The 72089-nt window shown below is 42.9% G+C and overlaps 2 protein-coding genes across 3 annotated transcripts in view; one reads left to right on the top strand and one right to left on the bottom strand.

Annotated features, from left to right (window-relative positions):
• SPACA1 (sperm acrosome associated 1) overlaps nt 1–17636 on the top strand; it is a 17896-nt gene extending 260 nt beyond the window's left edge. The window contains exons 2-7 of the mRNA XM_065679143.1: nt 3612–3668; nt 9775–9876; nt 10251–10357; nt 10863–11001; nt 16946–17087; nt 17344–17636. Of these exons, the coding sequence (XP_065535215.1) occupies nt 3612–3668; nt 9775–9876; nt 10251–10357; nt 10863–11001; nt 16946–17087; nt 17344–17434 (638 nt within the window). The 3' untranslated portion in view covers nt 17435–17636. The remainder of the gene's footprint in view (nt 1–3611; nt 3669–9774; nt 9877–10250; nt 10358–10862; nt 11002–16945; nt 17088–17343) is intronic.
• A 22558-nt stretch (nt 17637–40194) lies between these two features.
• Nucleotides 40195–58560, bottom strand: CNR1 (cannabinoid receptor 1). 2 transcript variants are annotated; one of them, XM_065681264.1, is made up of 2 exons: nt 58338–58560; nt 40195–45668 (listed from the first exon to the last, which is right to left on the bottom strand). In XM_065681264.1, exon 2 carries the CDS (start codon nt 45605–45607, stop codon nt 44186–44188), a length of 1422 nt encoding a protein of 473 aa, XP_065537336.1. In that variant the 5' UTR covers nt 45608–45668; nt 58338–58560; the 3' UTR covers nt 40195–44185. The 2 variants fall into 2 exon arrangements, with proteins under 2 accessions (XP_065537336.1, XP_065537334.1); XM_065681262.1 differs by lacking the exon at nt 58338–58560 and adding an exon at nt 57421–57446.
• Nucleotides 58561–72089: the final 13529 nt, after the last annotated feature.

The following is a 72089-nucleotide window of genomic DNA, read 5'->3' as shown; positions in this document are numbered from 1 at the left end:
ACCCGATTTCCCCTGAGCCCGCCTGCCCCTAGGTGTTCTCCCGTAGGTCGGTGATTCCCCCTGTCGCCGAGGGGAGTTTCCCCTTTCCCGCCCGGCTTCCTTCTCTGGAGGCAGTGGGTGCTGGCCGGGGTGCAGGCAGACCAGGTGTCCTGTGGAAGAGCAGATACTTGCGAGGCTGCCTGGAGTCGTGCTTACTGAGCAAGGCTGAATCATGGCTGTGATGTAATGCACGATCCTCAGTGTCATCTGCAGGCAGTGGGAAGGTGTCGGAGTGTGTTCAGTGCTTTATTAAGCCATGCAGCATCGCAGGGACCCTCCCAACGCTGGGGAGATGGGGAAAGCTCCCGATCTGCTCGCAGCCAAAGTGTGGGCTACAGAGAGTTGGATACATGCAAACCCCTTTCTTCTGCCGTTGTCAAGCAGCGAACCAAACAGGTTCACAGCTGATGCGTTGTCAAGTGCAAAGCCAGTTGCACATGGGAAGTTTCCGTCCTGGGAAACCTGTGTCCCCTTAGCTGTCCCTTGCGGTCACTTTGGGGATGGAGCAGTGCTGCTCCTGCTCCCCAGTGCACTCTGACCTTCGGGATCCCTTAAGTACTAAACCCGCACCGCTTGTCAAGAATGTGATGCCCAGTTTAGGCCTGAGTGAGTTCCCCGCGGGTTCGCCGCCTTGACTCCGAGTGCTCCCTGTTGACATTTCTAGTAGAACTTCTCTGGGCTTTTTAAGTGTTTATCGAAGTATTCTGCATGTGCGCTATGATGTGGCTTGCAATTAAAATGGTGTATAATGGCAAAGATTTCTGTTCTACGTAGGCTTCCAAATGCAGGGAGGAATACAGGCTGCCTTTGCTGCACTGGTACTAATTGCAGCCCCCTGACAGGAATGTAAATGCAGTTCCTTAGCACATTCTTATCTCAGCATGTGTGGGATTTACATATATAACTCCTATTAATGCTAATGGAAGCTTAAATACATAATTCTTTTTGCATAAGGCTGACACTGTATTTTTATCTGAACCTGATGCAACTGGAGCCAGCCATCTTATATAAGTAGAAAGATCTGTAGTTTCATACCAGAAGGTTTCTCAACATTTTGGTTCATTTGAAATGTATGGAGGAAATGCAAGTAAGGAAGCAATATAAAACTGTATTGTCATGTTGGCATGGAAGGTTCATATCATTTTTATAAAAAGTGTTATGTTAAGTGGGGGGTGATAGATGAATCTGATCTTGTTTCCCTTAAAGTTTCTTCTTGTTGCTTTGTTTCAAATTATTTTCAGTTTCATTAAATCAGAAATCAGGTTTGAGGTTTCCTGATTAATGCATTAATTTCAAACCAATTAGCTTTTAGTGTTTATATGTGTTTAAAGGTTTATTTGGAATAATGCTACTCCGAAAATACAGTATATTTTTATTTAGAGCTGTAGTTGGTTCATCATTATGAATCTCTGACAGAAAAGCCATGTTGTGTTGTGTGCTGCTGCTGAAGCCAGAAGCATCCTGACAGGGTATCATGGTTGATAACTTCACCTATAATTAGGAGAAGTTTGCTTTCCCTGGTTAGCAAAGCCCCTCAACCTTCCATTAGTAACACCTGCAGTTCTGTGTCACTTCTTGTTTCTAAAGCTTTTTCTTCTTTCTTTTGGTTTTTTTTTTTTTTTTTAAATTTGTGCCTGGATGGGAAGTGGCAGCTTCTCCTTTCAGTTATGATGACACCCTGCGGTGGCTACACTCAGCTTGTCATCTCAAAATTGAATTACGGTAATACCTACTTTCAGGGTAGAGGTTTGGGCCTTCCTGTAAGCTAATATGAATTGTCAGATGTCTACTGATTCGGGAATTTACATCACCTGAAGCTGTCCTAGCCATCCCTCCCATTAATTTGTGCATGTTAAAGTTTACTCTATGCAAGCAAACAAGCACAGCTCATGTTGTACAAAGTTGAAAACAGGTATTTTTAAATAGGACTGTGTTTAAACTGTAGACAGGATCCTTAAGTTCTCCTACTCCTCCTCTCTGCTGTGCTGAGGTAGTTATCGTTAGACAAGACTGTGAATGACTGACCCATTAATTTAAAAGAAGCTAAGGAAAACATGACAGGATGTCATGGACCAGCCTCTAAAGAAGTCGGTGCTTGTTATGGCTCATTAGAGGCAGAGTCTGAGAATACACTGGCTGTTTTAAAGATTGTCTCTGTTTTCATAGGATTTTAATCTTACCATTTTTTTTCCTTATGTTTTGGCTAAGGTTGGATTCCTTATCATTCAACTGGATAGTTACCGTTTAAAGATTGTTGTGCATACACTAGGAGACTGTTCTGACGGGCACAGTTTATATGCTGAAGTAAATGTCAAAACCATAGAGACAGTTAGAGATAACAGAAGAATGAGATTTTGATGGTTCATTTATAATGTCAGGAAAAAGAGTTCAGTATCAGTGTATCATTGTGGAGAATGCAGCATGCTGCTGTAGTGTAAATCCTTTGCAACGGAGGAATAAAGGTTTTATGTTTGTATATCACTAACTGCAAGAGAAATGAATCCGTTCCTTTCAACCTGAGAAATTTAAAGTTTTGGATAGTGTGTGAAAAATGTAAATGTTACTCAGAGATTTAGTAGCAAGAAGTGATATATAAACTTGCATATAAACTTGCATTGCTGCACAGAAATAACATTTTGTAAACATAAATCTGGAACATAAAAAAACTGAGAGACAGTGAAAGCAAACTTTACATTGGTAAGTACTTGTTATCAGAAAAAATAATCTGAGTAGGCAGGATTGGCAGTGTAGACTCATAAAAACAGTCATAGTGACTTTGTATTTGGAAAAATTGAAAAGACCTCTTGCTTATTTAGTGGATAATTTCCAAAGGAGCTTCACTAAGTTAGTTTCTCTATGGAACAGTTATTGTATCTCAGTGTCTTTATAAACAAACGTTCAACTTGCCTGCTATTAGAAATAAAGCATATAATCCAGATTTGAATCCCAGATGGAGATGAGAACCTTTTGCTTTTGTACATTCTGTGAAACCCATTCTGTAACCTCAAAGTACCATTAAAAATGTAAGGAACACAATCACAGTGATTAAAAGCCCAGTACTTCATTAAAATACTGTACCTGGTTGACTCATCTTGGTGCTGGCTGTCTAAACCTGACCTTGAAGTGTGATGGAGAGAAAATTATGTGGGAAGGCATACATTAGCCAGAAAGAACAAATAAGGAAATGAGTTAACTGAATATTGTTTAATGAAAATTTTACTTAACTCCTTTCAGGGAAGAACTATAATTTGCATAGAATCTAGACACTGCCCTTCCCAGAGCATTCAGTAGGCTAATTTAACATCATGGGCTGGTTTAGAAGAAAACTACACTTTCTAAAGAATCGCCTTAAGACGATTAAGGTTTAAACATTAATGCTGTTCACACTGGATTTTATGATATTTTTCCATAAAAGTCTTGTTTTTCTAGTCTAGTTAATGAACGCAAAAATGTTGGCAAATTTGACATTTCAACTAAAAAGTAGTAAAGATATAAAGGAGCGAGGTTGCTGTTAAGTGGGTATTTCCACCCTGTCTTTGTATTAAAGATATAACTTTAGACTTTGTGTTCAGGTCTGCATGACACTGAGTCCACGAAAATAGAATATGGAGAATGCACAGTTACGTGTGGTAAGTAGGAAAGTGGATGAATAAAACATATTGTCATTTGTTTTTTGGGGGAAAAAAAAAAAGTGCTAACTGTAGCAATTTAGCAGTTGTAATTTGCTTGCCCTCATTCACCTCTCATTGATTTCAATTGCCAATAACTATAATTAACAAAAACAATCAGGCTGATTGTCATTAGGAGTTTAGGTCAGATCTGTTGTTTTATTAATTTCACAGCCTGCAAGCTCCTATTTTAAACCAGTTCACAACGTTTATTGGCACATGAGCCGCCTTCCCCAAAGTAACAATTTTCGCTATTTGTGAACATCTGTGAGATGTTCAGAAGATGAAAGATCTTCTGATGCTTCTCACAGATGTCTTCCCACATACAATATTGCCAAAAAATTGCTTGCCTGCAGTAGCCTGTTCTGTATTCTGCATTTATACAATTTATAAATTGTGCAGTGGAGAGGAGAGGTGTCATTCTGGAGTAGGAAGGGAGAAAAGAAAAATGAGATGAGCCTTAAGAAGACATCTCTCTGTTTGGGGTGATGATAGAAACTGCTGTGAGGTGGTAATTATATCACTTAGGAAGCAGTCTTGAATCAGAAATGCTATTAGGGTTTTTTTTTTTTCATGAACAAATTCAGCTTCTCATAAGACCACAGAAAAAAGAGAGTAAAAACTTTCCCATCAATCTGATGTTTTCTAGACTATGCCTTTTTATTTTTTCAAGTCACTTTTCCAGTGATAGAACTTCCTTGATTCCCTCCTATTTTACATCTTAGGACATTATGGGTTTATGAGGTTTTTTTTTTTTTTTTTGCTTCTTTGTGCTTTTATATTTCTCTTTCTTCAATTCATAATTTCAAATCTGCTTGTATGTTCCGTATACTGATGTTGTATATGTATACCAATACTCTTAACCTCACTTGCTCTGATGCACACATTTTGGATGCCAAGAAATTGTTCCTTATGGCCCATCCCTCTTGCAGATGTCTCAAATGTTGCATATTTCCAGGGATTTTCACTAAATTTTTCTCATTTTTATCCTGAGTCCATCAGAATTAATGTTGTGATGGATCAGCCTTGGCTGGATGCCACCAGCCACTCTATCAGTTCCCTCCTTAGTGGGACAGGGAAGATAAAAAAGCCATGTATTGAGATAAAAGCAATTTAATAAAGAAAAGCAAAGGCTGTGCACAGAAGCAAAGGAAAGAAACAAACAAAATTATTCTCTCTGCTCTGCATCATCAGGTGATGTCCAGCCACTTTCTGGAAAGTGCAGTAGGGCCCCAGTATCTATAGCAGTTGCTTCAGAAGAAAAACGCCTGAACAAAAGTGCTCTCCCTCCCTGCCCCCACCCCCCATAGGTTTTGTTGCTGCGCAAGATGTAATATGGTACAGAATATCCCTTTGGTTAGTTTGGATCAGTTGTCCCAGCTGTGTCCTCTTCCAGCCTCTAGCCCACTCACAGCCTACTGATCTTTGGAGGGTGTGTGTGAAGAAACAGCCTTGATCCTTGATGCTGTGACAGCACTGATTAGCAGTAGCCAAAACATCAGTGTGTTATCCACACTATTACAGCTACAAGTACAAAGCACAGCACTACAAGGGCTACAGGGAAAGTTAATTCTGTCCCAGCCAGACCCAACACAAAATTTTTAACCCGTATAATCCTACTGAAGAATGAGGAAAGGGAGGCTTTAACAGAAAAGGCATCATCTCATATCTGGCATCATCTAGTATCTGGAGTTCAGATCATGTTTGTAGCATTCATTCCAGTCTGGGCTTCAATGCATGGCATGTTTACCCTGGAATTCAGGAAAACAGACTTGGTCCTTTTGAGGGATCTGCTTAGTAGAGTACAATGGGATAAAGCTCTGGACAGAAGAGGGGTAAAAGCAAGCTGGTTAATATAATAAATACAACAAAAAAAAAAAAAAAAAGAGGAATCACCTTCTCAAAGGTCAGGAGTGATGCATCCTGACAGAGGACACCAGGCAAGAATGTCAGAAGGCCTGCTTGGATGAAAAAGGAGCTCCTGAACAAACTTAGACACAAAAAGGAAGCCTATAGAGGGTGGAAGCAAGGACAGGTAGCCTGGGAGGAATACACAGAAATTGTCCAAGCAGCCAGCGATAAGGTTAGGAAAACTAAAGCCCTGATATAATTAAATCTGGCCAGGGACATTGAAGACAATGAGAAAAACTTCTCTATGTACATTGATGATAAAAGGAAGACTAGGGAAAATGTATGTCTTCTGTGGAAGGAAACAGGAGACCGCATTACCCAGGACATGGAGAACACCGAGGTACTTAATGACTTTTTTGCCTCGTCTTCACCAATAGCTCCAGCCACACCACTCATGCCGCATAAGGCAAAGGCAGGGACTGGAAGAAGAACTGCCCACTGTAGAAGATCAGGTTTGAGAACATCTAAGGAATATGGAGGTGCACAAGTCCATGGAACCTGATGAGATGTGGGTCCTGAGGAAACTGGCAGATGAAGTGGGTAAACCACTGTCAGTAATATTTGAGAAGTTGTGGCAGTCTGGGGAAATCCCTTCTGACTGGAAAAGGGGAAACATAATCCCCATGTTTAAAAAGGGAAAAAAGGAAGATGGGCCAGTCAGCCTCACCTCAGTGCCCAGCAAGATCATACAGCAAATCCTTCTGGAAACTGTGCCTGATGGATTTGGTGGCCTTCTGGGATGGTGTTGAAGTGCTGGTGGATAAGAGAAGAGTGACTGACATCATCTACCTGGACTTGTGCAAAGCATATGATACTGTTCCGCACAGCATGCTTGTCTCTAAACTGGAGACACATGAATATGATGAAGGGAACATCCAGTGGATAAGGAATTGGTGGGATGGTCACACTCAAAGAGTTGTGTTCTACAGCTTGGTGTCCAAGTGGATACCAGTCACAAGTGGCATTTCTCTGGGTTGGTATTGGTGCTGTTTAACATTGGCAATATGCACAGTGAGTTTGAACGCACCCCCTACAAGTTTGTTGATGACACTCAAGCTGTGTGGTGCAGTTGACACACTGAAGGGAAGGGATGTCATCCAGAGGGATCTTTTCAGGATTGAGAAGTGGGCTTATGAGAACCTCACGAAGTTCAAAAAGGGCAAGTGCAAGGTGCTGAATATGGGTCAGGGTAGTTGCAAGCAAAAGTACAGGCTGGGTAGAAAATGGGTTGAGAGCAGCCCTGAGGAGAAGGACTTGGGGGTGTTGGATGACAAGAAGCTCAACATGACCTGGCAATATGCACTTGCAGCCCAGAAACCAACCATACCCTGGCCTGCATCAAAAGGAACGTGACCAGCAGGTCGAGGTAAGTAATCCTGCCCCTTTGCTCTTGTGAGACCCCACCTGGAGAAATGTTTCAGCTCTTGTGAGGGGTCCCCAACACAAGAGGGACGTGGACCTTCTTGGAGCACGTCTGGAAGAGGGGTATGAAAATGCTCAGAGCGCTGGAGCATGTCTCCTATGAAGATGGACTGAGAGAGTTGGGCTTGTTCAGCTTGGAGAAGATGCCAGTGAGACCTTAGAGCAGCTTTCCAGTATCTAAAGGGGGCCTAGAAGAAATCTGGAGAGGGACTTTTTTTACAAGGGCATGTAGTGACAGGACAAGGGGCAGTGGCCCATGGCAGGAGAGTTGGACTAGTTGGTAGAATCATAGAATAGTTAGGGTTGGAAAGGACCTCAAGATCATTTAGTTCCAACCCCCCTGCCATGGGCAGGGGCACCTCACACTAAACCATCCAACACAAGGCTTCATCCAACCTGGCCTTGAACACCACCAGAGATGGAGCACTCACAACCTCCCTGGGCAACGAATTCCAGTGCCTCACCACCCTAACAGGAAATAATTTCCTCCTTATATCCCATCTAAACTTCCCCTGTTTAAGTTTTAACCCGTTACCCCTTGTCCTGTCACTACAGTCCCTGATCTAACCCTAACCATTCTGTGATTTTGTGATTCTGTGTTTGTCTGTTGAAAGACTAAAAGGAAGCTTCTTGGTTCTTCCAGTAAAGCTGTAAGCTTTTTGTCTCCTTTGGTCCTTCCTATTCTCTAGATTCATCTATGTAGCTGTTTATATTTCTTGTTTTCTGAACTGACTCAATTTCATTAATTTTTTCCCAGTAATCCTGTGGCTCAGATCCATTGCTCCTCTAGTCATAGTCCATGTTTATGGAGGCACTGAAACATAATTAAAGCATACATTAATGATGTCTTGTCATACTTGCCTCAGTTTTGCCTTGGTCTCTTTGTAATCTAATTGTTTTAGCCACTCTCACCTCTCATTTTCCCTCATAACTGGTATTTTTGTATTGCTAAGTAGTCAGTGCTTTGTGGGTCATCCCTCTTTGCCACCCCTTCCCCAGTCTATTAATTTAAATTTCTTCTAGGGTGAATTTCATTTAGGTAATTTATTTAATTGCATTGTGGCCAGTTTCTTGTTAGGTTAACTTGTATGACTTGTTGAAGTTAAGACTTCATTTGTTAGAGCATCTCAGTAGATTAATTTCATCAGTATTGGCAGCTACTAAAAAGAGGTGGGGAAAGGAAACATGGGAATGAAAGAAAAAGCTGTACAAAAGGAAGAGGCAGAGGAGTACCAAGTGAACTTGCAGATCTAATTAAAAGCTTTTTTCATCAACCCTTTGAGTATGACTTATTTCCCACATCATAATGTTCTCATAGATAAAGCATGCTGAGATTTTTCCTGATGAATGACGTTAGCCCAGCAGCCAGATTTTATCAATCCAGCCTTTTGGCTTTTCATAGTTTCCTGTCTTTTTTGTTAGCTAAAAAGCCTACATGGCACTGAAGAAAGAGGAATGCCTTTAATAAAAGTGTCAGTTCACTGCTATTTACACCTTCTGTCTCTGCATCCACGAGATGAGACATTCTCTGGAGAGGAGAACGATCCTCATTCTGTGTCATATTCAGTAAGTGGTGGTGTCTCCCTCTGTCACTTCAAGTTCTCTTTCACGAATTACATGACATCTCTGAAACATTCTGAAATCCACTGGTTTATATTATACACATTTAAGGAAGGCAGAGGCATCGTAAATGCAATGTTCTAACCAATTTCCTATTTATTTTTCTATTGCAAAGAGTTTAACTCTCCTTTTTCCATGCCTATTAGTAAACAAATTGGTTCTGGAAAAATGGCAGAACCTTCAGTGTTTACTGGGCCTAAACGTATTATTCCTGCCTCCTCCACAAGCTATGTCATTCCAATGAACTGTGTACACACTGTTTGGCAAAAACAATTATAGCACTTGTTTTGAATTTGTTGTAATTGCCAAAATGGGGATGTTCCATTGAAATCCTGATGGGGAGAGTGAACATTTTTTTTGCTTCCTTGAACATTGTGTAGGAATTCCCCTAACTTTACACATTTGTGATAGGTTGCCTCCTGTTTTTTGTCTTCAGTAGGACTCCCCACGTTGCACGTGGAGTCCTGGTGATCAGCACTTGATTTCACCCATTTCTCATGAGAAGCCCTATGTTATTGACCACCAGCTTCCCAGGGAGGCTTATTTTTGGAGGCTGTTGGTTGTATGTTCCTGTGTCACTCACTGGTGGTCACTGGTAGGTAACTTTCCCCAGTCCCACTGCCAGGAGGTTTTTTGTACCTTCAGTTTCTGTTGACCCTGATGGGAATTGAAGATGCTCAGGCAGTCACAAGACTGGAGGCAGACTGAGTTGGCAGTCTGTACAGTATTCTCTGTGCTATCTGATTTGAGCATTTAAAGGCCAGGAGCCTGAATGGTATTTAAAGTGAATTAACTGTTTTGCAAAACATATATCAGTTTCTTTTCAAACTCTTTTCATGTAGAAAAAAGTTCAATTCTTGTTCTGACACATGATGATTCTAAGAATCTGTCTCAGCTCCCTCGGGTGCAGAGCCTGACAGAAGTAGATGTTGTCTTGAAATCTTAGATACCAATACAGGATAGCTTTAGCAGGCACTCTGAGAAGATCTGTTTTGCCTGGTATCTGGTAGATACATCATATTAACATCCAGGATAAAGAAAGAGAAAGCAAAAACAGAGTATGAAGGAAATAAAGAAATGCAGAGTGAAAGATGATTTTTTTTTCCCTTCAAAGGGATTGGCATTCGAGAAGTTCTCTTAACCAGTGGATGCCCTGCGGCTGAAACAAAATGTATTATCGGTGTGGAGGAATGTGAGGGGCCAGTGGACTGTGGATGTAAGTGCAACGCTGTGATACAGTAATCTAGAGCAAACAGGTTGATTCAAAGGAAACATCCTTATTCTCTGTTAGTGTAGTGGAAGTGGAATGAAGTGATTGCATTCCACTCTCCAATTACCCTGTTAAGCAATCTACTAACATTTCAGATCTTGTTTCTGTACTGATGTGTGCTTGATTTCAAGTCTCTTTAAAATGCTATCTGCTGTGTTTTTTTCCAGACATTAGAAAAACCAAAAAGTATTTTCAGTAATTTTAAGGGAAGGGATAATTTCCAAGTAACATTTTTTGGTTTGAAGAGTTACAAATTTTATGATCTATACTGAAGTGTTTCATAGAGTTGATGACGTGCCTATTAAAAATTCCTCCAACAGGGGGAATACCAATTTCTAAGGGCCCTGAGTGTGTGAAGATGCTTTGTATTTATATACCTCCTGAAAATCGATTTAAATACATTTGGAAGAAGTTAATTCAAAACCAGGTGAGTAATTGAACCCCACTTTGTGCGGAAAAAATGCATACCACACGTGTTTACCACATGGTCCATTTGAATTCTGCAGACTTATGGGCAGATTATTTTTTTTGCTGTCATAATGCAAAATAGCCCTGATTTCTCACTGGCGAGTTTGCAATACAAGGACTCGCATGGTTTTGCTTCTTTATGCAGATTCAGTTTCCTGTTTATGTGAGGGAAACAATAATTTTAGAGAGTAACATTTACTGTTATTTCAGAAAAACGGGGCAGTGGCTGGTGACTGCATACATGTCATCAAGTCACAACCACGTTACCCTTCCCAGTTGTTCAAGTAGGAGATGCTTCAGAAATGGGAGAAATTTTCCCACAGCCGAGAGGTCCTGACAGGTTGAAAGCTGCTGGAGTAGAATATGCACTTTTCTGTGCAACTCATCTTTGCAGATCTATATGCAAAAATACAGACTCTTTTTATATTTGTTTGTGTGTTTGTTTTTCTTTTATATATTGCCAGACAGCACATACTCTTCCCAATGATACATCTATTATGGAAGTTTGCAGAGGTAACCAGTTGGCTACTTTCCAGTGTGAAACTCGAAGAAAAAAAGGAAGTGCCATTGCTTCTGTAAAATACACAGTCCACGCAAAAACTGGTAAGCTCATAGAGATGCTTACTGCCTTCTAGTGAGATGGCCTTGTGTTTTTCATGTAGTGCTCAATCTTTGTAAGGTTGCATGTCACCAGTAGTCTATGGGCAGGAGCTTGTGTGCTGTGGTAATGACTGTCATGAAATGCAGGCCAATAAAATGGACATATAAAAGGAAATGACAGAATGGGAATGAAGAGGTTCCTTATGGTAGGACTATTTCCTTCATCCTTTCTAAAAATTCATGATAAAATAAGGAGGGTTTCCTATTACCTGTTTATTTTTTACTGCACCCAGGTTGGTCAACATAGACTTATTTTTGCATCACTAAGCCACATAGCACCAGCAGCACAGGTTCTGCAGTAAAGTATCCACTTCGGTACTGAAGCAGGAAAACAACCTTTTGGGTTCATCTTTTAGTGACTGTCTGGATTTTGCTTATACACAATGGATTTAGCAAAGTTTAGCATTAAAAAGAATACAGAAAGACAGTGCCAGTACTATCTTTCTCACATCCTCTGCTAATGGTATTTTTGCTGACTTCACCAGGAAAGGTAGCCATGTGCTGATTTTCTCAAATCATGAGGACAGCCACATGGAAACTCCATCTTACCTAATCAGAGAAAATGTGAAAGTGCTTTGCTCATCAAAAGTGCTGTTGGTTTGGTATTTTTTCCCGAAATAATGTAAATTCAGGTCTTATGCAAAATTGTGGCAGACTAGCAAGAAAATAATCCTTGGGGATACCCCTCCCTGTGTTTCTCCCCTTCATGTTGTTTATCTAGATAAAACTGGCCTGGGAATCCTGCTTTTTTCCCCTTTCTCTTTAGTAAGATAAGCTAGTTCCTGTATCTCTGTTGAAGTAATTTCTGCCATTGTACAGTAATTGGAATTTGTTCGTTCATTTTCCAAATCCATCTGGCAGTCACAAAACACCCAAAGCTTTTTTTCTTTTTCCTTCTCCCACTATTCAGTCTGTACATTCCTTTTTCGCACAGAGGAAACGTCCTTTTTGAGACCTGAATTAGCAGAGCATATAATCTGTTTTAGGTTTAAACATGCAAATGGTCCCATTGATTTGAGCCCTGTGAGTCATCAGTGGGAGGGCTCACACACTTGTGTTTAAGCTGTGACTGCATGGCCTTGGTGAAAAGTGGTCAGATGAAACCCGCGCAACAGACATACCCACTGAGAACTTCTTACAGTGGTTGAGATTTGTTGATTCAAAAAACATTTACAGCTATACAGAAGTCTGAGGAAAACAAGCTGTAAGGTTTTTTGAGTGTGAAAGGAACGGTTCATTCTGCTTTCTGCTAGGTCGGTGCCCTATGTCTTTGTACAGAGGTGTCTGTAGGTGCCCAAATGAGTTTCTGGGCTTTGCTTCCCCAGTGTGACATTGTTTGGACTTCAGAAATTATTAACTCTTAATTAGGTACACAGAGAAGTTATCAGTTGAAATTTTGGTTGAAAATGTGCCAGGACTTTCATCATACGGATCGAGTTCGCTCGCTGTGGATGGTCAGAGCCTAGCCAGATCAGAAGATTCCATTTACTTTTCCAACAGGATCAGAAGGAAATAAGAAAGATCTTTCTAACAGCTTGTGTTTGGGTGTGGACTTTCTTAGCTGGTGCCTGGTATTTTGCAGAGTTGCTCTGTTCTCTGGAAGCATGGCATGCTGTATTGTTCAGACCCTGAAAAGGGGTAATGTTTCTGCCCATAGTATGATGCTGCCTTTTCTAGTTCCTCATTAAAAGACTTTTTGAAATGGGGGTTGGGAAATTTGAGACAAGTTTATAACCCCTATCAAGAAAAATGTTTTTTCTACCTACTCCAGAAAATCTAAGACTTTTTGTTGAGCGAACAACATCTGCCATCTATCTATCTGGCCTCCAAGCTGAAAGGTAAACAAGGGCAGAATCACAAAATCAGTATCAGATATAGGACTGAAATCACATTTTTTGGGTAATCTGCAAGACTGAACTGGGTTTTTTTCCAACATCCAAAGCCAGGGACAGATTTCTAGTCAGCACAGGTAGGATGGGTGTGTGGTGGGCTCACCGATGGCTGGGTTGGAGCCAGCTGGAACCGTACATGTCTGGCACAGGACAACCCCGGCTGCTTTTCACAGTGGGCACTGGCACTTGGTACAACAGGTATAGGTTTTGGGAGATGTATCTGAACCAGCTGAATGGACAAATCAGTTTTAGTCAGGAAAGAGCAGGTCCTCTCTGTTATGTGTATTTGCCATGTGGCAAGATTTTGCATGAGTTAATTTTAAATTATGCATGAAGAACTTCATGCCTCTTTTACTGAGTGATCACTATGCTTCTTGGTGACCTTCTGATAAACAGTCATAATGACCTTTTGTGTAAGTGGTCTTTAGTAATTTGGCTCTTCGTTTTATTTAAGTACTGTTCTGACTTATGGGTTCTCTTTGTCTTTTATAGCAAGAGAAACGTTGCAGGGAAAGAAAAAAGTATTTTATTTCCATCAAAAATGATTGGGATCTCTGCAAGGAAAATCCCAGCTTTTAATAACTGACATGTCTATATGTCCTTCTTACTAAATCACTACCGTGAAACACAGAGGGGTGTTGTTTCACACTCATGCCTGTTGTGGTGTTCAGTGTTTTGTGAAGACTCTGGAGCTGGAAGGCCATTTATTCATATTTACTAATAATAGTCCTGTGAGGAGGGAGGGCTCTGCAAGGGAGGAATGCAAGAGCAGAAAAGGATCCTCATTAAGATGCTATGTGAAGGGTGTGAACCTGCTGAGATCCCAGCTGTGTTCCAAGCTCCACACTTCTCATGAGTGAGACAGTTGGGGGTGTGTACTAGTGGCGCTTCTGTGGAGAAGATGGAGGCAATAGCATTTCTGTGTCTCAGAGGCTCTTCTAGCCCCCATCTTTCTTCATTTCCTGCTGATGACTTCAGAGCCAGATCTTCCTTTTGACAGAAAAGTCACATCTCTGTAACTGGTTACTGTACCAGCAGTACAGTAATCAGCATGGCCAGGTTGTCTGTGCATTTGCACAGAAATGAAATGGGGACTCCCAGTACTCAAGATAAAAAGCCTAGATTTCCTCTGTATATATGCAGTTCTGCTCTCACATTAGCATATATCCATCCATTTTTATTACATAGAAAAAGGTTTATAGATAATCTAGAAGGAAAACAAAAAAGCTACTCATCACCGTTATATTAAGAAAAAAAAAAAAAACCAACCCAAAAACTAGAGTCTGCAGAGGCAAAATCTTACTCCTTTCTGCCAAACTGATACATACTTTCTGGATCTGAAAACGAGTGGAAAGAACTGTTGGCTGCTGGACTGTATAAAAAATTGGTTGAGTGTCTGCTTGTAGATGGACAGTCAAATGATCTAGGAGGAACTCCAACTCCATGAAGAACCTAGGGGAAGAGGAGGATGAAGAGGAACAGTGCTTCTGGCAGAAGTAGTGGGTTTCCCTTGGACAGAAATGGTGCTGAAAAAGCAGGTGTTCCACTTTTCTTGATGTACATAGAATCACAGAATCATAGAATGGTTTGTGTTGGAAGGGACCTGAAAATCACCTGGTTCTAACCCCCCTGCCATGGGCAGGGACACCTCCCCCGAGACCAGGTTGCTCAAAGCCCCATCCCACCTGGCCTTGAGCGCTGCCAGGGACTGCACACATATTAGGGATTTTTTTACAATGTAATCATGTAATATATATATGATGGTGCTTTTTTTTTTTTCATCATTCTTTATAGTGAAGTAGTCCACAGACCCACAGTGGGCTGTAGGCTTCAAGCTGAAAGTCATTGAACTAAGCTTCCCATCTTTCAAAGAAGAATTGTTCTTCCTAGTTTCATTAAGCTAAGTAGATTTTCAAGGAAAAAAAAAAAGGTGGTGTAAAACATCTTTGTAACCTTAGCTGAAAGCTGAATGTGTTTTTAAGGCACATTCTGGCTGTGGCAAAAGCCTCACTGACTAATTGGAGCATTGCCTGGATTTTAGGAGTGTAGTCGGGGGCTTAAAAGCGCACCTGATGTGAATCAGCCTTTGCTCATTGTGAACCAGTTTATTGGGAAGCTGCTTGCATTTTAAACACATGTGTTTACTTGGAAGGCATCCCCTCTGTATTAGCAGGTTGTCTCTTAGGCAGCTTTGGTTCTTGCTATTGGAAGAATGACTAAAAAGAGAATTTGAGTAGATTAGCTGTGGATAACATAAAACTTGATTTTCTCTTCAGCAGGCTTCTGTTGCAGCCTGTGAACAGAGGTATTCTTAGAGTTCCAAATTCACATCTTGCCAAGGGGAAAATATATTACAGTAATGAAATTGCAAAATCAAAGATAATTTGCATTAACCTTCATCCCCTGCAACTGCATGTAATTCTAAAAAGACACAGTCCAGTCAGTGAAGTTAGTCTGAAAGCAGGTATTTCTACACTATATGAAACCCCCTGTATTCAGACCTACTATCTATGACATTCTCAGCCAGTTGACCATTCTTACCTCTCCTGTACCTTGCAAAAAGATCAGGAGAATCCTATAGATGAGCTGTGGATTAAGAATATCAGAATGAAAATTCAGTGATGCGGGTAAATGAAACTCAGATGATGCAATGAGAGAGTTGCTTGGATACTACAGTGATGACAGTGGCACAGGACCTTATATAGAAGTAGAAATGAAACAGAAATAGAAATGGTTTTCCTGCACTCATTCTGCTGCACAGAATTCCTACCAGTGTGAACATGAATTTTGCATACCAGTCAGCAATTAGATAGCACCTTATAGTTGTAGACACTATATGAGGGAGAATGAAAGAAAAAATTAGTGCTGGCTTGTGTAAAATTGTCAAAGCTGGAGGGATCTGGGTAGGTATCTGATGGTTCATTGATTTGGTTGAATATGGCTGAAGAAATAAGGTCAATTAAATTTCAGCACAAGGTGGTCGGGCTTGATTTCCAGGTGTTTTTTACCCGGTTTAAAACAACGAACGGAGGAAGTTGGTTGACCATCTTCAGCAGTTTCCACTCTTCCTGGGTTGTTTAGAGTCATCTCCTAACTGGTATGTCTGGTCTTAGAGAAACTGCCTGAGTGTTATCAGGGCCCTCAGTTTCCTTAGGTACATGGTTGAACAGGCTGCAGCATTACAACATGCATTTTTACTAGATATCCTTGCTACATTTTTCTCAGCTTCATGCAGCTGCTCCTCACTGTGTGTTTCTGGACCATGCCGAAAAGCCCTTTCCATACTTTGTGGTTATTTGCTTTAAAGAAAGGCTTTGCAGACCCAAGCAGAGATAGGGAAATGAAAAGCAGCACTTAAGTCCTTGAATCTGGTCTTTTGTTAGCATAGTCTCTTTTGGCTTCATTATTATCATTATTATTGCAGCAATTACTGTTGTTAGAATTCTTCTGTAGCACAGTGCTACCTTGGTGCCTCAGCCCTGGGTGGCCGATCACCTGGTACCAGGCACAGAACAAAGAAGTCACCCTGCCTCGAGTGGCAGACAGCTTGTGCTAATTCTTCTGTCTTTATCATTCAAGCATCTTTCGTGGGCATGTCTTGAAATCTTAGATTAAAGCATTTCTTAAAGCAAAAATATTGTTATATTGTCATTTGTAGCATGTACCAAATAAATACTTCTCCCACAATTTTTTCCTTGTCTTAAGGTATTGCAGTTCTTTGTGTTTCACAGCTGTTAAGTGACAGGTATCACACTCCACATGCCTTGATCTCCATTTCTTTGCATCTTTGTTGTTTAGATATGCCTTTACAAAGAAGGTATAAAATGTTGCTCTTTTAAATTTTGCTGATACAGTAAAGGCATAAAGGTCATGAAAGATGTCAGCAAATAGTCAAGCCTCAAGACCTGCTCCTTTTCAGTCCTGTCCATCAGATAAAATGCCTGATTTATTTCAAAATTTGAATATAATAATGACCAGGTATTTCTTTTCTTCAGAAATACAAGCAGAAGAACCAAAGCGAATACAAACAGGGTACTCAAGGAAAGAGAGAGATGCCATTCTAATCTTTTGCCTTGTAATTGGAATCATTGTGGCTGTTGGTGTGTTCTCTGCCATGATCTTTATGATTCTTCACTGGTAGGTGAACAGCATACAATGTGATTTATGTTTTATTTGGTCAAAATATGGTATTACTGCTGACAAGCATGACCTGGGTGAACTGTTTTAAGTTTCTTGGTAGTTTAATGTTTGTGTTGCCAGTAGAGAAAACAGGAGCAAGCTTCTGGAGATTGGAAAAAAGTACTTTGCAAAGTAGTTACAGCGACTGTGGATGGGAAGGGAATGATTCCCTGCTTAAAGGTATGTTTTTGTTTAATTCTTTTTTCCACTACAGGGGTGTTGTAAAATCTCTTTGGAAATCAAAATCTGGGCAAGACAACCAAGAGAAGCTGACCAACAAAAAATCACTGCATAACCTGGAATAAATAGCCCCCTCCCTCAAGGTCCAGAGTTGCCTTTCAAGGAATCGAAGTCTCTACCTGCAGCTACAGTGTTATCATCTGCAAAAGCCGTAATACAAAAAGTGGCAGAGCCACTTGCATAATGAACATTAGGAAAAAAAAGTATTGTTTACGTAGAAATATGATATAAAAATTAAAATATGTTTGAAATACTGGTTTTAAGAAACACTTTTTACAGTTCATTCACTGTCTTGAATTATTGGTCCATAAGTGAAATGGGTAAAAATATTTGTATTTTAAGGTGGACACCATTCCCCAGGTAGTGTAATGGTAAGAGCACCTCTGAACTAGAGAAACAAGGCCAGGTTTTTGTGAAGATTTTGAAAATGATGTATTTAACACGTCTTAATTTTGTGAAGATGTTAACCTAGACAAGGTGAAACTAGGCGTATAGGCTAGGCAGAGACCGTTTTTTGTAAAGTGCTCTTCAATGATCTTCAAGCACAGCAATCACTGTAATCCAGTTTCTTCTTGACATATGGAAGGCTGTGTAATGAATGGTAGGGAAGATCATTAAAGGGGAAGATAATTGCTTCATAATTTTCACTAAATTTTTACCTGCACATTTGCACACATAACATTTCTGCCGTTAAGGGGACCAAAAAATGTGAACAGAAGAGTAGCCCCATGAGGTCAAACCAAAGATTCATCTACCTCTGTACTCAAAACCCTGGGCAAAAAAAGGATGTCTAGAGCAGAGAACAAAACCAAGAGAAGGCTGTAGGATGTTTTCCACACCCATTCCTTCAGATTCCAGACATTTTCAGATTTTCTAAACCAGGTGCAATTTCTAAGCAGTTAGCAATCTTGAATAGATTTCTTTCCCATGGTTTTGTTCAGCATCCCCTTTTACCTGTGTAAGCTTTTGTCACATAAAACATCCTATAGCAGGGAGATCCGCAGAGCAGCCACATCTTTTGTCCAGCTTGAAGCCACTTCCTGCTAGCTTCATTTGTCACACCTTACTTCTGGAAAAGGCACTGAGCTGTCAATCCACACTGACCTCTACCTGAAAAGCGCTGTCTTTTAGACATCTAACATATTCCCTGGTTATTTTCTTTCTGGACTGAAAAGGGCGAGATTACTTAGTTATTCTCCATCCTGATACTGTACAATATCTCTGACCATCCTTGCTGACCTTCTCTAACACTCCTCCATTACATGACTATCTTGTTTATAAAGGTGCTTTCTCTTTGTATAAATAAATATTGCTTGATGAAAATAAAACACCTAAGCTGATGACATGTTGAAAAATGGACTGTGGACTGATTAAGATGTTTAATAGATTTTATTATTAAGATTCTCTCCTGAGTGTAGCAGAAGCTCTGAAAAGGGGCCAAATATTGAGCTCTTCAGGGTAGAGAATGATTCTCAGTGAAGAACATTGCAAAAGAATAGCAAAAAAAAAAAAAAAAAAAATAATAGATTGGAGGTAGTAACTCATCCTTTCAAAGAACTCCTGTTCTCTTCAGATCCTCCGTTCTGCAGATGTTCTAACTGCACCATCTGCACATCCTTAAAAAAGCATTATCATATTTTCCAGAGATAACATCATTTTGTTTGCTGTTTAGTGAAAAGATCATTTACGTTTTTGCAAATAAACCATCGTATTCAAAAATGACATGCACTTAATTCTATAAAAATATCTGTTTTAAAAAAGGAAATTATATATTTGGGAACAGTATCATTAGCTGTGTCATTTTATGTCATTAGGTGGACAAACTTAAAAGTCTTGCAACATTAAGAAGAAAATGCATGGAGAAGGAAAAAGCAGACAGTATAAATTCTGCAGTTTGCAAAACCATCTTATGTGTTCAAGGGAAGTGTTTTACCCCATGCAATCGAAGACAGTGTATTGTGGCAAGTCTGGAATTAGGCCTGGAATGCTGGTCTTAAAACCAGGCCAAATCCAGTTGTTATTACTCAGCAAAATGTTTCCATTGAAAGTATGGTAAATATGAAGCCCTGCCATCAGCTCTGCAGTTGAATTCTGAACTCTTGCTTTTGTGTTGTAATTAATGTGAAACATAACTGAAGGAGAGAAAGAGGAAACTAGAATATTCTCTTCCATAATGATGCAAAGGTGTACTATTATGCAGCCAGTTTGTATGTTAATAACATTTGCAAGGAACATCCAGTCTTACTTGGGTTGATATTTTAAGGGGTTTAAATTTCCCTAGTCTGTTGGCAAATCCAGTGAAAAGTAATAGATACATAAGCAGAGTGGTTCAGAAAAAGAAATTCAGAAACAGCTGAACCATGGGGGGGGGGGGGGCAGGGTTAGGATAAATGAAGGAGGTTTTGTTCTTTATTGACTTGTATTTTGTAAAATAGGATTATCTTCTGCTTTTTGTTTGGTTTTTGTTTTCTTATCACCTCTTAATACTACAAAACAGGAAAAACATTCACTAGAAAATTTGATGCAAAAACTGTAGCATAAAATACAGAAGAGTGCCTTGCTGCTCAACAGATAGAATAAACAAGCTGTTCTGTTGTTGAAGTCTCAAGCAGAAACTCCAAGAAGTGAGGAAATTCCTGAAGTTAAGATTACTCTGTTCAAGCAGCCATTGCACAACCACTCTATTATCACTCTCTCGCCCTAAATATAAACTTGAATGAATTGCTTTTTGTAGTAGATACAGTATAAAACACATAGAAATAGCAAAATCATTATCTTAGTTCAACCCATGGCAACCTTGCCTGACTTTTGATCCCATAATCTGAACAATATACTTATTAGTTTGGTAACGGTATGGACAGCAGTGACAGACAAAGGACATCACTTACTTCTGTAAGTGTTTTAAGTACGTATTTTTAAAGAGAGAAAGAACATACTATAAGCTGCTTGAACACTCCTGGCAAAAGAGTATTAGTCATCTAGGATATAAAACTTTTCTTGATGTAATTCCTTTTGTCTGCAGCGCCTGAGAAATGTAAAGAGTGCTTTCTTTCATTGTTACTTTCTGGTAGTGAGTTAATGAAGAAACCCAGCAACATTTTATCTTTTTTGACAGTTTTAAGTCTATATTTACTATTTCCTTCTGCTTGCTGACTGCAGTGAAAACATTATCTTTACTGATCACCCCAAGGTGCAGAAGTATTCTTATTCACAGACCTTAGGCATGTGCCCAACTCCTATTTAAGCCAGTGGTATTTAAGTGAGAATCTGACACATTTCTAAGGGGAGAATCACAGAGGAACTAGAAGAAGGGACATAAAGGTCACATTAAAATATCTTCCTGATCTCGGGAGCCTGCAAGAGCTTTTGGCCAATGCAGATTAAGCAGCCTTCCTAGTCTTCTCTATAAAGTGGGTTCCATACAGAAATCCCAGTGACCTGGGAGCTCATAGATTTGCCCTCATTCAGATGAGCTACACCACACCTTGGAGGGCCACCAATCTTGATTCGTCTGGCAGGAGACCTTTTCACCTGCCCTTGCTGTACAGAGGACTTTTAGTATCTCCTCCCACTACTCCAGCTGCTGATTCCAGAATACGTGGTCCAGAGTAAAGGTGAAAATCTCATCATGCTTAAATTTAAGCCTGTACTTAACATTCTTTCCTGAACTAACATGTCTTTATACACGTGTTTAAGCAATTTCCTGAATCAGGCCCAAAATGACTGTGTCATCCCTTGCTTTCATTTGCTTTGCATTGTCTAATAATGCAGCATAATCTTGTGGGGTTTATTTTAATTTAATAGTATTTTAAGCATTTCCCCACTATTCTTTAATTTTCCCTTTCTTATTCTTCTTAAAAGAAAAATCTTTTTGGAATGCATATCTTGTCTATATATGATCCACCATCTGTCTCGGGAAATTTAGGATGTATTTATATAGTTATTTAAGTCTTGATGTATGTGCAGTTTCGTTTATGTATGGTCTAATAGCGTGTACCATAGAAATGATTTTTTTTGCTTTGACATCTTTACTAACTCTTTTTGGAAATGAAATTTTTATGGTGACTTGCAGAGATTTTCATTATTTTTTTTATAACTTCATTTAGTCAAACACTTAACAAATAATAAGTACTCATGGTTTTTATTTCTTTGCTGCTATGTATACAGGAGAGAGATTGCCATAGAAATGTGGGTCGTTTTTTAACCTGAAGCTCTATAAAATAAAATAAAGAAATGCTAGTTGAAAAGCTGTTCAGTGCTCCATGATTGGTGGCAAAAATTCAGCATTGTGGAGCTATTAGAGGGAGAAAAAAAGCAAATAATTTGATTTATGGTTTTATGAATCAGAGAGCTACAGCTAAATGTTAAGTCAAATGTACAGCATTTTGTATGGGTTTAGGAAATAGAGTTCTGTGGTTTCCAGTTATTTATCTGGAAAGTGTAGAGATTGATTTTTCAGGAGCTGAGCATTCAGCTTCTACTTCATTATGAAATCTCATTATGTTAGGCCAATATTGTTCACTTCTGATTTACTAAGTTTTTTACTTAGCTGTAAGGAAAAACTTTTGACTTAGAACTAGGTCAGAGCGCTCCGGCTGGAAAATCCGTTCTGGTGAGTTTTCAGGATAATGCTACTTTAACAGGAAATTGTGTTTGTGGGCTGTGAAAAGATAACTGGAGAAAAAGCTTGCATGTCTGAAGCAATTAAACACCAAATCCACCATAGCTGCATATGGATAATTGGTTATTTAAAACTGCTTAACCTACATGTCTCTTGCACTCTATCCTCATGTTCTTATAATCAGAAAGCTACCGGCCAAATGGGAAGACCTGAAGCCAGTTATATCTTCATTTTGAACTGTTAAGCGCATACCCAAAGAGATGGTTTTGTAGTGTATGTGCCTACAAAGTCTTATAACACTGTGTCCTGATCCTTATTGAGATATCACGTTATCACAACATAAGAATTAAATAATAGTATGAAGTTGTCATGCAGATGAAGCAGTTACTATTTCAGGATAACAAGATGTTGTATAACACCTAGAATAATGGCAAATTGTTGAGTTCCCTTGATATTTGCAATGATCCAATTTTCTGCCACTTATAACTGCCAAATTTTAGTCTTTAAGGCAGAAATTTTCCATGATGAATATGGGATCCTCAGGCTACAAGCTTTCCGGGTATGCAAAGTGCAGTCAAACGTTTCATTTTTTCTGGGGACCTACTCAGTGGAAAAATAGGCTGCTAATCCCATCTGGACCGTTTCTCTCGCATTCCTAGTTTCTGCCACATCCCAGTTTTCCCGTTCCCAGCCTACTTTCCCATCAGCAGCTCTTCCTTAGTTTGGTAAGACTAAGACTGGACAGGAAAGAAATGACACTGTGACTTGGAGATGATGGGGGAGAAGTAGGAAAGATCAAGGTTAAGACAGGATGGGTGAGTATTTTGAGAGGGGCTGAGAGCAGCCTGGGAGAAGGGAAACTAGGAAGGGAGCAAAGACTGGGAGTGCTAGAGAAGTGGTCATGGAAGGAAGGCTAAGAAGAAAAAAGAAACCAAGCAGTACTCTGAGTGGAACAAAGAGGCTGTGCTTAGAAACCAGATGGGAGTGGGGAGAAGGAGCAGGTACTGTGAAAAGAGAGATGCCTGTGAGCAGGATCTTCACTGAGGGGAAGAATGAGCTGGATAGGAAGCCAGACAGGAATTGTCAGGGACATGGGGAAGGAGACTGGTATTGTGACACCCTGAGAGGCAAGAGAGGGAGAGATCAAGCAGGGAGCCAAGCATGCTGAACATGAATATGGAGAGAGGAAAGGCAGGATGAGGACATTGAAACTGGGGAATCAACCTGGGTAGGAATGCTGGGATAGGAGGGCTAGGGGACTGGAGTGACGAAGAACAAAGCTGCAGGGAAAGAGTAGGGCTGGATGGATAAGAAAGCAGAAACTGGACTGAGAAACCATAAGAGTGGAGACTGGAAGTCACTGGCAAGAAGAGACCGGAAGAAGGTGTTTTCCTCAGAGACATAGGTCTGCCTTTCCTTTCACTAAGGAAATGGATCTAGAATGGGATCTTTAGTCACTGAAAAATTGAGCACAACAGGAGCTTAGTTTATAAAGAGGACAGTCCATTAAATTGCACATTACGTGCTTTTGGGTGCCTAGTCATTGCCTCTGTCTTTGCTGGAGACCTCTCTTACTCCTTTGCCTCCTGAGTTATACAAAATCACACGATGTATGCATCTGGGGAAGCTCTCCTCTGCCTGGGGCTAGTGCTGGTCCACACTGGGTAGATTCTTCATATCATATTCAATTGTAAAGAGTGTGAAACTTATACTTCATCATTTTAAATAATGAAAAATCCAACTCTACAAAGTTGGAACTCTGTTGCTTTATCTTTCTCCCTTCAGGACAAATAAAATGAATAATGGTCCATTACTGTGGTCCCTCCAGTCTTTCTTTGTTTTTCCTTCTCTTTCTTTCAAGCATTTTTAAATGGAGAGTGTACAGAGTGGCAAAAGAAGGCCCAGAGACCTCAAAAAAATTCAAAAGTTAAAATGTAAAAGGAGAAAATTTAGTCTCATTTTCATATTTTTCTTGCTCATGGTTTTCATAAAGCATATCCTAGCAGGGCTGTATTCAGGCATCACTTACAGCGCCTCCAGGCCACCAGCTTTGGTGGGCTTTATTCCTAACTTTTAACCCTCATGATAAAACTTCCTTGAAAATCCTGGAAAGGACTTACATAATCCTTCAGTTATGTCTTAACATTTCAACATGTGTTTGGTAAGATTGGTTCATCAGGAAGTGGCACATCAGACCTTAGCTGAGAAATAACTGTATCTATCTGTCTCTGGCAGACTGATTCACAGTGTTGCTTGAGATGTGAACAGTATTGCTAGACTTTTCCAGTGTGAATGAAAACACATTAAATAGGAAGAAAATGGAAGGATCAGAACACAGTGTAAAATTCCCTTCTTCTCTCCTTTCCTCCTTCCATCTTGTTCTTTTTTCCCTTCCTTTTTTCTCTCTTTCCCTCCCTTCCCCCCCCCCTTTTCCCATCCTCCTTCCTTTTACTTTCCCCATCCTCCTTCCTTTTACTTTCCCCATCCTCCTTCCTTTTACTTTCCCCATCCTCCTTCTTTTTACTTTCCCCATCCTCCTTCTTTTTACTTCCTTTCCCCCTTCCCCCTTTCCTCTCTTCCTGCACTCCTCTGTCACTCCCTCCCTCCCTTGTTCCTTTCAAAAAGTATTGACTCTGGGTAAAAGGAGGCAGCTTTTAGAATCAAAATTGGCATAGGGAAAAGTACAATGTCCTGCCACCTCTCAGCCTCGGTTCTGAGGATACCAGGATTGTCAAAGGGTGTTTTTGAAAGCACCAAGTTAGCTCAGAAGTTTGGGTCAGCTCTCATAGGTATCAGTGAAAAGTCAGGTCATGATGACTAAAACTGTTCTGTAACAATAATCTCAAAGTAATAATCAAAGTGTGCCTCTTTGCTTTGAAAACTGTGGCTGAGCTCCTGAGCTATGTTTTGGGACCTGTATGCCGCTGGATGCTGGCAGAGCACAGATGTTCGTGGAAGGTACAGGGCACAGCTAGTGGGAGCCAGGCAGCATCTGCTACTCTGTGGGGTCTGCAACACCTCCTGGCTGCTGTTTGTTCTTGGGCCAGTGATGGACCCTGCTGGAAAACCAAAAGAAAGGGCTTGTATCAGAGTCAGCATTAATACAGGTGGAAGCACTTGTGGAAAGCTTATGGCCACTGAGCCCCCAGAGTTCATTGGGGCACAACCTTGCTATTAATAAGGTTTGAGTCCAAACTATTTCCTGATAATAAGGAAGCTACTGGAAGGCTGTCCTGAGCTCAGTAGCTGGGAGGACCCCAGCTGCAGAGGGAGAAGTATGGTAGGACTGGCATCAGCCTGTAGCTGGACACTTTGGTGCCTGTGCCAAGCCCATGCAACTAGCATCTGGCCATCCAGGGGGGCTGTAATCCACGCAGGTGGCTTTTAAATCTCCTTTGTCTGGGGAATAAGCTTCATTGCCACTAACTCGTACCCTCTTGTCCAGCACATGCTGCTCTTAGGTCTGAGATTTATAGGCCACAGCTGCAGACCAGGCATCCTCCCTCCCTGGGCAATTTACTCCGAGCTGATGATGACCCTGGGGAAGGAACGGGTTTCCTTGCACCGCTTTTTGGGGTCATGACTGTTACCTCCTCACCCCAGGAGTTCTTGCTGCAGTCTAGGAACATCACTGGCAGTGTCTATGCTAATGAAACAGCACCTTTCTTGGGATTGCAGTGAGATACCCTACGTGCACACCTTGCTAGTTAAGGGCTCAGGACAGCTATCACCTATGTGTGATGAGTGCAGTTTTCAGTGCTTGTGCTAGGTATGCCTTCTGCTTTGGCTTTCTATTTCTGATAGGTAGGTGTGCTCCTAGGGCTTTGGACATGGGCAACCACAGGGGACTAATGCCTTAGTCCCCTGGCTGGAGGGAGCTGGCCAGGCCTCATTTCACCACCCCACTGCCTCACTGGGAGTGCTTCCCTAGATGAACACTCTGCACAGGAACTGCCCACATGGCTAGAAACATCCTATTGCCCAAATCATCACCTTGTGCCTCAGGTGCCATGCAGCAGGGCATGCCAAGAGCTTCAGGTAGCCAGCAGTCCTGGTGAGCTGGTGGGTGCAAAGGACTGCAGGGTGCATTCATGAAGTTTTCCTCCTGCCTGTCAGCTCACAGGAATTAACGCTCTCTAGAAGATGGCAGCTGTGTCAGAGCAGCACCAAAGAGCTACATGATTTAAATTCTGGTAGGATAAACACTTGTCAGATAGCTCACACTAATCAATACGTGTCATCTAATAATGACAGAACCTGCCATGAGACATGAACTCCAATCCGTGAGACATTCACCTTGGATTTACAAAAACCCCCGTGGCACCAGCAGTTGGGCTTGTTGCGTTTCTTGTGAACTACAGCTCTGAAATTCCTGGCTTACCTCTCTCTGCATGTCAAGGCAATTAATGTATTTCTTTTTAATTTCAGAGTGGATCGGTTCACATATACATAGCAACAAAAACGATGCCAACAGAGTCACATGGCAGGAAATAGAATGTTAACTTGATCCTGGCTGTGCTTTTTATGCTTAACAAGAGCAAATCAGGAAATATGGGTTGTGTTGGATTAAATTTGGAATTTCCTGCCCCCTTACTGTTTGTTGTCTTGAAGATAACACCGTCTAAACATACAGGGTCTTAAAAATTTAATTTCCTTTTTCTATTTCCTAGCTCCTATTGCTCAGGCTTCCAGGCTTCTATTGTGACTTCTCTTGAAGTGGAGACCTCTTACAATTCTGAGTGTGCTGCATTTAGATTCCTCTTGTTCGATTCCACTTTTCTCCTGAGCAAAAGCTCTCTGTTCCTGCACATGGAGTCATCCTGTGATGCTAGAGGGAAGGCACAGAGGGGAGAATTTGTTGCTACTGCCAAACCTTTTGTATTTTCCTTTTCATTATTCTTTCTGTGCCCCAATAGGGCACGTCGGCAAAAATTACATAAGGCACGTTTGATCTTTATGTCAGATATGCTCTGCAAGAGCAAGAAATCCTCTTTCTAGAGGCCAGAAATAAACCCCATCTTGTCATTGCACTGTGAGACCAATAGGCACAAGTACAGATGCTTTCCTGTGACGTGAGTGAGCAAACTGGTGTCATTTCCAGATGCTGACAGCTCAGCAGAGGAAGGACCTTTGTCCGTCAGGATTTTGGCCATGGTCGTGTCTTTGCTGCCCTTGCTATTTGGGGGCTGGCAGTTGCCCACAGGCCAGGGAGCTCGCTTTCCATCTCACAGTGGATTCTTCACAAAGAAAGACCAGCAAATTCAGAGGGATTCTGGCAGGGGACTTGCTCATTCTATCCAGGCCTCTATGGAAGGTCAGCATTTACCCTTGTTTGGTTAAAATACAATATCTGCAGATAGAAATGTGTCCGCTGTCCTCACGCATCTGTCTTACAGTCTGTGCCTTTTTGTGCTGGCTCCTTCTGCCATTCAAACCTGCACAATGTTTCCATCATTAGATTTTTTTATACGAGCCCTTGTTTTTCTCAATGCTAAAAGGGCATCACCTACTCTTTCAGTGTGGCCTGGCACACTACTTGCCACTTAAAATCTAAAACAAATTTAAGTAAGCAGCTTGGTACATGTGGAAATTACTTCCTAATCATGGGCATGTTTTCTTGTTTATTATTTATGTGCATACAATTCCAGTAGAAATTAACATCTTAATGAAACCTTTATACAGAATAATTTTTTTAATGAAATCACAATTGTGAATATGATTTGCTGCTCCTGACATAATTAGATCCAGTTTAATAATGTGCAAAACTATTAACATATGAAGAATGTCCTCTGAAAACATTCCCGTGATGACACAAGATCATCAGAAGAAGCTGGACTTACTGTTCCCAAGGTCCTGCAATACAGATCAGGCTGGGATGCTGTTGCGGTTATATCATGCTGATCCCATTGGTGAGATACTCAGGCATTTATCTGCAGAAAGCCTGTGCACTGTGAACCTTTATTTGCCTTTTCTTGCCAGAGGATTTTACCCCTTGAGCAAGGGATGAAACCTCTTCCAAGCTTAGATTTCAGGAAACTCAAAACTCAATGAGAAATTAAGGTCTTGTTTGGTTTGGGGATTTTGCCATATTATATCCATTATGTCCAGCGGTGACAGCCGCTGATGGGGCTTTGTCATGCTTGTCCCCAGGTGCATACAGGCAGAGGTGCTATTTACACTGGTGGATATTAGCCAGCCCCCAAACAGGAGTAAATTGCACAAATGCAAATCACAGCTTGCTGTGCCTTGCTGACTTATGTCCTTGCCCATGGCAGGGGGGTTGGACTAGAGGATCTTTAAGGCCCTTTCCAACCCAAACTGTTCTGTGACTTGCAGAAAAAGGTTTCACCACCGTCAGTATGATGGCTCTCCAAGTGGAGCATTTCTCCAGGACAGCTAAAGGCTACTGGCTAGCAGGTATTTGGATGCAACATACTACACCTAAAGCGGAGCAGTGGAGAGGGCAGGAAAGCCATGCAAAGTGCTTTGGAGTGGCTTGATGCCCAGGCAACTCACAGGCCCACCACCTTGCCTCCCAGAGTACACAGAACCCCCTGCAAAACTTCTGATAAGCCCATGCCCACGACCTGAGCTTATAGCAAAGCTTCCATGACTTCTGCACAGGTTTTTGTTTTGTTCTTTTTTTAATGAAAAAATCATCCAGTTCTGCTCAAATTCACACCAGGCAGACCAGAAAAGAACTGAAGTGGGAATCCTCTCTGGATGCCTTAAGAGCTTAGGGGCCATTAGAGGCACTTCAGCAGGCTTTGGCCAAGCTTAAATCCAGATGGCCTTTCTTTTGCTGAGATCCATTTTGCCATGGCCTCGCAATTATTTATACATCAGGACTCACATTTTCCAGTGTGGCCTTGTACAGCCTTTTTTGCACACCTAATTAAGCCCAGAAACGCATGTTTAGTGTTCCAGCAATGACAGAACCACCCCATAACCTTTAGCACTTATGTATGCAGGAAATGGTGCATACAACATGAAAGCTATGTACACACATTAAATAATTCATCCTTACGATAACTGCCAGAGGCAGAGAGGCATTAGGTGGGAAGCTCATCCCCATTCTTGCAGCAAGTCACTGGCAGAGCCAGGGTTAAGCAATGTGAGGTTTCTGTGCCAAGCTTTGTGCTTCATCTATAGCTCACTTCTCTATGGTGGATGCATGTAGCAGCTCATATGTTATTTGGAACATTTCCTACTCCAAGACATTCTCCTGTGGGAAGCAGCTCCGAATCCACATGAACAAAATACTCAGTAAAAATAAGCTAGTGTTCCCCATGTTGGAGTGGCTGGTGCTCTGGAGGAAAGGCAACATGACACAGATCAGTGTTGCTGCTGGAGTTGCTCATGACACTAACAACAACACCCACAGATGTGTTGTGACACCAGGAGACCATACATCCACAGGTCCCAGCAGTGAGAAGGGGGCACACGAGTGCAGGAGCACTGGGGAGCATGGCAGAGAGGAGAAAAACCCCAAATGAGATAAGCATGGCAGCTGTGTCAGTGGCTTTCTGCTCTGCTGTGCTCGCAACCAAAGAGTACAGCCCTACCTTGGTCACCATCCTACCTGCTGTCGTGATCAAATTCAATCATCTTTCACCAAAAATAACACAAAAAGTGACCCCCAAATCCCTCTCAAAGCATGAGGGATCTGAGATAAGTGAGGGGTCCCTTCCCCCTCCTTCAGCCTCCAGCCAAAGTGAGCAAACTGGAAAACTGAATTTCTCTGCAGATATCCTGTAGCTTTATGATGAGGATGCATCCTCTTGCGTGATATTATTTGCACGGTTCAGTTCTGTGTCACATGCGTTGGCTTTTGTTTGTCTCTTCCCCTGAGCAGTGAGGTGTACGACACCTCTGAAAAAGCCCATCTGCAGAAGGCAGCTTTCCGAGGCTGGTAGAGACGGTATCCAATGCTCTGGGAAAGAGCCAGCTCAGATGCAATAATAATTCGATATTTCACTGGCTGAGGATGGTAACTCTTGCTGTTCTGCTGGCAATTTGCAGGGATATGGTTCTCCACATCGTGCGTTTCTGACAGACACGGCTATTTTTCCAAGAAGCCTTTGGGCTTCAGACATCATAAATGTGTCGTTGGTTTATTTTAATCTAGGTTGCCATTTGGTGTAGTTATCTTTCTGCTCAATACAAGTTTACTTGTGAAGTTTATATTGCCCCTTTGGGATGTTAGCACCGAGAGTCCATATATTCTTTAAAAAGCCGCTTTATCTTCAGAGAAAATACCTTAAAATTCCTGTATGTATTCCAGAGCTTCACACAATGTATGAGAGGCTCTGGAGGGACCTAGATAACAGGGACCATTTTCTTTCTAAATATGTTTGGACACTCCTTTACAGAGCATGTGGAAATATATTCCATTTTCAAATAGATACACCCTCCTCCTGTAACATGAGTCAAGAGGAGAAAGCCCACACAGTTGTTTTGGTTACTTAGGAACTTCCATGCCTGATTAATCAGTTTCTCTCCTCTGCTTCGAGGAACCTAATTGAACTTGTCATTTTATTCCTCTGAAATGTACTCACAGATTAAAAAAATTCTGGCATTTCTAATATTTATTTTCCATATGTAGTTGCCAAACATACCTCCCTTGGGGATAATATAGATCGGCTTCCATATTAGCTAAAATAACCCTGTGCGTTTTCTGGTCCTTGCCTATGAGGAATGGAGCATCTTCTGCTCTTTTGGTGCAGTTTGGCAGGAATTGAGCCCATTTCTGTACCATAGGGTCTTCTACACCAGCAATGCACCTCCTTCTCTTGCTCCCACCATATCTTTTCCCTGCAGCATCTTCCAATTACAGTATTCCTTCCATTACCATTAAATTTAATATAATCCATCAAGTAGTCCCAGAGGGGATATCTTTCACTTTGGATTTATCTGCTAATAGACACATGGTAGCAGATGATCTCTCTCTCCCTCTTTTCTGGGAGATTATTAATTACTAACGCAATTTTATCACAGAAAACTGACAGTCTCCAAACATAGTCTTGTATTTTCCCATTTCATTGAATTTCTCCAGTGTAAATTACTGCTTCACAGTCCTGGTTTCTATAGGTGCTCGTTGCATACCAGCATAATTCATAATTCAATATAAAAAAGAAGAAATAAATTATTATATGGGTGTGTTTCTTTGTCCTTGGCTCCCCATTCGTCGTTTGAGTCTATTCTCTTTGTTGCGTCTATACATTCATTTTTCACACGTTTTATAAATGTTGCAGTGGGGCCCTGGATCAAATTCTCAGCTATAGGCACAGGGCTCCCATCTAGATGAATAGCTTCTTGGGTTTAAGGCCAGAGAGAAACATTAGATCATCTGTTCTTCCTGTATATCACAGGCCATTACATTTCACACAATTACCCATGTATTGAACCTAATAGCTTCTTTGGCTAAAGTACATCTTCTAGAAAGGCATCCAGCCATGATCTGAAATTCTGCAGAGACAAGAATCCACAGCTTCCCTTGAGGATTTGTTCCAGTGGTTAATTACCCCCACTCTTAAAAATATATGCTGTATTTCCCATTTTAATTTGTCTGGCTTTAGGTTCCAGCCACTGGCTCTTGTTATGCATTTTTCTGCTGGTTAAAGGGGCTTTTAGTAGCTGGTATTTCCTCCCATGGAAATAGTTCACATGCTACAAGAGAGTCATCTTTCAGCCTTCTCTGATAAAACCTCAAATGTTATGAGCTAGGTCTCTTGCAGAAAAATAGATTTTCAAGCCATTAAATCATTTCTATGGCTTTTTTTGACACCTTTTCTAATTTTCCCTTACAAGAAATGACATTCGTGTGTCTGGTTATGGTCTGCAGGAGGAAGCCCTGGACAGATCCATTTAGTATATAGTCCAAGTGCCATGAAGACATAGTCATGCATAAACACAATGCTGAGGTGCAGTCCTGGAAGGTGATAAGCTTTCTCAATCTTAGTTAAGATAAGCTTTCTCAATCAATAGTTTTCAGCACAGCCTGAAAACTAAGTCTTGTCCTTCCCAGGACAGGGAGCCTCAGGCTTAATACAGTCTTTATCCAGCTATGCATCCTGCCTTCTGCCCTTCCAGCTCATCATGAGATTGGCAAGAAGGGCAATGCTACGTTGTGTTCCCTTGGGCAAACTGGCTGAAAACCTGCTGTACACTGCAGTGTGTATCTCCAGGAGCCAGGTACTCATCAGGGCACTCTTCTGGCCTCTGCTGCTTCTGAAATAGACCTCCAGTAATAGGGTACAATGGGGCGATGGATGAGCAACCACACTGTGATGTGGTACATGGGCTTTCTGGGCATGGTTCACCAAGGATCCACCATGGAGAACCTACTTTTGATGTTTCTGTGTTGTTTTGCTCCCCCAAGAATGGGCAACTTCTGTGCAAACAGTGGTACTTCCAGAGAGGAGGCTTTTGAGTGGTCATTCCTGGGTGGTACTAGGGGCAAGGAAGAAGCAGCTATTGAACAACTGCACTGATGTACCTAGCTTGTCCAGGCCTAATGTTTGTTTTTATTAGCGATAAGTAGCTGTGAGTGTCTCTGAATGTCTCTTCTAGATAATGAAAGCTTCACTTCAAAAAACAAACAGCAAATAGCATTAAGGAAGTTTTATGACCAAACTGGGAAGCGCTGTTGTTTTTGCGGCTTGTGGACCCCAAGGAGAAGCAAAGACTGGAAGCACTTTGCATCAGGCTCAGGCTGCCTGTTCCATCTGTGTTCAATTAAATCCTGGCCAGCTAGCAATACCCGTCATTGTGCCTGCTGCCTAATCCAGTGCTGCTGCTGCAAGAGATTAGATGTTGCTGGAGTCTAAGGTAGAGGGTAGATGAATGAGGCAGCCATCCCTTGCCCATCTCTTCAGATCAGGACAAGGATGCAGCCCCAGAGCTCCTATTTATGTGCGTATATACCGTTATGCTCCAGAATGGAGGTGCTAATGGTGGTTGCTAAAGATTTTAAGTGCCTTTAGATATTAGATGCTGCCAATCTAATGAATTAATGAGGTTTTGTTTGCCTAAAGTTGACATATAGTGAGGTTTATATCTTCTTATGGCTTGTGGCAGTACAGGACAGGGAAGGCATCAGGTGGAATTACCTGTGCAGGGATGCACAGCCCCAGCCCTGTGCCTGCCCTTGCTGTGCAGTGTTTCATGCCATTGTAGTCTAGCATGCAGGCAAGGATGGCGACTGGTGCCAGGCAGTTTCCTTCCACCTGTGCCAGCCAGCATGGAGAAAGTGCTTCAATTCTGTTCTTCAAGCTTCATTAGCAGGCTCCAAGCATGCATCCCCAGCCAGGAAATCAAAGGCAGTAAATACATTCCGAGTTTCAAAGCAAAGTTAGATGCTGTGAGGAGCACTGGCAAAGATTGTGTTTGCAGGCTGCTGAAGGCAGCAGGGAAGGAAGAGAACATGCTGAGTGCTCTGTAAGACCTGCCCCTGGCTGACAAGCCATCAGCCTCAAGGTTTGGTTTTTATCTTGGAGTCCCACCAGAGGGGTTGAGATATGGTTTGCTGTGTCACTCCCAAGTCTCCCCTGAATCCCTGAGTTCACAGATGGATTAGAGAGAAAATACTTGTGCTAATAGATAGTCCTTAGATCTTGGTCTTCTTGTGGTCATGCTGTAAGGGCTTACCTTTAGACATGTGAAGAGGGGAAGATGAGGCAGGGAAGAAGCTTTCTTTGATGCTGAAACATTTTATTTTTCAGGGAGGGGGGATAGCTATTTATTTACTTTTGATGGAGCCAGGGCAAACCATCTGTTTGATGGATTAGGCCGTTAGTTTTAATTTGTCAGGTTGCCTAGGGTACAGGACAGGCAGGTTAGCTGGAGCAATTGTCTCTATACAAATGGAAAGAAAAATGCCTTGAAAGGACAGCATTAAGGGGACTGCACTCTCCTCTGCAGACTGTTCCACAATACTTACCCTTTAAATCCCAGTCAAGTCCCTTGAGGAGACCTGAGCTAGCAGTTGGAAGCAAAGGCTTGTGTGGCCTTTTAGCTGCAGACTAAATACCGCTCTAATAATGCAGCCTTTGACATATGCAGTGCTGGGTTGTATTTTTTTCTCTCATAGGAACGGTTTGATAAAAGCTGTTTATGTTTTATGTGCTGTTGCTAATACCTCAAGCCTCTATTATCATGAGTTGCCAGGTGTAACAGCAGTATATGTAAAAGCAGGCTACTAACTCAGCACTTGCAAAGGAGAATATTCAGTCTACTGCTCTTTGGCCAGAGAGCTCACACATTATTGGTAACGTCTGGCTAGTTTGGCCCCTGGTTTAGGTTAGGATGGCTTAAGGGTACATAAGGTATACACATATGTTAGTGTGAGGAGAGGTACAGTGTGGACTGCCAGGGACGGTGATGGCTACCAGCTTTCCACAGGCATCTTTGCACCACAGGGAAAATGTGGGGTACTTTGCCCTCCTGTGAAAGGGTACAGTTGCCATTACTTTTGTGGAGTACAGACACCTACAGCTTAGCAGAGTGCCTGACTGATTCATGACTGGCCCTTATCCCTCTGCTTGCGAAAGTGGTGGAACTTTTCTAATTCACAGCAGCTTCTCCTCCTGATTTATTTACCCACACAGCCTCTACAGAAGATTGATTTTTTTCTTCATAAGGAACCAGACAGTTTCTTTTTTTAACAACACAGGCCTATAAAATCAAAGTTTGGCCTGTTTTATCCGTGAGTGAACATTTCCCAAGTGCTCATGTTGTCATTGGTAGGGATTCAAATAGAATTTGAGCAGCAAAAAAGCACCAAGTGCTCATGCTGCTAAAGAGGTTGTTGTGGTTGTCCTGCCTGAGCACGGCAGATGCCCCTGAGATGTTTGTTTCCACAATTGCCCACCAATTGGTCAGCAGCTCCTTCTGCAAAGCATCTCTGTGTCTCTGCAGTGACAAGAAACTAACTGCTTCAATTTCTACTAATTTGCTACTTTGATTCCCAGTAGTAATAGGACAGAAACAGACACAGCAGTACAATGAAAGACAACATGAGGCAGGCAGTGAAAGGAGTTTGCCCCAGAGGAGGTGAGCATCTGTGCTGAGGGGTGTTCACATGAGACACAAAGGCCGCTGCAGCACCAAGCTCGCCCTGCCTGCACTGGGACTTTGTGTATCTGTGTGGAGAGGGGCTCACCATGGCAGAGGCATTCACCACAGCACGCCCAGAGCAAGGTGTGCCCCTGGCAAACTGGCCATGTGGCTAGTAGCAGGAGGAATGCCTTGCGTGTTCTACCCATCTACCTATAGCTTTTCTAAAGACTCAATAGGAGAATTTCTGAAGACTCAACAAGAGCATAGGTATCTTCCAAGAGAAGGAAAAGACAAAGGGAATTTTCAATTCCAGTGGTTGCTTTTGTTGTTAAAGAATAGAAATCAAATCATATTCATGACAGCAAAGTCATTGGCACTAATCGGGAGAGGTTTCTAGTTCTAGGGAGAGTTTTCTTAGTTCTTAGTCCTCTAGTGAGGACTTTGCCTTTGAAGAACACAGATGCATCCCTTCAGTTCTGGTGCTTCTGTGCGCTCTGAAACTCAAGTTTCCCTCACTGCTCCTGTTTGGAAGTGCAGAACACTTTTAGACTGTTCTGATAACAAACAAGAAGACCCTGAAGTCCTGTTAAGTGCTTGGCACAGCAGGAACCTGTTTTGATGTAGCTGTTAAGATGCTAATGTGACAAATTCTGTGCCAGTTCCCAGCTCTGAAACCCAGGCCGTGCAGCTTGGAAGCGATCTGTCAGGTGTAATGTCCAAAAAAGAAAAATGAGTTATTTTTTACCTGGATCAGTTCAGCTGGATCTGTCTCACCAGCAAGCACTTGTGTTGGCACTCTGGAGGAGGCAGCACAGAGAGGAGAAGGAACAAACTGCTGGAGGGCAAGGGACCAAAGAAAACATACATCAGCCCATGTTCTCATGCTTTGCCATGCTCAGCTTCCTCAAGAAACACCTTCCTATTCATTCCCACCTCCACACTGCTCTCTAGAAGGCAAGCACCCTGTTCGTTTTTGAGACTTCTGTTGACACCTTCATAGTCAGCAGAAGGATTTAAGCCTCAGCAGGGGCCAGCTGACACAGCAGCTAAAATTAGATCCCAAACAACTATTAAGAAACCTCGTGTAATCAGCAAAGGGCAAAGAGTAAAAGTGTAAGAAAAGAGTGGCGCTGAGTTTGAAGGCCCTCTCTGCCAGTAGCTTCATCATGCCTGCAGTAATAAAATAAAGCACCTGCAGCATACAGGGCCCAGTGGTATTTTGAATTGGATTAAAAAGAAATGAAATGAAATGATGGACACTCTCACCTCAAATCAGAGCTGAATGTCTTGAATGAGAAAACCCCAAAGGTTTCAGCTTAGTCATCTGTTTAGGAGGTCAGCTTTGGGTCACTATAGCAGTGGTCCTTTCTAGCACCAGGTGCAAGCACTGCCTGCGCTGCTGTTGAGTGAAGTAACTCAGTCTTTTAACTAAGCTAAACTAGACCCTCAGCTTTCATAGGGGAAAATGAGGTTAAATGGTTTATGTGCATGTATCCCTTGCATAGAAAACTATTTGGGCTAAATGCCCAATTTGTAGGTGAAAAATGTGGTCTTTTTTTGAGTCTTTTATGACATTCCACTGCTAAGCAGCTCTTCCTGTAATCTATCCTTAAGGACTGTAGATGTGTGTGGGTTTTTATCAAGTGCACATAGCCACATTTTGATCAGCTCCTTCACCCCGAGTCAGGAACACCAAAGCTCAAAGTGGAAGCTTTTTTTAAAGAGCTATTTGAGGTAAAAAAGCAGATGTTCAGACCATGCACAGTTCACGCTTATGGATGATGAAGCACAGGCAGGAAAAAGCCAGCTCCCTCTGCAAGTGTCGCGCCATGGGCACTAACTCTTGGGTGTTTTGGCCACGTCCCTGCCAAGGAGCCTGTATCAGCTACCAAGGTGGGAGTAGGGGTGTGAACCTGAAGCTTTCCTTCCCCTGCAGTAGTGTCCACCCAGCACCTGCTAAGCTGTAAGGAGATACAGGATGTGATTCAGTAGGGAGCTGTGCCCTGGAAGACTTTGCTCTTTTCTCATTCTTACTAGGCTTGCTGTGAACTGGCTAATCCTCTTTCTTTGCCTTCTTGTCCCGATCAGTGTTCTGCAGTGCCTGGGTGCCCTGACCCCGCTGCTGCAGGCAACTCTGCAGCACCACTGACCGCATGCAGAGAGAATGTCCCTCCCTCTGCCAGAGCTGTCAGGCCTTGCTGGTGCTATAATAAGAATAAATAAAACCCCTCAAATAAATAGGAAAAGATAAGGAGGCAGATAACTGTAATTCTCATGACTGATAGTATTACTCAATTCAGACATTAACATTCTAGCTAAAGCTTTAAACCTTGGATTTACTGAGCATGCCTGTTATTAATTTTGCCTACTCAGACTGCATTGGTAGCAGGTAGGTGTATAATTTAAAAATGACTTTGAATTAGGTTGCAAGTTAAGCACTGCAGAGACAATAATTATATTTTTTCCCCCAGGCTGCTGCTGAAAGGCCTTACAGCATTTATTATTACCCTTGTGAAGGTCTGGGAGGAGTATTTACTGGATGGATCCATAGCCTGCATAGTTCCCCACGTTCCTCTATTAAAATGATACCCCTAATTCTTGTTGCGTAACTAAGAAATGACACATAGCTGGTCCCCACCTCAGCATCTTTACCCTGCTATATCTTAAATGCTTTCTTTTCAGAGTTTCTACCAGAGAGGGTTATTCTTCATCCTTCTTGTTGGCCAGGTTACAGCAACCACCAAGCCCTGCCTTAAAGGATAGGGACACTCTGGGGGAGTCCCCAGAGACCCTCACAACATTACACAGTGGCTCCAGGGGCAGCCTGCAACAAACAAGAACCAGGGAGTTTCCAGCTCACTTCCCTTCTCCCTCTCTTCAGCTCAGCAGAATGTGGGATATCCCTGTTGAGCGGAGCTCTGGAGGGATGTTCAGTGAGATCCACTGGGAAGAAGAAGAAATGGTTCAGATAGCAATGGTAGGGCTTGATCCATCCAGGTATGGCTACAAATGGTAGAAGAGGTTTCACCTTCATGAGATCAGTGGCTGCGAGGCTGTTTCACATTATTATTATTAGCATTACTATTATTACAATTATTTTTATTACTATTATCACATGTAGAGATTTTTTTTTTTATTTTGGGGAAAGATTTTTGTGTATGTGTTTTGCCCATTTTTACCATGCACACACATATGTGCATGTATACTGAGAGAAGGAAGCAAAACAGTGTCAAAACAGCATCAGTGCAAGTGGCCAGGAAATGACTCTGTCAGCATTACTGAGAGCAGTTTTGTTCATGATGTTCTCTACCCCATCTGCACACATATGGATAAATAAATTGCTTCACTCCCATGACAAGTCCATTGAACTCCTGCCAGACTTTATGATTCTGCATTGACCCACAAGAACTCAAAATAGATTATTTTGCAGGCAAAAAACCCAAACCAATGAGTAGAGAGGCTGTTATTTATTCTGTCTCATCTTTGTCTTAATGTCAGTAAAAATGCAAATATAATGGAATATAAAATTGCACTTTCCAAATGCAGACTTATAGTTTGAAAATCTGGGGCAAGATATTATTTCTTCTGAAGTCAATAAAAACTTCTTAGGGACTTTACCGACACAGGATTCCATACCTTAATATGCTTTAGCATTAAACTAAGTGCTGCTCTGAATACCAAGGATGATTTATTGGAAAGCAATAAAGTGTATGCATATGCCATACTTAGTCATTAAGATTACCTTAGGTTTATGATCCCTTTCCCTCCTAACTGAATTTTACAGATTAGTATTAGATGACTGTTCATATTACGGAGCCCTGTTAATGGCAATAATGTACTTCATATGTTATGCTGCTATTTAAAGAAAACTCTATATCCATTACCTACAAACACCAATGGAGAAAGGCAGAATAGAGGAAGGCATGTATCCTAAATTGTCAGATAAACCCCCCCCCACCCTATGCTTTATTAAACACAGACAAAATGATTTTTTCCCCTTCTTTCATTATCTGTTCCCAAATATTATGTTTTAACTTTTAAATCAAGCCAAAGCTGGACGTTCACTGAAGACAGATGTTTGATGATGTGTGTGCATGATGACATTGTGACTTCTTTAAACAACTGCCAGAAGAGCAGAAACAATAATGGATGCTAATGTAAAAGGTTGAAACGATGACTGTACATTTGCCCGCACGCTTCCTGAGCTGCTATAAGCAGTTACTTGGAAAGTTTGGAAAGTTGTTATTATTTCCTCTTGTGTTGTTTCAAATAGATGTACAAAGGTAGTCAGGTGTTAGCGTCAAGAGGAAGCGTCTGTTTGTGGCAGTATAGCTGTTACTTTCTAGTGAGCATGCAAATACAGTGGGAATTGTCTCCTGGCTGCTTTGGGAATGACACCTTTCAGCAGAAATATTCAGACTTCTTCTTTTAAATGTAATACGCAGTTAAAGATTAAGAGCTAACCTTTCATTTCTAGTTGCTTTTGTTTTGCCAAGACTTCTCAGTTCATCAGTGACCTAATTTTTAATAATGCAAATATTGTGGCACTACCATGGGCCCCAGGACATGCTCAGTGTATCCTCTAAGGATCTCCACTGTTCTCAAATCACAAATGGGGAGAAGGAAAATTGCCCAAGAAACATGAATCTGAGATTAAGTCATACAGAAAACCGAGCCTTTCAAAAGGGCAGGGACCTTTCTACAGCATTTAATGGGCTTTGGATTGGGCGTGTGGGACCTCAGAGAGACTCTCAAGTCTGTTTTCAGCCCTTCCTTTCAGTTGTGAATGAGCAGTGGTGGGAGCACTCTAGTGTGCCCTGTAGGCAGTGGCATGGCTGAGCTTGCTCTCCCTGCACAGCTTGTTTGCATGCCTGTTGGACCACTCCATCATTCCCCACTCACCCACCCGTAACTCTGCTGCATTGGCACTGGCCAAAACTAGACTAACTCTAAGTCTTTGATTGTATTTACAACCACCAATAACCAATTTAGGTCATTGTTGCTGTTGGCAGCACTCTTTTAGTTTGTATTCCTTTCTCCTGCTCTTTTGTGTTTTGTTTTTCTGAAGTATATGGGTTTGTCTTAATGTGACATCTCTGTGCAAACATATGCATCTGAGGAAGGCAAAAGAGATTTATTGCATTTTGGCTAATACAGAGGAAAGGGGAAATTGCCTACATAATGAAACAGGAGATTCGGTTTTAACTACGTAATTTCTCTCTTGTCTCCATAGTACTGAATACACAAATATAAAATATATAATCTACCTCCTCCTTCAAGCATATCAACGTACAATTAAAACCCACAAAGCTTGACAACCTGTTGTCAAGTTGTTTAAGCAGTTGTTTCAGAATCTGACAGACAAACTTATAAACAAAACGTAGAGCACCAGATTGTGGGATGAAGCAGCATCATCACGTGGCTTCCTCAGTTATCTCAAAATTTGGAAAACAAAAAAAGTAGAGGAATACTTTTTTCTCCTTGAATAAATAACAGTTTAATTACATTATAGAAATAAAATATGATATGGTAGGAATACACTGGAAATCTTCTTACAGAAATACTATTCTGCTACTGGTAGGTAAATGGTCAAAGCTACTTTTCATGACAATCTGAACAGTACTTGTGTACAAACTATTATACAGGTTGCTAATGAAAAATATTGCAGCAGTCGCAAGGATGTTACCAGCTCAAACAAACATCTAATGATACAATATTCTTCTAAGAGGAAGTAATAATGTTAGATTTACAGACAATAAAGAGTTATGTTCTCCACTTTGAAACACTGGAAATAAAAAGCTCAGGTAATCCAATTTCTTTATATTATCACAAGGCAAAAGTTTCCTTTCACTATGAACAGCATCCTAAGAAACCCTGTAAACGGTTTATTCAAAGGTAGTATTTGAGATGTCACAGCAACTTCAACAACCGTCCTAGTCTACAATTACAGACTTTTTAGGCCACTGCTTGTACAGATGACTTTTTTTATTTTTCGCTTATTTACATACATTCAGCCCAATAACAGCAGGTAAAATGCACTGTCTATCTCACAATAGACACATCAACATTTTCATCGGAAGGCCAGTGCAAGAAGATGTGGATAGTGATTGCACAGCATCGAGGAGATAATATTATACAAATATACAATTAGACTGTTAAGAATCTAACTCTGCACACATGTGACATAGATGGTCTTCTCAGTACATATGTGACACTTGGGGATGGTACAGATAGGTAACTATCGCTGGTTGATTGATGATGACTGTGTGGGTGGCTCTGGAACACAGTATCATTTGGCTGTGCTATCACTAAGTGAAGGTAGGCAACTGCAAATTAGGAATACCTAAAGCTGAGGTTTAAGTACAGCTTATCTTGGAACGGCAGCAAATATTTCTAATTTAAGAGTTGTTCTACTTAGTATGCAACATGTAGGGAAATTGTTGCCACCTCTTTAATAAATGGTTTCAAGTGAACCGATGCAGTTCCCAGAGCTTTAAAAAAACTCATTATGCAAACGAAGATACTGATGATAGATGGTAACATTTCACAGGATGCTATTTCTTATTATATCAGTAAGCACCAAGTTAAGTGCCAAGACAGCCCCATTGTCCCATGATTGATCATGTAAAATTTAGAACTCGAATGCACAACGAAATTCCACTAAGTTTGCATTTAATTCACGAGAAGACAGTTTCAAAAATGGCTCTTAAAATACCTTTACATTTCAAATAGGCTCCCCCCACCCTCCTCCAAGAGGACTGCTTTAGGATGGACTAAGCCTAGATGTAAGAAAGATCTTTCAGGAGGAGGACTTGCACATCCTCTGGGAATCCTCTGCAATCTGCCAGTTCTGGCTGACTGCCATGGCTTGCCAAGAGCATGATGCCTTGTCCTATCACCCAGGTAAGGTGCAGAGGAGATGGGTAGAGAAGTAAAGTACCTCTGTGTCTTCCACCTTGCCTGATGAGATCTTTGAAGTGTGCCAGCCCTAACCAAGCCTGAACTTGGAGATACTTAACATCCCCACAGAGCCACTGGCTGACATCAGCTGGGCTGCCCGTGCTACCCGCTACTCTGCTCTGAAGCATCAGAAACACCGTGGGGACACCACCGAGGCCAGAGACCCAGGGGTGCCATCCTCCTCTCTCTCCCCATGTAACCCCGAGGACAGATGGCATGGCAGCATGGATTTGACTCCTCTTACCCGATGCCATGGTGGGAGCCACCCTCGTGCAGCAAGCATCAGGCAGCCAACAGGCTAAGCCTCCTTTGCAGCTATTTTGCAGAAATCAGCCAGAAGAAGGGCAAGGAAATGGCCAAAAAAAGAAAGGCAGCAAAGAGGAGGACCCCACACCTTCTGATTCATGACAGAACCACAGAATATTCATGCCTCAAAGACTATCTGGAGATTATCCGGTAACGTGCTCTTCATGAAAGTCCCAGGCTGCAGAAACAATCCTGCTACCTAAGAGTCATCATTTTCCTTCAATAACTTCTTCCTCAAAGCTATAGTGTCAAACCTTGTCATCTGTATCCTAGTTTCACAGTGAGACTCACCTCATTTCAAGCAATCTGATGGCCTTAAAAGAGATTATCATTTATTTCTGGCTTTTTTCAGTTTTCAGGAACACCATCTTCAGCCACTGCAGTTGTTGGTGTGGGCTCATGCCATGCTCTGCCTCGTTTCCCCTTATTCCCAAATACAACTGAACGACTGCTTCCTCTAGCACATGGATACACCTCTCAGAGTGGATCAGGATGTTCTTAATATGGTACTTTCATCAGTAATCAGTTGGAAGAACTCAATTTTAGAAACAGAATTCATGTGCAAAGCGTGCAACAAGAAATACAGTTTACATTTGGTCAGTGTCCTATCTTAGTTGTGCTACCATGACTTACACTGATTAGTGTACTTACACACGCACACACACACACACATACACACACAGATATTTATTTATATACACGCTCACACAATAGAAAATGTCTAAGTCTGACAGTATTTCCTCCTCTTTTAGTGAAGACGGGAGTTTGGCATCTCAGGCTCTGCATCTGCTTAAACCTGGGATACAGGAATGCGACACAATTCAAGTATACATCGACTGCACAGTGATAACATCGCACATTGAGTCTGACACATGCTGTCTTCAGTGGTCCAGCACCAGCATGTGGCTAAAAAACAGTTGCATGTTAAGGGAGCCAATATCCAGGACCTTCACTTCTCAGTGTTCGTATTCACGCAATGCCCAAGAGCAGGGCAATAGTCTGTACAACCATAAATGTCCTTCTGTATAAATGCAGTGGTATTTAAAAGTCTGAACCAGTGCATTCCTTTCTTACATTCCTCCTCTATTCCTTTGTTGCTGTTACTCTCATATGCGTGTGAAAGTAAAAGGTAGTGGGGAAACAATCTAGTAGAAGAACACAAACCCTCTCCTCTAAGTCCACAGAAGACCACCAAGAGTGTAAAATTTCCAAAATAGCTCATAGGAATTCTTCAAATACAGTAAGTGTTTTCAATGGGGTTTACATATCACGTTTCACATTATTTCCACGGAAGTCTACCTTATCACTTTGTTTATCAGACAAATATCAATAACACAGAATAAAACAGCACACAATTCACAGGACACGACACGTTTTACAAAACCTCTAAAACTCAACACTGCCGCTTTTGGAAAAAATCAAAACCTCCTATTACTTACAGACATGAAATACACTTCACATTGAAATGAACAGCATGATTACACGGCTTTTTCTCTTACTCGATGGCATTGGTTTAGGATGCATTAGCTTTCAATTAGGTTTCACCATTTTTCTTCACACCCCAGAAGGAACCACTGCTAACCTGGTATTTCCTCTGTGTTCCTTCAGGAAACATCCTATCATTCAGCAAACACTTTCTGAGAAAAACACTTTTGAAAATCTAGCTTGAATCCCTAATTGCAAAACCTGCAGAACTGGCTGATGGCAATGCTCTTAACACAATCATTGCTCATCTTACAATGACAAACCAAAGAAATATTACAGGAGGGTACAAACACTTTAAGCCACAGGTTTGGTTTTCTCTGTTGTTGATTTTTTAAATCTTTATTTTTTAAACTAACTTTTCTCACGAGGCTGAGAAGTCTCTGACTTACAACGCTTCAGCAGTCGTGTCTGTGGAGACAGACATGGTAACTTTGGCAATCTTAACTGTGCTCTTAATGCAGCTCTCGGCAGCCCTATGCACGTTCCCTGCGTTGTTGGCGTGTTTGTGCTGGCAGTCAGACTCCATGCTGTTGTCAAGGGGCTGCGCGGTTCCTTCGCAGGTGGGGAACATGCTGCGGAAGGCGTGTCGCAAGTCCTTGCTCCTCAGAGCGTAGATGATGGGATTCACTGTGGAATTCAGCAAACAGAGCATGCTACAGAAGGCAAAGACAGTTTTGATGAGCTTGTTCATTTTGCCAAAGACATCGTACACCATGATGGCGAGCAGAGGGCCCCAGCATATGATTAAAACGACTAGGATAAGGACTAAGGTTTTGGCTAACCTGATGTCCATACGAGTTTGATCAGGCCTAGTGATCTGTACCTTACCATCCTCCGTAGACTGGATGATGATGCTTTTCTGCGTGCCCCGCTGAATCATGCGAACAGCGTGGCTGTGAGCCTTCCACAGTATGTACATGTAGGCATAGACAATGAACAGCAAGAGGACGCTGGTGACCCCGATCCAGAACATCAGGTACGTCTCGTCGATGAGAGGGAATATGTCTGAACAAACAGAATTGAGCTTTTTGCAGTTCCAGCCAAGCAGAGGAAGAACGGCTATTACAATAGCGATGGTCCACATCACACAAAACGCTACAACAGCCTTTGGTCGGGTAACAATCCTTTTGTAAGCTAGTGGCCTGTGTATAGATATGTACCGGTCTATTGCCGTGAGGAAAAGACTACCTACGGATGCGGTGAAGGAGGCTGTAACTCCACCCAGTTTGAACAAGAAGACGTTGGGGCTGTCCTTCCGGTGGAAAACATGGAAATCCACAAAACTGTAGACAAAAATCACGCTGCCCAGGAGATCGGCCACAGCCAGGCTGCCGATGAAATGGTAGGAGGGTCTACACCGGAGGCTGCGAGAGTGGAGGATGACGCATAGGACAAGGAGGTTCTCTAGGACCGTGAAGGTGCCCAGGGTGAGTGACAGCACAGCGATGGCCAGCTGCTGGCTGGGGTTCAGGATCATAAAGCACTCCATATCCATAAAGTTCTCCCCACACTGTATGTTCTCCTCATTATCCTTAAACGTGGACAGGGACTTGTTGTAAAACTCTGTGATGTTGACCTGATCTGAGGGAATAATGCTCAACAGGGGATCATCTCCCGCAGTCATTTTTTCTTGGAAAGGATCACCCCTGAAGGAAGAGAGAGGGAACTTCTGGGGGTAGTATCCCAGCTTGGATGCCATGTCGCCTTTCATGTCTTCGTACTGGATATCGTTGGAGCCCACGTAAAGGAGATCTGTTGTGATTGTTCGGAAAGTTGTATCTGCGAGGCCATCTAGGACTGACTTCATAACCCCAGTCTTGTTGGTTTCAGAGAGACTTGGGGCACGGAAAAATGCATCAGAGGAAAACCTAGAAGGGGAAAAGATCAGAATTCATTAAGATGAACAGGGAGACAAACTCCACAAGCAACTTAGTTGAACTCTGTCAAACAAAATCGACCTTTCTCTTGCATTCAGTCTAGCTTTGCCACCTGCGGGAATCAGGGTGAGTTGAACACTTAGAAAAGAAATCACCTGGATTTCACTAAAACTGAATTACTCTAAGAAGTGACATGAAAAACAGAGGCACAGGGAATTGAGTATTTGACAGGAAAGTAATTTTCATTTCTCATCAAAACCTTCTGAGCTGCTCCACCACAAAGATATTTTTCTCTAGATCTGAACTTGGCTTCTGATTGCAAAGTACCCTGCAGACCAATATTCCTTGGGCACGCTTCATTTAAATACCAAGTGCCACTGCAGGAGCAGCATTAAACGGCATCATCAGGCTTCACTACTTTCCTTTCAAAAGGCACCAAGGGTTTTGAAAACCTGATAACAGAAAGCGAATGAGGAAAGAGCCATCCACTCGTAAGCTGCACAGTTCACCCAGGATGCCTGTGTATTCACATTACCCTGTCACAGCAATCTGAGGTCTCCTAACATCCTGAATTTGTTACTGCAAATTTATTAGCAAGGTGCCTGATATACAAATACAGGCTTCATTACTCTGTTCCTTCCTTCTGCTAAGCAAACCAAGGCTGCTGCGATATTTGGGCTGTAAGGGGGAGGTGGGTTGTTAACCAGCCCTGTCCAGTTTCAGAAGAGGTGACCAGCACTGCTAGGTCAGTGAGTGCATCAGTCTGATCCATTCTGCATAGATCAAAAGCTTCAACTGGGGCAAACACAGCATCAAGCTGCGCTCTGCCCAAAACTCCAAGCAAAAGGGACCAGGAGCTGCTATTCCTCTGAGAAGCAAGGAAATGGAACTCATCCCACTGGGGACACCCTCAAAAACATTCTGTCCCCTCAGAAATGGGGACCCAAGCAGAAGATCCCCTGGTAGCCGGTGGTCTCTGAGTCCCATCATACCCAACCTTTGCTCACGGATGGTGGTTAACTGCACTGTGTAACCTTGGGATAACACTCTAATCAGCATCTGAGCATCTTACATGCATCAATATGTAAGACAGGCCTTATAGCTGTTCTTATGCTGTGCTCCTTTATATAACTTTGCCCATGTAACATGCCTTGAATATGCATTGAACATCTGCTTTGGGGCCCCCTTCCACTGCCAGAGTGGCTGAGAGTGGTCTGAATGTAAATAAGAGCCAGAATCATTGCTTCAGTGTGCTACAGCTATTCTGCATCTGCTACGAGACATCCTGATGATTGCACCAGCAACATGAGCAAACCCAAGCTTCTTCATGTTTTGAGAATGGACAAAATTGTGACACTCAAGAAATCCCAGATGCTATAGATAGGCTTGTACCAACTTAACCTGTTCACTTTACACAACTGACAACAAATGGTCAGAAAGGCCATGAGAGATTGTCTGCCGAATCCCAGCGTATTGATCACCTCAACTCCTAAGATGGGACGTGCACAATAGGTACCTCAGCTGAGTTTTCCCAAGAAAAATAAAAGAAAGAAGAAAAGGATTCCTCCCTACAAAAATACCTGTACTTAAAACCAGAAGAAATAATGAGCATTTCCAAAGGAAGCAGAGATCATTTGGCCGCTGAAGTATTTCTACGGCACTTACACATAGCATCTGAACACTGAAGACTTTTTCCATAGTGCTTTAAAGTTTTGCATTTGCTTCAGCAGGCCTGGACATTCAAGTGCTAGAAGGAAGAATGAACCTAGATCTCCAGAACATAAAGCAACTGCAGTGCTGCAAACAAGGATGAGTGTAAACAAACCTTACCAGGATGGTCCAACGCACAACACATACTGGCTGTGTCAGCTTTTGCTGACATAATTTGCTCAGCAAATAACAACTTCATTATTAGACAGACAGACAATATTAAGAAATTTAATTCTGAGAGTGTGAGCAGTGAGGGAGGGAAATGTCACTGGAGCACACATTAAAAATGAACAGCCATCATCTAATATGCGAGGTACTCTTCTTCCAGAAGGTACTTTACATCTGTTCCTAGCAGAATTTGCAGATGTTATGTGTTGCAAAAATGACCCTGCTGACAACTGACAAATCTGCTTTGGGTGAAGTCTGGCAACTTTAAGCTTGGCATTATTAACACCAGTTCAGAATCAGAAGTGAAAAATGTGTTACTCATTTGAAAGCAACCAAAAAAAGTTATTAAATAGATCAAGTAGTCCTATAAACATGTAAAGATGGCTGTCGCACTCTGTTATTCCAGCCTACTCCTGGCAGAAGACAGACAACCATTTTAATGATTCAAGACACAGCCCCATGTCGAGAAGATTATGTTTGAGCAAAGCTTCAAAAATTGTATGCAACTGAGCACTTCTGCTAGACAGACAAACAAATTGTTCTGAAGTAGCTGGTCCCTGCTGGAGTCATGTTAAGTACAGACCTCCTCAGAATAAGGTGCAAGCTGCCGTGCAACCCCTACCTTTGTTTGAAATACAAATGAAAGAACACGAATTCCTGTGTGCTCTTTTGAAGGTGGCAGTGAGTTATGTGACAATATCACTATGCATGCATATGCTGTGCTAACAACATGGTTAATGGGATCAGGAGAGGCAAGCCTTACTCTGAATGTCAATGTGGTTTTTTTTTTTCCCTCTGTATTTTTACATTGAGATTATTACAGTAATTTCCACCTTATTGTCTCTGCAAAGAGAGTTTTCTTTGAGAGTACTTGGGAGTTCATTAGCGGTGTAGCTTAGGCTTTGGGGGATGCAGCTGACATTAATTCTGTTTTTGTTTGCTGCTGGGAATATCATAATTGGAAATATCTAGCAGTATGTGTGCGTGTACCTATTCAAGTAGCAGTTGATTTTTATTAAAGTTGCAGTAAAACAGCCATTCGCCCAATCTGGAACTGCACTTTACTGGAATTCGGTTTATTTGAATTTAGATAGTAGCTTGTCCCAGTATAAGCTACAATACTGAAACTTTGTGGACACTGAAGCAATCAGCGAAGTTTTCCATGGCTGTCTAGTAAAACCAAGACTAGACCTTTAGCACTGTGGTTATCAGGAGGGTCCCAGGCTGAGGTGTTGCGCAATTTGACATCGACTGAAGAGCCAGCAGCAGAAGCAGTGGTTTGGATCTTGGTCATTTTGTTTGATCAGGTGCACACGCCAGTGCCACTCAAGTTTTGGCTCTGAGCTCTTCGGTAGGAACCTGGAGTGACAAGCAGGCACTGGCCAAGGAAACGGGACACCCCACAACACATGACCACACTGCTCTTGCAGCTGGCTTCAGTGCAAACCAAACCCATACTGCCCAAGACCCACGACCATCTCTACATTAAATACTCCGTGAGCCTCTGTGGCTTCTCGCAGGTTCTGTGTAAGACCCCTCCTCTCTGGATGGGACTGGGGCAATGGCCACGTGCCCCAGCAAGGTCCCTTCATGGGCAGGGGGGCAGTGAGGGAGAGGCTCTTTGCTCTGCAAATGGAAAGCCCCCCTGCCCCACTGGAATTCACTCCTCCAACAGAATCTTTGAGTCTCCAAAGCTCTCAGCTTTGTCCCTTCCCTAAATGAGCTCTACTACGTCACTCATTTTAAAACGGTTAAAAAGAACTGAAACATTGATTAAAGATGTGGAAGAGCCCGTGCTAACGCTGGCATGCAAAATTTCTGATGTATTTCCATGAATGCACGCAGCAATTCACAGTAAGTAATGACTTATGATTACAGATAAGGGTTAAACAATAGATAAACATTTCAACCATCTTTTATCCTGAAGACCAAAACCAGAAAACCCATAGCTGAACGCTTAGATTTTTCTCCCATCACTGGGTTGATGGGCACTGCCAGACCAGCTGTGCAAAGTGACTGCCACTAGATGGAGTGGCTTTTACAAGCACACTGCTTAGCTGTCTGCAGAGACCGGGATTTAATTTCCTCTTGCCCTTTTTTCCCCAGCCTGCTTTATCGGGGTTCAATCATACGAGGTGTTAAACATCAACCGAAGACACGCCTTTGTAAGGGTTTGCCCTCAAAGTGAAACAATTAGTGACGAGTTGAGGGGTAAGTCTTACTACTGCTCTCCACTGTGTGGTTACATAGAGCCTTAAAAGAAGCTCAGATGCTACCAGAATATAAAGACCCCTTAGGTAAAATATAACATATGTAATTCATAAAAGGCTGGTAACTCATCTCCAGGGGAGAAACGTACCTCCCCTGGACTTCTTGTTGGTCCACAGGACCAGTTCACTCAGGGAACAAGAACGTGACTTCATTAAAATGCTATTACCTATCTTCGCCTGCTGTTCTGGAGGAGAGGGAAGGCTGGAACGTTTTTATCGTTGTCTAAAAAAAGGGCTGAATTTATTGTAATTTTCAACCCAGGATGATTGATAGAGCAATTTTAATAGCCTGAATAGAAACAGTGAATATTTGTGTTCTTCCTCAGAAAGTAATTATGAGCAATACAATGATGCTACTGATAACTGCAAAACTGTTTATGTGGCAAGAAAAGGAATCAAAAGAAGGAAGGGAAACACACAATCAAACCTTTCTAGCTTCTATTTCAGAAAATATTTTGATCTCCATGCCTATACATTTCTTCTATGATACCCACAGCTAATTAAGAGCAGGCTAAAGGACAAAAAAGTGTAACTGAAAGTTTCTGAATGCACAAAAATATGTAAACGCTTTCTCCTTGCTTACACATTATAAGGTTCGTAAGTCCTTTGGAGAAGGGCTTCTGATAAGTTTGCATGGTGCCCAGTACACTGGGACTCTTACCAAACTGGGTCCACAAAGCACTACCATGGGAGAAACAGCAGTAATTTATACTCGTGTGTAGTCAGCTGAAAAAGCTTGAGAGAAATGAGAGCTACCATAATAACTGTTGGCCTGCAGGAATTAGAACTGTCCTATAAAATGAAAATTTATTTGGCTAATAATTACCTTATCCCATATGGCGATGAACAAAAGAACAAGTTTCTAAGCCTTGAAGAAAAGCAGTCTGAGAAATGGCACTTTCAGACTCAGTGACACCAAACAAGGAAAAAACGTGTTGACAATGATGTGAAAGCAATGTTACCCCTATCCTATTTACTGCTGGTTTACTGTTCCATCTCAAACACTGTGCTACTCCTAGGCTATAAATGGCAAATATGCTGTTTACTCCTAAATCAGGAAAACCTGCATTCACTTCAGTGGGAATTTTCTCTGCGTGAGGGATTGGGAAGGAGCACAGACACTAGGAAAGAAGCAAATGACGGATGCTGTCTTCGAGTTACAAGGCACTACCAGCTGTGGGGTAAACTAGGGCATGCAAGTACTGACCCAAACGCTGTTCTTACATGTCATGATGGTATCTTTGGGAAGTTGAACCCTAATTAGCAAGAAACCACAGCCACAAGGTTATTTATGTTAATTGACATACCAGTCACACACTAGCAGGACAGAGACTGGATGGTTCTAAACTGGGGACAAAATTGCCCCTACGTGCCAGCCCCCCGCATCCAGCAGCTGACAATCTGGATGACAAAAGCAGAAGGAAGAGTTAATCAGTGGCCAGCAATGTTTTAGAAAAGCAGTATCATTATTTCCTCCCCCCAACAGTTTTGCTGGGGAGATGGATGTGTGCACCAGTTTTAGCACCGGTGACTTGCAGGCACAGGTCAAAAGGGGCTGTGCCTTACCTGCCGGACTGGCAGGGCATACATGTGTGTTTAACATCAGAGAGGTTCAAAGGTGAGATTGAATTCCTGCTCTGTTTGGCGAGGTGAAGGACCCAAACTTTGCTCTCCCGTGAGCCAGGCGAGCATTCTGGCAGCCTCTCCCTTCTGCTTCCGGTCTCTAAATTGCTCGAGCTGTTCCATGTTGGATCAGGAGTTAAACATCCAGAAATAAAGGCACTAACTGATACCCCAGCAAGCAGGGTGCACACCTAGCAAGTGAGAGGCTTAGTTTGAAGCCCTGTCTTGGAATCAAGCAAACGAAGGATGTGTCTCTCACAAGCCACCCAGCCACAGGGGCCCCATCTGCCTCTGAATAACCCCCAAAGCTCCCGAGTTCACTTGAAAGCCCTCAGCTTGTGAAATACAAGCCCCTACACACACATTTCCTACCAAACCGGAGACAAGATGAAGTATTGGAGTCACAAACCAGCAAGGGGAGTGTCAGGGTCATGTTAATGGGGAACTACAGCTACCTGGTCTGCCTGGCTTTTGTGAGAAAGGAGCGAAAGCGGAGGTGGCTATCTTAAAACAATGTGGGATTTTAAGGTATTTCACAGATTACTTTGTATATCTTCATTTCATCTAAAGACAGACTGAGGAGAGAATGAAGAGGCTTGTTTAAGTATGAAAGGCTCAGATGAAAGCAACAGTGCGCTTGTATTTGCTTAAAATCAGCTCCAGTTTAGGGACCTGTTTCCCAAGAATGCTGAGTTAGCAGGTAGTATGAAAAGTTTGATTCAATGCTTTGGTATTTGCATTTTAAAGAAAAATGAAGAGAACTCATTAAACTTTTAACTCTCAAACTTTTTCTTTTTCACAAAAGTAAAAAAGGATTTATCTTGGATTTCAATATTCCAACAGAAACTGATTCATTTCCAACCTCTTTTCTAGACATTCTCTAATGTCAAAAGGTGCAAGCACTTATTACTGCTGAGCAGAACTGACATAAATGTTAAATGGAGACAGAGAAGCCCAGCCAGGTGCAAAAGAGATGGGGGCTGAACACTCAGTCTCCTGGAAGTACCTACAACAGACAGCAGCTTAACACACAACGTGTAGTTGAAGGGAGAGAAGTCATTTGAAAGAGCAGAGCAGGACATGAAAGACCCAGGCTCCACTGGATGCCAAATGCTAAATGTCCCCAAAAGAATATATCATCTAGAGGATGGAAATGGGGGAAAAATACATTTATTAGGAAAAAAGAAATATGCAGAGAAAACAGCTTCCATGTAATGGCCAGAGGAGAACAAAAAAGATCAAGAATTTGGTGTAGCAGAAAATATTAGTGAACTTTTTTAGAAGAGTCAGGATTAGAGACAGAAAGGTAGCAAACCCATCAGGCTCCAGGGAGAATGCTCATACACTGCACAGAGTGCATGTCTGCCTTGTCCTAACCCCTGCAATAAACTGTGGCCATAACGAGTTTTAACCCAAGACTTTCTGAGGTAACAAGGAGATGCTGAGAGCAAGGGTAATGCTGGTTAAGTCACTGGTATGATGGGGACTGGCAGGAGAAATAACTACTGTCCTCATACAGGGAATAGGACATCTCTAGGTGAGATGGGAGCAAACAAGGAAAGAGAGTGAGACACAACTAGAAGGAGCCCCTGGGAGGTAGGGATGCAGATTTCAAGGAGAGAGAACTGCCTTTGTGATCAGCTTGGGGAAAGCAGTTCAGGTGAAGGAGAAAACTCACAGGAGAAAAACCTCCCTCCTCTTCCAAGCTACGCGAACTTCAGAGACAGCTCTGTAATCTGAAGGATATAGCTAGTGGGATTTTCAGATCTCACCATAAAGAGAGAATAGACCCACTGCTCTGCAGGCACCAGTGTGCTCTTTTGAACGTCCATTTCTGATCTGTATTCAAACGGTGAAGGAAAATGCAAAGGGCTCAGAGAAGCCATCCTCGGTAAGGTCAGAGGAAAGGACAGTGCTGTGCACGCTGACACATGGGACCAAGCTGGGGACACTCAGGTGAGATCAGTTGAGCAAATCTGGTCAGGGACATCAATGAAAATGAAACTGCTTAAGCACAAAAGTAGGATACAGACCTCAGAAGTGGAAAGGAAGAGAATGCTCGAATAGAGCCACTGAGTGACCCATATGGCAGGTAAACACACCAGAATGGAAAAAGGTGTTTACAGGCAATAACAGGTAGTGCACAGAAGGTCAGCAACACACTGCAAAGCAACACCCCTTCTACCTCACGAGTCTGCTTCTCCCAAAAATTATCAGGCCACCAAGTACTGGCCATGCACACAAGCTAGAAGAGGAAGGCTTTGGGGGAATGCAATGTCCCATGCCATCAGCATTCGCAAAGGACGAAAATATGCATTCCAATTAAAAAATGTAAAACATTTTTTCATTTCTGGAGCTGTCTGGCCTTTCATAAAATTTAAATAAGCTCAGAGATTATAATGATATTCAAATATACTGCCTTCACACACACAAACAACTTGTGAAATTATTTGCCAGCATATTAAGCCACTACACCAGATTGCTTGGCAATGGTGCATGTCTTCAAAATATGCAGATACTTCTTCATTTTTTACAAAATGAAAGGAAAGAGGGAAAGAAGAGGAGAAGTGAGAAAGAATTACAGCAGAATCTGATATCTTGAGTAGCCAGAGCAACAAATGGCAGACACTCAAACCCGTATTATACCAGATTTAGAAAAACAGTTAAAAGATACTGAGCGATGAGTTATGACTTTTTGTGTGTGTGCATGTGTATCTTTTCTATGCATAAGCTTACAGACATACGCAAACCCATACACATGCCTAAAGGAACAAGTAAGATCTCACAAATGCTGCAGTAGAGTTTGTCATGCATAAATTCAAATTCCCAATGCCAGGGGACAAGCAAACTAGCTAGAAGTCTAAGTACAAAACATATAGGCAAGATGACCACTGAGTATCTTTTTGAACTCCTCTATACACAGTGCTCCTGGGGAAAAGCAGGAATCTAAACTGAGTACATCTATCACTGAGAACCTGTAAAAAAGACTTTGCATGTATACATACATATAGGTACTTACATACACACTCCAAACCTATGCCACCTAAATTTCCAGGTACACGCATAGTATGGACTCCAGTACTGCATTGTTTAAAACAGAGGCAGAGCTGGCTAAACCCAGTGACTTCCAAGAGCACGTTTCACACAGTCACCACAATGGGAACGTGGGAGCTCCCCAAGCCCCTAAGCACAAACTTTAAGAGGTTTCCTGAAATTCATTAAGATGAAAATGACTCCTCCAAGGGCTGAAAGGGAACTAACAGCATCCCTTGAGAAACTGCTCCTGCTCAGTACTTTGTAGCGAGTTAACACACCTTTCCTGAGAATATACAACTGCCATAAAACAGGTTAACACAGGATGAGGTGTCATTTGATGACATCTAGCCTCAATCTACACAAACAAGACAACATCTGAAACGTGTTAAAACATCCAGTACCACAAACAGTTCAGCCAAAGTATGACGAGTGACGTTATACTAACACACAGAATAGTGAAGTACCTATTTTATCTGTAATTGGATGTGGGTAGCTTTATGAAAAAAGGATGTTTCTACTGCAGAGAGGCAGAACTGGGCTTGGTGTGTTCATCACCATAATGCCCCTGCATGCGGCACAAATGGCAGAATAAAATGTGCTCCAACCCTACGTTGCAAACCCAATCATTTTTCATGGGCAACAATGGCACCTTCGGGAAAAGGGGGAAAAAAAAAGAAGTTCTGTCTAACGAGAAATTGATTTATAAGTCATTATAACCATTTCAAAAGGACAGGTTGTGGCTGGTTTCAGCGATCATTAACAGAGCCATGCACTTTCAAAGAGCCTGAGTTCTGGGGAGGGGGGCGATTCTCATTCCACCAACAGTGATCGGATGTGCACTTTTTGGAGCAGTACAGTCTAGATAGGGAGACATAAAGAGCAGTACTGAGAAGATGGGCTGTCACATTTTTAACTTTGCATTAATAACAAATGCCGCTGCTGTCTGTTCTGGCACATTTGCAGCTTGCTTTTAAGTACAAGGGTCTGGCATGCATTTCTACTATAGATAGGAAAATAAGAGCAGCCTTGTTATGATTAAAAGGGTCTATTTCCCTCTGCCTTCTGTGTCCATCTGCACAGCTGCTTTGAACTTGGCCAAATCCCAGTGTTAGGGTCGCCCACAGTACATATTTTAAATCAGCATCAGAGTATGTGAGTTTGCTATTAGAGAAGAGAAAAACCTCCAGATTCTCACTTAAATGGTCGACGAGTAGTTCTGTAGAACACTCATCCGAAAATATTTGTGAAACACACCTAAAATCATTACTGCTTCAGGAGGCTCAGATAAAGCCAATAGAGACATCTGCAGAGAAATGAAGAGCAATCGCCACTGAGAAAAATGAGTTCTGCGGATGCCTAGGTAGCTAACTGCATGACCAGAGAGGTCACGAAGTTTGCATTGTAGAAGTTACAGTAATTTTTCTTAGAACATGCAGAAGCAGAGAAACGAGGTGAGTGGAAGATAGTGGACGAGACCTACAGAACCATGAATGGCGATGTATTGCTAAAAATCTTGGGGATACTAAATGAGTATCTGGGTTTGGGCTCTCCCTTGCCTCTTAACCTCCTCACTTACCTCTACTCAGTATAAATGAAAGCCATCCCAGCTCTCACTTGAGCACATAACACCTCCATCACCAAAGCTCCCAATGGGATAACAGCCTCCAGGCATTTTGGGATGGCCACACTAAAGGCTGAAAGTCCGAAATTACCCCCCCAAAAAAGTTATTTAATTTCTAAACTTCCACTGCCCAATCAGAAACCTGTGAAGGGAGAAAGGAAAAGGCAGGCTTGCATTGGCTAAGACCTGCCATTCCTTCAGCAGAGCATGAAAGCCTTTAATGGGGTCCTTTATGCCACTGAGCTAATATAATTCACCAAAGAACAACAGCCAGGATCAAAGGCGTCCACCAGCTCATCCTCACCGTATTATAACCTGCTTCCACCTTCACCTTGAGTTTTATAGGTATTTGGATTTGATTACTGTGGGTTTAGGTGCTATCAAATGGTCAATGATTTAAATACACAGCAAACAGCTGATTTCTCCACGTAGCCAACTTTTTCTTTTTTCCTCCTGGCAATAGATGCCTGCTGGCTCAGTCAGAGAATAATTGCTCTTATCAATTCTTCTTTAAAATGTTTTTATTCAAATGGCTCTGCCTCTCATTCCAAAGACCAACAGATAATAAAGCAAAGCTGTTCCTGGTTGCTACAAAACTAATTTTAACCTCAAGCAAATCAGGAATTACACATTCATCTTCTAAACTGTTAAAGATGTTGCATTCATTTCTTTTACGGCTGATTTAATAAACTCTGCCTGCACAATAAATATTCCTACTACGGTCACACGTTTTTCTTCCTTTCCTGAGAAGGGAAAACCTGTGCTGGCAGCTTGTATGAGGTGTAATTCAAAAGCATTAAGCACACCCGAGTAATTTTTGCAATGTTGCACATACTGTTACTAAATATCATACTAAATATCATCCTCTGATCCTCTGCATGATTTTTGGTACACATGAACAGCAATGCCACCCCAGCAGCAAATGCTATGTTCCTTTAAGAAAAGGTGAACAATAACAATGAAAACAGGATGATACATCTAAGGGAGAAAACAGAAAAAAAAAACATTACTACACCTTTAACAGGTTAAAAAAGCCACACTATGGGTAATTTTAAAAACAGCCAAACTTGTAGATACTCAAGAAGGAGTATTTTGCTATCTGGCTCTATGTTATACACGTCCCTGTATCTTCTGAAAGAAGAAAACATAACAAACAAAACTGTTCATATGATGAGTTGCTGCGATACAGAAAATAACACTGATGGTAATTTTAGAGAAAGAAGAAAACTATGGACTTCATCTTCTGACACCATTTTACTTAATCAGACTGAAAACGCAGTAAAGAGCTCTCTCCTACCAAAGGCTTGGTACGTACCTCATCCAGGGGTGTTCTCAATGGAGATTTGCAGACGTCTTTGAGACAAAAAGATGCCCATTTAAAATAAGCCCATCTGGTTACTCTTAATTATTTCTCAACAGCTGAAGATTTCGCATGACAAACACTGAGTTAAGTTTGAAAAGCTCACTCTTTTTCAGCTATTTTCCCCCCAGACCTCCGAATTTCAGACAAAAAACCCCACAGACCCAGCCAACCAACCAAAAACCCTACTGGGATATTCTGAACATGCCGGATGCCTAGAGTGACATCTTCTAACAGAACATCACTGCGCACGAAAATCGCGAACCGCCTTTTATTTCGGTTCCAGCCTCCACGGCAGAGTTTTGGGAGGAGAAGTGCACAGGAAAAGCGGGGTGAATGCCACCCGCTGTGCACCACCGGCGGCTGAGGACGAGAGGAGAAACCTCCGATGTCAGATGAGGTCCTGCGGGAACCCGGGAGACCGCCGGCCCCGCACACAGAAGAATAGACGCGCGCTGACCGCGGCGACACTCGCCCCCCGCCCGCTCCCCTCGAGGGGCAGCGGGGTCCCCCCGTCCTCCGCCCGGGATCGCGAACGCAAACCGCGCACTTCGGGCCACCGGCTTCTCCAGGGCGGCCCCGAGGCACCCGCCAACTCTCCCCAGCCGCCCGGGGCCATGCCCGGGGCACAGATGAGAGCCGCGCTCCCCCGGCCCCTCCGCACAGCGAGAGGCGGCGGCTCCCGGGAGGGACGCGCCCGCAGGCAGACGCCTCTCCTCCGGCCGCTCCGCCGTCGGGGCGGGCGGTGTCACCCCCCGGCACCCCCCTACCCGCGCCGCCAACAAACTTTGAGGGGGACGACGGCTACCCGGCCCCCGGCCGGTGGGCACCCGCCGCCCGCTCCCGCCCCTCCGCCCCGCAGCCGTCCTTACCCTCCGCACGGCACCGGCCGCGTCCCCCGCCTGCTCCGGCCGCGCCGACCCCCGGCAGGGAGCGGGAGCGCCGCCCCGCCCGGGCACCCCGGCACTGGGGAGCGCCGAGGAGGCGGTGCCGGCGAGGGGAAGGAGGAGGTGGGAGACTTCTCGCCGCGGCTGCCTCCCCTTCTCCCCCTGCCTCCCCTCCGCGCCTTCTCTGCGACCACCGCCGCCCTCGCTAGCCCTGATCAGGCAGCGCGCCGTGCTCCGCCGCCCTGCCGCTCCATGTGCCGCCCGCCCCCCAGGCCGCCGCCCCCGGCCCTCCTCCGCCGCCTCCGCCCGCCGCCGCCTCGGCGCGGGGAGGCAGCGCGGGAGCCACGGGGCGCCCGGCGCGGCTCCGGCACACGCCGCCGCCGCGTCCCCCCCCCCGCCTTCCGCCCGGCTCCGGTCCCATTTATGAAGCCCGTCTCCCATCACGTGTCCGTGTGCCTTTTGTCCCGGCCCTGGCAGCGGCGGAGGCGCCCCGCACGCACGGGCAGCGCCGGGGGGACACGGGCGGCCGCACCGGTTAAACTTCGCCCCGGGGGAGGGACGCGGGGACACCGGGGGGGGCGGGAGGCGGCGGAGAGCGGGCCCCGACCGCCCCGTCCCGCCCGGGCCGTGTCCCGCGCCGCCGCCCGCCCGCCCCCCGCTATCCCGGCGGTGGGGCCGTGGGCGATTAATCGTGTTGAGCCCCGTCGTGCCGGCGCCGCGGGGAGCGGGGCCGCCAGCCAGTGTGGCCGGCCGGCAGCACCTCCTCCGCACCGCGGGACCGGAGGGCGCCTCCTCGCAGCGGGGGCAGCGCTGCCCCGCCGCAGATCCCGGCCCGACCCGGCCGCTGCCCCTTCTGCCCGCCGTCGGGGCACCCGGGGGACTGCGGCGGCTGGCGGCTGGTGGCCGCGGTCTGTGGTAGTGCCCGCAGGCGACCCTCAAGGCTGACCCCTTTCCCTGTGGGACGCCGGAGTTTTACCGTCGTTCATTTCCCTTTTCCTCACGATTCTTGAGTCCTGCTGTGGGTATTTCGGGGCTTACACGACTTCCCTCAGAAGTGCTGGGGAATCCCTCTTCTCTGAGGGATTAAATGGCTCCAAAGGCCATGGGCAATGGGCAAATCCATAAAAGCTGGGCTTTATTCAGCAGCTGATTCCTAAAGGCTGTAATATCCAGCTGGCTTTGCTCTGCATGCTTCTGCCTCTGCAGTGCCATAAATATGTATTTGCATTCACACATATTAATACAGAATCGTGATAAATATTTATCATTTGACATAGTGTTGAATGAAATCAAATGGTCCATCCAGCACATCCAGCCATGGAGGAGGAATAGGCTGATTCCTCATTTCTCAGGGAGAAAAGCACCCAACTCTTCACGAGTGAGTGTTGAAGATTTCAGGTGGCTGTATTTTTCAGGGGTACCCAACCAAAGGTGTGTCTGCCGTCTGACAGCGTGTCTTCTTCTTGAAGGCCTCTTGAGCTGGGCCCCCAAGGCCTGGGGCACCCAAAATCTCAGGGCTCCATGCAGGGAAGTGCATCTGCCAACAAGCACCAACCCATTCTCACAGTCCATTGTTTTCCATGCATCTAGTCCCAGAGCGAGCCTGCAAGATCATAATTACTGCCTATATTTTTTCCGCCGCTGGCTCTTTCTGATGGTAATCGTTAAATTAACAAGAAAGGAGATTATTTCAAAAGGCATTCCTGTGAGAAAAGTGGAAAAGAAAAAAAGGCTAACTCATTTGTGCCCAGCTCGAGTTTCTGATATTAGTCAGTCTGTCTGGTCATTCGGAAGTGGTTGGTGGTATATAAAAAGAACTTTATTTAACACTGCAGTAAATCAGAACAGATTTCTCTTTGGCTATGTGTTTCAGAAAGTACTGGCTTCTCAGAGGGCTAAGACTACTTAGTTCTTTGAAAGAGTCGGGTTCTTTTGCTTTTAGGGTGAACCTACCAGGTTAAACTTGTCTTCCATGTGGAGGCACACATCCCCCATGGCAAAGGCAAGTCACACCCAGTGGACATCACCGGATTAAAATCAGCTCACAGAGAGAATTTAAGGGCATGTGTTACTGCACATCCCACCTCCACATTCATGGCTTGCTGAAGATCCCCATCCTGAACTGGGCGTTACTCCAATCTTGGGGTAATCCTGCTTTCTTACTCAGATGGTAAAGAGGGAAATCGCAGTGTTGAGCATGTAGCCATGCCCACACACAGAGGCTTTATTTTTTTCCCCCTAAAATCCCCCACAGTTGCTACTGCCAGTTCAGCCCACAGGCATAGCAGTTCCACAGGAGACAAGGCGCCTGGGTGGCCAGAGGCGATTCAAGCACCAGGTTCACAACCTGCTTCACGGCGGAGTACCCTGTGTCCCCTCCTGCCTTGCCCACCCCAGCCACTTCTCCAGGATACTGCTTTTAATTTAGGGATCTGGCAAAGGGAAGGTTGCTGCAATCCTTTGACACCTGTTCCTAGTGGAGCTGGTTGGAAAACCTCTTAAAGAACAGCTTTCCACTGGAAAATGCAACCCTGTCAAAATCGAAACGCTTTGCAAACTTGTGTCGGTTGCACTGAAAATGTCATTTTGAAAAAGAGTAAGTGGTGGAGGGATGTTCCAACAGTGTGGGAACATCTCAATTTGACATTTCCAAGCTACATGTTTCAATTTCTTCCTTCAAAATGGGTTTTGGTTTCAAAATATTTCCTTTTATATTATATATTATGAAATAATACCAGATTTGAAAAGCTGAATCACATGTTTCCATTGATCTGAAATTAATGTTCTCCAGAGCTTTCTCGAGGTAAAGAATTCTGCCGTTCTCATTTGGAGCAAAATTTTAAATGCCAGACACCTAGGGAAACTAGAATGTCTGAATTTTGTTGGGCTCTCAACCCCGTGATGGAATTCCAGCACACATCCATGGCCACCTTTCTAAAGTGCATGATTGCAAAATACTTAAAACAGTGGAGGGCTGCTTGCAGTCTTGTCTTTACTCACAATTTAAGCCTTGCTACCAGTCAAGAGAAAACTATTTAACAACAAAGCTGAGGTCTGAAGGAAAAGCTGGGGGTGGACATAGACCCCAAGAGCAGAAGTTCTCCCTTTCCTTTTCATAGCTCTCAGTTAATATATCTCAAAGTAATACGCCAGTCAGGTGGCCACCCCCAGTGCTATTGTGTTCTGGTTTCATCCGGGATAGAGTTAATTTTCTTCCTAGTAGCTGGTACAGTGCTGGGGTTTGGATTTAGAATGAGAATAATGCTCATAACACAACGATGCTTTAGCTGTTGCTAAGCAGTGTTTACTCTAAGTTGGGAACTTTTCTGCCTCTCGCACCACCTCACCAGTGGGTAGGGTGGGAGTGCACGAAAAGCTGTGAGGGAACACAGCCATGACAGCTGACCTCCACTGGCCAAAGAGGTATTTCACACCATGTGGCATCATGCTGGGTATATAAATGGTGGGGAAAGCAGGGGCTGCTGCTCAGGAGCTGGCTGGGCATTGTCTATCACTTGTTTTGTATATTCAAACTCTAATTATTATTATTATTATTACCCTTTCCTTTTCTGTCCTATTAAACTGTCTTCATCTCAACCCACAAATTTTCCTTTTATTTGTCCAATTCTCTCCCATCTCCTTGGGAGGGGAGCGTGAGTGAGCGGCTGTGTGGCTGGCTGGGGTTAAATCATGACATAGGGCAACTGGAATTTCCTTCAGTTCTTCTTTCAGGAAGAGAAGGAAAGGGGGTAAGAGATGAGGTGATCCAGGTGATCCTGTGCTCTTTCTAAATCACAAATTCCACCAATTCCTGGCCTTTCAGTCAGATTTTTTTTTTCAAATGCCTATATTTTGTATTTTAATGGAAAATAAATTTAGTCTGTCACTTACCAAAAATCCGTACAACAGAAAGTGTTTCCTGCTGCTGCCTCGTGTGGGCTGGGAGGTTTTGCTCACTTTTACGCCTTCTTCCATAGGTAGATACAACTATCAAACAAGACATAATTGATCTCCCAAGAGGCATTTGGAAGCACACTGGCTTCTAATACTCTTACCCTGTGTCCTGTCCACAGGCAAATGGGTTTTCACAATGTTTGTGTGGCAGTTTCTTAAATCATTCTTAAGTGAGAGACAAGATTTGGTCTTATGTCTAGTTTCTACTTCAAAAGACTGCCTGCTTCTCTCAAAGACTGTCCAGTTTAGAAGACTTTGATGCTAGGATAGCAGTGAGCACCATGGGTGAACACAGCCCTTCTACCATTTCACAGGCATTAAATCTCTGGAAAAAAGCTGAAGAGAGTCTTCACCATAAATACAGTCCTGCCCCTGCATATCTCCAGGGCCAGAATAGATATTCCATTGAACAAGGAGGACAAAAGGTTGAGAACCAAGATCTTAAGCCTCGATCTCCTGTGCTAGCTTTCTTTTCCTCAGCCACAGAACCTGAGGACCCGAAATGTTCTGGTGCTGCTGCAGCACAGACAAGTACTCTTAAGGCAACAGGATTTTTAGCTGTTCTGTTTTCTCCTCAAGCTATTAAACAAGCAAGATCAGGTTGGAACCCACTTATTATGTGATGTTTTCCCTCTTTTTTCAGTAGTGAAAACTGCAAGTTTCAGTGAGTTCAGCAAGAGCTCCATGAGCGCAGCACCTCAGGACATCATGCTGTTTGCCTTTCACTGCTGGTGGTCCCCAGCCGTAAAATAAGGATAATAGCGTCTTTTTTTCTTCCACCCCTCTCAGGCATTTCTATTTAAACTCTAAGGTCATCAAATCGAGAACTGTCTCTTACTAGGAGTTTGTGAGCACCTATCACAACAAAGTCATAATCCTGTCTGTGACCTCCAGGCACTAACACATTGCAAATAATAACAATAAAAACTCAATCAGAAATGTTATTGTCCAGCAGTAACTTTACTGCCATCCAGCAAATGGAAAAAAACACAGCCCAGGGAATGACAGAACCCATGAAAGTGAGTGGGTTACCCGTGGGCTTTGCTAATTATCCAGCTCCATATTTAGTCAAGTGTTGGTCTCTTGTGAAAGGGTTGAGCTGCCAGTGGGCAGCCACTGGTTCATATCGCCGGCGAGGCATGGCAATGTGCTCATTTTGGTCTGTCCCTGCAGCACACTTCAGGCTGTTGCGCAGGTGTTTTTTCCACTGGCTGAGAGTGGGAGATGTGCTGCTCCTGTTAAAGTGCAGATGCCCACCAGCTAGGAACAGACTAAGACCACCAACTCATCTCATGCAGGAAAACAGCTCTCATACAGTAATGACTTTTTGTCGCTATTGCCCCTGAACCAAATTAAAACCAGTGATGCAGGCATTCAAGTCTCTCTATCTCATCATTAGCTATCCCCTGAAGCTATCCTGTTCCCCAAATATTATTCTCTTCAGCTTCTTGCTTTGTCTTTCCTTTTAAATAGGAGTTGAGCAGTGATGAACCAAGTTACCCACTGTTCTATGTAATTTAGGTTATGAACTCAATGAATTAAGAAGGGGACATGTATCACAGTTAAGAATACCTATGCTTTTAAAAACATCTGTTTACTACTGATTATGTTAGCAGCCATACCAGGCAGAATGCTTTTGAGCTTAATCTTATGCTGTATCAATTTTTGGTAATGTTTTGTCTGTTCTGTTGTGGGTGGCACTGCAGGGTACTAACAAGGTTTCTTCTTTTGCTCTGATGGCAGCGATACTGTGCTGTATCACATTCCTTCCACCAGCTCCTGACAAAGATGACAGGAAAGGAGAACCAGAAGAGTGGTGAGCACTTGCTACGGAGAAACCTGTGTTTAAAAAACAAAGGCTTTCCCAGATTCAGAGGTGGGGAATTGCTTATCTGACATCTGTTGCCCATCACATATTTGCTGATGCCTGGGGAAGGACTATTAGAAATGTTCTTTTGGGCTGAAGTCCACAGTCCCCTCCTCCTTCCTTTCTCAGTCTCCCTCTGATGCTCAGGTCTCAGCTCTGGCACACTGGTAGGAAGCTGCTGTGTTCAGTGTGTGCCCATGACTTGGTGCTCCCTTTCAGAGCGGTGTCTTCTGGCTTCAGCAGCTCTAATTGGCTCTGTGCTTTGAACCATTCAGCACTTTGTGCTCTGCTCAGTGTGGCTTGGTATTGACTCACTCTTCATCTCAAGTCTCCAGAGCAAATGGCAGTAATCTCTTGAGTTTAACGATCATGACTTTGGAGTCTCTTTTTCTGCAGAGTTTGAATCTGTGGCTGCAGAACTAGGTAAGGGTTCATGAGCTGCTCCATTAATGGTATATGCAGCTTCAAGCACCTGCTTTGTCATTTCTGCATGTTCCTTCAGAGCTAAAAGATGTCTGAGGCACAGCAGTTTCTTTCCCACCATCATCAAATCACAAAATGCTGGTCCAGGTGGAAAAAGGTTGTCAGAGAAGAGAGTGAGTATACTGTGTTAGAGAGGATGGGCCTCTTTGACTTTGGCGATGCTGCTTTTGAACCTTATTTTTTGTATTTTCTAACACAAAGTAAATTGCTGCCGCTCCTAAGTGATCTTTCAATACAGAGAAACACCCTCATTAGTTTTTTTTTTTCACCTTCTCACCTTCTTTCATTAAACCGTACTCTTTACAGTCCCAGTTGAACAACAGAGAACATTATGAGCTGACTGAGAAGCATTTTCCTTTGTTAACATGTTTTTTCCTCATCAAGCAATAGAGCAGTAATGAGGACACATATCATCTTTTTCATTACAAATATGCATAGCAAGGTATAAAAAAAAGTGGGTTCCTCAAATAAATAAATAAATAAATAAGCAAATAAAACAACTGTGTGGTGAAAGGAAGGAATTGAGACAAACAAGATGACAAAGCTTTTTCCTGATGCTCTACCTTTGCTAATGTTCAGAGGCATCAAAGTCAGGAAGGTCTCCAAGCGATGGGTGCTCTGAATGTTGCGTTTAATGGAAATAGGCATAGAATTGTATCTGCAACTTCTGTGGGATGCAAATCGATATCATTCATCAGTATGGCAAAATAAACCAACAAGTAAACAAACAAAACTCAACTGAAAACACAGCCTAAGATGGCTCTTAAATAGATTGGTTCTTTCATGGAAATATACAGATTTGTTTTCTCTCTTGACTTTTGTTTGCATTTTCCTTGTTCCTACTAGATAGAAAAACAACCCATCATCTCAGTTTTAAAATAGGGACCGTATATATCAGTCTGCGTGGCATATATCTTCAGTTCCAGAAAAGAGAAACAGTTATGAGTTTGGATGAGAACTACACATTTTTCTAGCTTCAGTTCATTCGTAGATGCAGCTGTGTGAAGGAGGCACTCTTTCTGTATATGTGTTTGTATGGTACTTAATAAATGAGGCCATTACTGGAGGGTGAGGGAGAGAGCTCAACTGCTATCGTAATGACTGTAAAACCCAGCTATGATGAAAAGCACTGAAAGTATCAGTGCATAAGTGCTATCCCAGGAAAAGGTACACCACTCTGTCACTGCTGCAGAAGGGAAGGGGGCTTGGTAGCTCATAATCTACCTTCTTGTCACTCCTAACAGGATGCAGAGGACTGCAGTGGGTCTTCTCCCTAACATAGCACACTCTGTTTGGAGCACTGGTGCAGCTGTGCTCCTGGGGTGTGCATACTTAAGCCTCCACTCAGGCTCCCCTTCCTCCCTAGTCTGGGTCTTCCCATCAGTTTGCCCAGCAAGGGGAAGCGTAGTGAGTCTAGAGCTTGCTTCCCCTTGCATTTTGAGAGAGACAAACGGTGACTCCAAAGTAGAAAGAAACACAAACTTCCCTCTCTTTTGTGCCAGCCCTCAGACTGTATTGCAGTCTGGTCCTCAAGAGACAGTCTGGCTACTTCTTTTGCCTCTGCCAGCTTTTTTATGCCTTTTCCACAATTATTACAGTTATTGTGGCTACATTGGTTCATATGGTCAAAGATTGCTAATGCCATCCCTTCCTGCCCCACAAATTATTCATTATAGTGTCATGCCGTACTCAGCAGAAAGGGTACACTTACGTGCTTGTTTTCATTTAATCAACCAATTTGGTTACGGAAGCACTGTCAGCTCAGGTTTTGTTATTTCAGAATGCTCACCTTAAATCTTGTGCCACTTGTGTGATGGAGAGGTCACCTAGCATTTTCTGCTCTGTAAAGCAGAGGGAGTGTGTGGGTGTGCTTTACAACTGCGGGTTTAAACAGCAAAACAAATCACAAAGCTCAAGCCCACTCAACATTTTTCTCTACTAGGGCAAGGGGGAACTGGATGCTAAGAGCTGATCGCTTCACAGGCCCACACCAACCCTGAATCCACTGGAAAACAAATCCATAGTAATGGCAGTGAGGTTCTGGACAGGGATCAGCCCGTGCAGCTCACCTTGCAGGATTAACATAAAGAAGAGAACAGGACAAACAGCTGGTGGGACCGGCATTTAGAAGAAGCCCGCCTGTCATTGCGTTTTGGTATGACCCCCTGCTGAGAAGAGTTAGAGTTTCTCACATCATTTTGTGGTTGAGAAGGGGGTTTTGGCATCCAGAATCAATTCACTTCATAAAGAAAACACTAAAAAAAAAGAAAGGAAATCAGGGCCAGAAGATGTGTTCTGTCTCAAGGAAAATCAACAACATAATGTCTTCCTGAGAGAGCACTGTCTTGGAAGCATCCTCAATGGCTGGCTAGGGAAAGCTGACTTCTGAACTCCAACCTTGGAAGGAGATTCAGAATAACGTGTGCTCTTTTAATAGCTACAGAATATTTGGATTTGAAGCTCATTTTGCAGAATATTAAAAAAAAAAACAAAAAACCAACAGGATCATTTAAGGACTGGAAGATGGACTAGATTATTTTATTATCTACCTTCCAATGCCCTTTTCCTGTTTCTGAGGCCTGAGCTTATCCTCTGCTCATCTTTATTGGCTCCAGCTCAAAGGGTCATATAACCGGCTGCATCAATAGCAGAGCTTTTAGCACCAGCACCAGGAGCCATCTTGGACAAATGGAATCGTGGATAAATTCTTCAATTCCCCCCCTCCCACAGCCATTTATAAAAGCTGTTTTTATTAAAACCTTCTTGGGTACTTCTCCTGCTGCAGCTGGGAGACCATGTGATGATCATTTTCTATTAAACCATAGAAAAAAGAGGCAGAAGTGCTTTGTTTACTTCAGTGTTGGCTTTCATTTGTTTCTGCAATGCTTGTTTCCTTTAGGGTGACCAAGAATACTAGAATGCAGCAGAAAAGCCCTGACAGATGCTGCAGCAGCAGAATTTCTCTGTTCAGAAGGTATTTTTAGATGAAAAGGTGTAAGACGCATTTAGGCTGTTTGTCAGGGAATTGTTACTTGGTTAACTCTTTTTAAGAACAACACAGAGACACCATCTATTTTAGACCATTAGGTTATTTAGAAGGCTAGCCTGCTGGACCACACTTGTCTATTGTACTGAGTAAGAAATGAAATAGTAATGTGAGGTGTACTGTTCTGTCACCACAAAATGGGGATATCTTCTCACTTCAGCAGTGGTGCTGTTGTGGTTATAAAGACAAAAGAGTCTCAAAACACACAAAGCTTTCCCACATATTTACATTGTCTAAAATGCGAAAGCATCTTAGCCTACATACTTGCCCAAGTCAGTTTTCTGCTGGATGCAGTGCAATAAGATGACCTTAGAAGAGGAATTTCTGTAGCAAGGATTGCAGAATCAAATTCTGTTGTGCCTGATTTTTGTCGTTTATGCAAGTTGATGTTACTGTGCCTCCCACCTGCTTTGTACTCTCCCCCCAACACACACACCTTCACCCCTTTGGAATGGGTATTACTATGGAAACAATTGTGTCCTTGCTATTGTCAAGGGCAGCTGAGTGGCATCCAGAAATCCCATATACCCTCAGAAAATTGTAATAGTAAATCATCTGACCAGCTATTCTTAGCCATTCTCTTTCTCATGTTAGAGAAGGATAATATATAAAGGGAGATTATATGAAGGAGGTTTTTTGCTCGTGGAAATTTATGACCGCTCAGCTGAAGCATAAGAGTAAAGGTAAAAAACCAAAAGCATTTCATGAGCTGCAGAACTAATGAAGCCTAGTTCCCTATGGATTTGTATCCCATGGCTGGATTCTCTGATGACTAATACAACGCTAGCCATCTGATCACATCTTTCTTTTAGCTGGGGCATTCAGAATGCCTTTGTGCCATGTGGATTCTCAGGTATCTAATAACAATTGAGTTCAAATCGAAGCTTTCTCTCAATGAGGGTACTGACAGTGGTCTGTCTCATCTACCCACACAATGGTTTTCATCAAACTTGTAGAAATCTAACATCTGAGATTGCTATACTTCCATCATACTTGGATGAAACAAACTATCAACTTCAGAAAGTATTAGTGGGGAACAGCCAGACACAAAGACATTGAATATGTGATCTTGTGAACCTCTTTTCCTTGGGAAATCAGCCTAAAATTTTGTTTGAATTCTTGTTCCTTGTAATAATGTTCTTTTGCCCAGGTTCTTTAGACTAGCGGGTGGATAATCCTGCTTTACTTCATAAGAGATCATGTGAAGACTTTTCGGTCTTTTTTAACACATGATTAAAAAAGGCAAAGTTGCAGCTAGGGAAATTAAATATTAGGTTTGGATTTTGGGTTTTTTTTCTTTTCGCATTCAAAGTGCAGGCTGCCCAGAAAGCACACGGAGTTGCTGCCCTTGAAAATACTTGGAAGTCAGCTAGGGAAAGCCCCGAGCTGCTTTCTGTGACTTCTGCTTTGAATGGGGACTGGACCAGATGACCTCCAGAGATCCCTTCTGATCTAGAGTTTCCGTGCTTCTGTATTACTCTATATTTCACTTCTGTAACCCAAGGAGAACCACAGTCAAGGTCAAATTCTTCAGGATCATGAAGTTCTGATGAACAGTGTGCGCACGCTGGCATGAGCAAACCCTCTGTGGAAAAGTTTGTATTTTTACCGTCGGAAACAAACTCGAGCTTTTCTAGTAAGTCTTCAGCATTTTCTGAATATTAATTTCCTCATTGTTTCCTTTAAACTGTGTGTAGTCACTGTGAAGCTTCAAATTCTATAGAATACTCCAGCTTTTGCACCTCCCTCTGATAAAATGGAGAATGCAATGCAGGCAGTAAGACCACTGGAGTCAGTGTCTCTGCAGATACTTTGTGAAGTCATTCCTTTTCTTCTATAATTGTGGATAGTATGCTCTGGAAAACTTGGCTGAATTGGAAGAAAAAAAGGGAAGTATTATTTTTATGGAACACAACATTTTGTAATGTCATTGCCTGTCTCAAGTGCAGTCATTGAGCTGGCAGTGTTTAGAAGCACATGAAAGACTCTACAGATCTGAAGACCCAAATGTTCCAGACCCCCTTATTGGGAATATATGGACACAGGAACTTTAAAAAAAATGCATACAAAATCATCATAAATGTATTTTTTCTCCTTATTATTTTTTTTTAATTTCCATTGACATTAGTGCAGTGAAAGGTGATGAAGTTGTACATTACTGGTGAGCCCAATGGCCATAATAAAACATGTCCAGTGACAAATCTTTCCACCAGAAATCCACCTTTGCTTAGCGTAAACCTTCTCACCAGCTCCTGCAGCACTGTTCCTGAAATAATGTATGCTTCACTATTTATTGCTCACCTTGTGACAGCACATGGGGGTCCATCTTGGAGGGCTGGGGAGAGCACTCTGGGAAGCAACAGCCCTTGCTTTCACAACACAGGGTTTAGGAGCTCAGACCAGAGGCAACAGGTGGATACAACAAACAGCCAGAGGCAGTGCAGGGTATCAATGGGGCAATTGTGAATGGTGTGATAAGCAGCTGTCACAGCACACCAGCTGCCTAGCACCCCGATGGCTCTCACTGAAGAGAGGAGAGAAAGAAACCAAGCCACCAATAACTGACACCCCTCCCTGAGCCTCACTGACAAAGACGAGTCTCACTGGAGGTGCTATATCGTTGGGGTTTGGTTACTCATGTCCTTTTTCACCCCTGCGCACTTCCCAGTGGATGTTGTACCCTTATTGCCTGTCATCTTTTGTACTTAGGGCTAGGCTGTTCCATATGAAGACATGAAACAAAACTTCGCTGACCTCATCAGGAAGAAAGGGAAGATGGTAGATGTTGGTTGGTGGGGGACAGGACATAATGTGTGAAAGACAGGAATAGGGGAGTAATTTTTTCTGTAGTACAGCCTAAAACTAAGTGAGCATTTGCAGAGGTGAGGTTGGTAAAGACCTTGGGCACCTGAGGGAGAAGGAAGGGAAAAGAGTGAAGGTCCCGTATTTGTGTACTGAGACCCTGCTGTGCACCAGCATGGGAAGACGCTGTGGTCTGGTCCCTCAATATAGGCTGAAGCCTACATCTATCCTTTAGGGTCATCACAGCAGCAAACTTGCTCGTCCATATGATGTACTCCAAAATCACACACCAAGAGTGGTAGCCACCTTCCTATTAAGACAGCTAAACATGCATGACTACTTGTAGGTGTCTGTGTGCGGGGTGTCTGAGATCCCATGGTAGTCTATGAAGACCCAGTCAATATAGTCAAGAGACCATGGCAAGTAACTCGGGTGGCGCGCTACTGAACATACATAACAACACAGCTCAGGTGCAATCCAGTCCCCTTCAGAGCATCGCATTTTGCCTGCAGCCGGCCTTTCAGAAGAGCAGGATCTTCTGCAGGTCCTGCTCATACCTGCTGCTCCAGGGAAAACCTCTCAGATATTGAGCTGCACCCAATTTTGGAAACCTGGTCAAGCTCTAGGTTTGCAAGTTTAAGCTGATTGAATTAGTCTGCAAGTTCCACTGACTGGACTGACTACCTCTCTGCTGACTTACCCTGGGGGTTTGGACAGCTATGGTTAACACCTAAATACACGTACGTATGTACCAAAATGTGGGTGTCTTAGTCTGGTCGTGATTCCACTTTGGCCTCTATTATAGTGAGACTCCAGACAAGAAGGGATAAAAGTCATAGCAATTACTGCAAGGACACAGCTGTTAGTTTAGAAGTAACTTAAATTAGCACATGTAGAGCTTTGTGCCACTGCAGTAAATCAGCTTCCAGTACCTGAGCTAATGTGTTTGAACTTTGATATCCTCATGCTTGCAATGGATGTGCACTTGAAATTTGCTGGTCTTTAGGCTAATGTTGCTATTGAACCACCTTCTCCAGGATCATGAGGTTACTGCACTTTGCAGGAGAAGTGCGGGTTAACTTGGTGATGTAACCTTGTGGGTTTTTAACTGGTACTGACTTACATTAGCCACATAAGTCAGGATTCAAATCCAAATGTCCTGTATTTTTCCTGCAATTTCTCTTGGGGAGAAGGAAGTTAGAAAAAAAGGAGAAGTGCCAACTCAGTAATGTTAGCAATCACTTGACCAGCACTGCTATTACCATGGAAGGTGTCGATACCAGCTTTAAGATTAGCTTCAAGCTTAAACTAGCTTAAAAAATATGTATCATAAGGTGAGAAAATGAACACTCGGTGATGCTGGGGAAGACATCAGTTCAGAACTGAAGAGCTGGGGTAAGGCAGAAACCGCAGTCTTTAGTGTTGTGCTTTTTAATAAGGCTTCTGGTTCTTTGGCTTTTTCCTTGCAGCAGAAATAAAGTAGCAAATCTTTTAACTGCCTGTAGATTAATGAAGGACAAGCCTACCCTGCAAAGGAGTGTGGTATGGTCTGCCCCTACTAATATTTGTACTGGATCCAGAAGAA

This window comes from Lathamus discolor, chromosome 5 (assembly GCF_037157495.1).
Source record: "Lathamus discolor isolate bLatDis1 chromosome 5, bLatDis1.hap1, whole genome shotgun sequence".
NCBI classification, from domain to species: Eukaryota; Metazoa; Chordata; class Aves; order Psittaciformes; family Psittacidae; genus Lathamus; species Lathamus discolor.
Note: the sequence above shows the minus strand (reverse complement) of the source record. Positions and strands in the feature narration are given on the sequence as shown.